Source organism: Adiantum capillus-veneris, chromosome 10 (genome assembly GCF_014529385.1).
Source record: "Adiantum capillus-veneris isolate H3 chromosome 10, ASM1452938v2, whole genome shotgun sequence".
NCBI classification, from domain to species: Eukaryota; Viridiplantae; Streptophyta; class Polypodiopsida; order Polypodiales; family Pteridaceae; genus Adiantum; species Adiantum capillus-veneris.
In genome coordinates this window covers 53,675,741-53,747,829 of record NC_140940.1, presented here as the reverse complement: position 1 = coordinate 53,747,829, position 72,089 = coordinate 53,675,741, and positions in this window count along the sequence as shown.

Below are 72,089 nucleotides of genomic sequence, written 5' to 3'. Positions count from 1 at the left end.
CATTTCTATCACTCCCAAGAAGAATGGCAAGTGTAGGGTGTGTGTGGATTACCGTCCACTAAATGAGGCAACAAAAAGAGATCACTTTCCCCTCCCATTTTAGGATGAGTTACTAAATGATGTAGTTGGTCACAAGAAGTACACTGTGTGTGACGGCTATTAAAGTTACTTTCAAATAGGTATCACATTGGAGGATCAATTGAAAACAACATTCATCACTCTTTGGGGTTGTTATGCTTTCAAAGTCATGCCATTTGGCTTGACAAATGCTCCTGCAACTTTCCAATCCTTCATGAACATGGTATTTCAAGCATTCTTTGGAAATCCTATTAGGGTTTTTATTGATGATTTTTGCATTTATAGCTCAAAATCATTGCATCTACAAAAGGTAGAAGAGGGTTTGAAGAAACTCTACGACATGGGAGGTCAACTCAACCCCAACAAGTTCCAAATAGTTGAGGATGAAGTGATCTTACTTGGTCATAAAGTTTCATACAAAGGAATAGGAGTGGATCCTTCAAAGGCAAAGGCCCTTATTGATTACCATCACCCAAGAGTCTTAAGGAGGTCATCTCATTCATTCAAAAGGTGAATTATATGTCATGCTTCATTCACTTAGTCTCGGAGTTACTTCACCCCTTGCAAAAATTGACACAACAAGTCGAGTTTGTTTGCTCTGATGAGCTTGAAGAATATTTTTGTAACATCAAAGTCATTCTGTCAGAATTGCCAACACTTATGCCTCCTTGTTGGGAGTACACATTCTTTGTTAGCTCTAGTGTTGGGAAAGGAACAATTGGTGCTGTTTTGCTACAACAAGATCCCCACAGTACCATGATGTGACCCATCTACTTTCCTAGTAGGGTCATGAATGCTTTGGAGAGAGGCTACACAGAAGCAAAACTCATGATGCTTCTCTCATGTTTACAGTGAGAAATCTTAGATTGTACTTGCTACCAAAACCTTTTGTAATTCTCACTGTAGAAAATTTGTTCCCTTGGGTGTCATCTCAAAGGAATGTTAGTACTAGGATCTCAAAGTGGATTATGGAGTTTCAAGAGTTCCAATACTCTTTCAAGGTAGAGGATAGTGTGTGTGCATAATTGGCAGGAATTCTCACTTATAGGGTACATGAGAAGGAGATTAAGGCGCCTGAAGTAAAGACCCTACCATTGCCACCATCAAAAAGTATTCCTAATGCTTTTACCTTATTCTTTGATGGAGCTTTTTGACGAGCCACAGGAAAAACAGGGGGAGGGCTAGTGTTGCTCAACCTAAGTGGAGAGGTGGTCATGAAAGAGAAGGTCAATCTACTAGGTTCAACTAGCAACAATGAAGAGGAGTATTACATACTAGTTTATGGTTTGAAGATGTGCATTAGTCAAGGTATACAACGTCTCATGGTAAAGGGGGATGCACTTCTCATTGTGAAGCAAATCTTAGTCATTTGTTCATGCAAGAATGAAAGCCTAAGGACAAAGGTTCATGTCATCCGTAGGTTGTTTAATCAATTTGAAGAAGTACAATTGTATCATATTCCTAGGAAACAGAATGAAGAGGCTAATTTACTTGCACAACAAGTAGTTACTTGTGTTGAGAAAGAAGTGCAGGTCATCATGGTGGCAGAAGCTGTCAAGCAACCAAGATACCAAGGATTGGAGTCATTGGCTCCCATTATTGGCTACATTTTGGAGGGAGAGTTTCCACAAGACTTCACAAAAGCTCAAAAGAGGAGACTCATGAAGAAGGCAAGATTCTATCTCTTCCTAGAAGGCTCCCTCTATCAAAGAGGGAATGATCAAGTGTGCAGGAGAGTACCAACTATCGAAGAAATTCCAGCCATTCTAAATGGGTTTCATAAAGAGGTATGTGGTGGTCTTTTTGCCCAAGAATTAGCCGTGAAAAAGATTTTGCTTGCGGGGTATGTTTGGACAAGCTTCCATGTGGATGTCCAACATTGGTGTAAAAGCTATCACAACTGTCAGGTAAATGGAAATAGAAGGTTGGTGCATGTTCTGAGGCAAATAGTGCTAGAAAATGGACCCTTTGAAAAGTGGGGTGTTGATGGTATGGGTCCTCTGCCTAGAACAAAAAAATGGTAAACTCTACATTATAGTGGTTGTAGATTACATGACTAGGTGGGTAGAGGCTCAAAGTGTGGCAAGGGTAGATGGGAAAACAACGAGGAGTAGGTTTGTGTATACTAATATTTTTTGTAGATTTGGCACACCTTTGGAGATTGTTTTTGATAATGGTCCAGGGCTCAGGAAGGGTTTACACTCACAGACGTTTGTGAAGAGCTTCACATTCTCCATTGTCATAGCACACCCTAGTACCCACAGTCAAATAGTTTGGTGGAGAAGGCTAATGGTGTCATTTCAAGCATCATTAGAAAGATGGTGCAAAACAAGACAAAGTTGTGGGATGACTTCTTGGATGGTGCCTTATGGGCATATCGAACCACATGTAAGGAGGCCATAGAGTTCACACCATTTCACATGGTCTATGATCAAGAGGCCTTGTAGCCTATCAAGCTCAGCATTCCAACAATGCGGCTTCATGGAAAATGGGCACAAGATAATCAAGAAACATGGAAAAATCGACTTCTTACCTTAGTCTAACTTGAGTGGAAGAGAGAAGCGGATTATGAGTGCTATACGAGGAAATCTATACAAGCAAAAGAAAAGCTTGAGAAGAAACTAAAGGACTAAGGCATCAAGGAAGGAGATCTTGTGCTAAGGTATGACAATCGACTTGATAATCATTTTGAGTTGAGACTAGATGACAGGGACCATACATTGTCAAAAAGGCTTTCAATTCAAGTTATTACCAGCTCATGGACTTGAATGGCAAGGAGAACTCCAAGAAGGTAAACGGGTATCGGCTAAAGCCCTACTTGAGTCTCCTTCTATCAAAGGATCTAACAAAGATTTATCAAAGAGCTACAATCTCGTGTAAGTTTTGTTGCATGATGCATGTGCGTAGCTCGAGCCAAAGTGACAAGGAGCTACACTATGAAAATATTGTCAAAATACCAAGAATCACACAGGACTCATAACCACTCTCTTTGGAAAAGATGTCTCATGATGTTACATGAATGTACCATCATACTGGGGGAGGACTAATAGAAATCGTTTTTTGGCTCTCTATAATTTCCATAGTGAGCTACCTCACCCTATCAAAATCTTTCAAACGCTCTGGTTATCCTCACCCTTTCACTGTACATAGGTGTGTGTCTTAAAACCCTCAGCTAGCTAGTAATTGGGCTAGTTGAACCAAAAAAATTAATAAAACTATAATTATTTTGATATTTATTTAAATATTTCTACCTAGGTGTGTGTTATTTACTTAAGTATGCTATGTATATTTACTCACCATTACCATGATCTTTCTTACCATGTTTTCTATAAAAAATCATTTCATGCAAGCTTCTCTTATTTTTTGTGTGAATCCACGCCAAGAAAAAACCTTTAAAAAATACCTTTCACCATCATTACCTTTCAGTAAATTCCTATTTTCTATAGACATTTTTTCTTATCTCTTGTAAAAAAATATACATCACAAAAACAAATAAGGACCCTCCTCATTTGATTCCATATATTTTCATATATTTATTTTTTGTATATACAACTAACACTATTCTAAATTCCATGAATTAATTATAAACTAATCTGTTTTTTTCCATCATATCCATATATTATATTTGTGAATACTTCACAACCATGCATGTTTTCAAACCTCTAGAAGTCTACTAGGTCATGCTCTCATGCAAGTAAGGGCTCACCTGTGGGGCCTTATGCAGAAATGGGGGCCACTGAAGACTTTTTTGTGAAGAAAAATAGGGATTTTGGCAGGATTTTTTATATCTATCTCCACTCCGAATTTGAAGCAGTGACTAAAGACAAAATGTGGAACAAGAGTTGAATAATCACCTCAAACATTTTTATAATTTTTTGAGCTACCACCGGTGAGATAGGATTTTTTTTGTGGACCCCAATCTGCCCACTTTCTCACAAAGTAACCCATAGTCTTCTCTCACCTCCTTTCCTACATACACACACACACACACACACACACACACACACACACACACACTCAATTCTCTCTATTCCTCACTCAAAACTGCAACTTCCATGGTTTTCTCTCACCCTCTTCACCATTAGCCTCCCCTCTCACACCCGTAGCTCTCTTTTGAAGATCTACCTACATCCACCATCTCCATATATCTCTCTATTACTCTCATGTTACATTTTTATTCTACCCTTTTAAGAATGCATAACAGATTAGTAACCTAATCATACTTAATCTCTTCAAAATGGGGTTTTTTTTATCAACAACCCTCATTCTCTTTGTGGTGATTCGATTATGGCGGTGACGTGAAAAGAAGAAGAAGGAGAATGGCAATCACTTTCGACAATCTACGCAAGGGTGAGTCCAAGACTCCTCAAGGATTCACCATCTCAAGGGTACAACCATCTCATTCACCCATCTTTTCTTATCCTTCAAGTCATTCTACCCATTGTAACTATTTACTAACTTTTTCCAGTGATTACTGACATGACCTACTGCTAATCCTTTCCTGTAAATTGCACCCACTCTACTCTACCTTGGAGTAGGCAACCTCACACAAAAATCACTCACCTCTCTAGAATCTTCCCTATTTCACCTCAATAATTATCTCCTCTTGATCTCACATCCATTGTGAATCAAGATACAAGAGAGTCCCACTCTCTTAAGAACATATAAAAAATTTCATAAACATGGTTTTCTATATGAATGTTGATCAAGAGATAATCCTAATAAGTGTTCTCCTCACCTATAAATAGAGACCTTTTTCCTTTGTAAAGGGCATGATCTTTACACTTTTGCTCACACTACTTTGAGTGTACCATTCGCTCCATCTTAGTTGTAGGGAGAGAGAGTGAGCTCTCTATACACCATTACTTGTGGTGTATAGGAAAGCTTCTTTGAGCTAGTTGTAGCATTGCAAGGGAGTGAGTGATTCATAACTTCCAATCAAAGTTGTACCTAATCTTGCACATCAATTGAATCAATAATTTGGGTGCTACTGTGGTTCAAAATTCTCTTGAGTCTCTCCAATTTATGCTTGGTAGTCTCATCTTGTTTGGTTTGAGGTGCCGCATTTTCATTTTGAGATTCTTTTGTAGGTAATATTTGTTGTATGTGACTCAAGAGCTCTTGTATTTGTTTTTTGTTGCTTGGGAAACATTATAAGAGGGTTGTATGGTGAGGGGGCTCCCATAACTCTAAGATAATGTGTGAATCTTAATTTTTGCAAAAATCTCTCTCTCTCTCTCTCTCTCTCTCTCTCTCTCTCTCTCTTTGTCTGTTTAGATGTTTGGTGTGTGTAATTGTAGCATTGATATTAGTGTAGTGTACCCTTTCTTCTCGCTTGTATTTCTCACGGATTCTCCTCTCCGGTGTCCTAGTTCTCTCTGTAACTAGGTGGTGCCCCTTCACTTGTTGTTGGTTGTGGGTTTGTTGTGGTTTCTCTTGTTTGTGGTTGCCTGTTAACCCTCACGGCACACGGACACCCATCACCTACGATGGACGCGTATTATGTATTTGGTAGAGTCAGGTACCGGGCTTGTCGGACCAATAGGGAAAGGTAGAGTGATCGTCGATGAGAGGCGCACTTTAACTTGGACATTCAAGGGATTAGTTGGCTAAGCATGGGCGCCCAAGTGTGAATGGGGTGAGCTCCTATAAAAGCCAACTAAACCTAATTTTTACTCATTCTCTCATTTGTGCAATTGAAGAGTGCTCTTGCTCCATCTCCATCTTCTTCTTCTTCTTCACCTCCTTGTGTGTGTGTGTGTGAGAGAGAGAGAGAGAGGGAGAGTGTGTGTGCGATCGAGCATTACGAAGGCACGACGGCGGCGAAGCGGTTGAGCGCAGCACGACTGCAGCTTCTTCTTCATCGCGGCGAGGAATCCACCACGAAGGCGAGCGTAGAGCGGTGAGTGACACACCCTTTGTTTTCTTGAGCTTGCTAGTTTAGGCTTGTTGTGTGCTTGGAGCCGTTTGTGGCTCGCATACGGTGTATTGGCAAGTCCCTTGCTTCGACAGTGCGGCAAGGAGCGCACATTTTTGGCGCCGTTGCCGGGGATATGCCCTACACTAAGCTCGGTTAGCACTTTACGCTTCCTTGCGGTGCAATTTCTATCATAAGAAAGGCAGGGAAGGAGTGTGTGGAAAATTTCTGTTTTTTGCGTTTTCTGCAATTGCTGTCAAGTTTCAATTTCTGCTATTGTCTGCGTTTTTTCAATTTCTGCAATTTCTGCATTTTCAAAATCGGAAATTAAAAACGCGAGCGAGTGGGCGGCGATATTTTTCGAAAATAAAAAACGTGACTCTTAAAACGGACGGGTTGGTTTGTATAAAAGATAGATCGGGATCATTTTCCCAAGCCCAAGCCCAAGCCCAGGCCCAGGCCTCAGTCCTCAGTCTTATGATATATACTAGACTCACTCTTATATATATACCCTACTCCCTCAAGAGAGAATGAGAGCATGTGGGACAAGTCCTCCACTCTCCTCCTTTCTCTTCCCACTTGCACCCTTAGACTTTCTAGTTTGGGCCTAGTTCCCTACTGGAAATTGACAGTTTTAGGGATTCCGAGGGCATAGAGTGACCAAACGGAGGGCTGTAAAGCACGGCACGACCCTCTGACCGATACGCTCGTTTCGAGCTATCACACGGCCCATTCCACGACACGCTCTAAAAAATCTAGCAAAAAAACAAACAAAAAACACACTAAAAACTAGTCATAAGGCCTCCTAGAGCAGCTTTTTGACACCTAAGGGTATCAAAAGCACATGCACTTACGCTCTGGGCGGGTGCTAGAACACGATCATTTTTGCCTACCATCTGGATACGAGCAAGGCTCAACAGCCTACTCTATCACAAATGGAGACTCCTCTAATGAGCCCCATGGACCCATCTTACGTCATTTCACCTGGGGTCTCTATGCAATCTGAGCCTCCGAGCGAAAACTTTAGCTTCCCTAACTTGGCTCAACCCTCTATCAAGGAAAACACAGTGCTCACTCCATGGATAAGCCTAACAGAGAATGTACCGATGACATCTACGGTTAGCGCAGTGCCACTACCTAGTGTCATAGTACCTAATATGGGGCCTCGACCATATGTGCCTCTAGCCCCTTATGCACACATGGCCCCCACACCTCCAATTGTACCACTTGCTTATGCTCCTTGAGTGCCGCTCCCTAGCCCTTATCCGAGTGGACCTATGCCCGGTTATGTTCCATATCCTGCATCATCCACACATATGCCAAGACCGGTACCCGTTCCTCTCCCACATATGATTCCAAGAGTACCTCCACCGGCCCTACCTCCTCACATAGGTGACTTGGCAGCGTTTGCTCAAACCATAGGTCGATCTATCGCGGAAAATATGCGTCATGCATCTGATAGAGAGCCTAGAAGTAAGGCAGTACAAATTGCCAAACTCACGCAAAAATTCAATGGGGACGAAGATGCTAGAAAACACATTGAAGTGTTTGAACAAGTATGTGATTCCTTAGGGGAACGCAACGAACTACATAAGTGCAATGCCTTAAGCTTGACATTAAGTGGGAAGGCTGGAGATTGGTATAGGACCCTAAGGGTGGACAAGAAAACAATCTACCCTACCCTTCGAAGGTTGTTTCTAAAGGAGTACATACGAGAAGGTGTGCTTTGGGGTGTAGCATCTCAGCTACAGAAGGCCGAACGTAAGGAAGGAGAGTCAGTAAGGGACTTCATTAGTCGTCTAAAGCACTTAAACTCTCGTTGCCCTGTAAATGAGCGCTTCAACAATAACCAACTGCTTGATCGATTCATTCGAGGGTTGAGGAATGAAGGAATCTATAATGGACTAGTGATTAGAGGTATCACAACCTGGGAAGATGTCACTGCCAATGCAATCCAATTAGAGGACAACTTGATGATAGCAGGCATGAGGGTGTCTACTGACACGAGATCCACTAGCTCACAAGCCATTGAGTATGAACCCATGACTGCAAAGCCCATTGCCAATGAGCCAAAGGTATTTGAGACATTCTTGACAGACCTCACCAAGGCAATCCAAGAGTCTCTTAAGGATAATCGACTCCCTCAAAATAGTCACATGTATCCAAGAAGGGAGCAACAATGGTGTTCCATTTGCTTAGGTCCACATAGCACTAGTGAGTGCCCTACGTTTAGAGTAAAATTTAATGGAACTTGCAACGCATGTGGTAGGTATGGTCACCAAGCTAAGGATTGTTTAATGATCAAACGTATGATGGCAAATAGACCACCTGTAGCCTGGACGGATGCGCCTCGAGCTCCTGTATTGATGCCTACTCCACCTGTTGAGCAACTACCGCAACACATGGTCCCTAGATCTCAAAATGTTGTACAAGCTACACCGCTACCACCTCCTGTGCTGAGACCGCAGCCCCCGCATCCAAGAGTCGCCCCTATGAACCAAGTGGGTTGCGAGCCATCAAATGCTTATGCAGATGGTTGTGAGGAGGAAATAGACACTAGTATTGCCTACGGACTTGATACATTGGAAGAGTGTCCTATATACTACATGGAAGATTGTTGGGGACAAGTCAAGCCGGTTTATCAAGCTGCTGCTCTCGCATCCAGAGGTCAAAATATCAACACCCAGGCTAGGAGGCCACCTCTTCAATGCTACGAGTGTGGTGGACCACATCGAGTAGCGGAGTGCCCTATTAGACTGCAAAAGAATGCTGCACAGATGCAAATGAATCAAGGGAGCACGTCTGCAATGCCAATACTCACATGTAATCGTTGTGGCATAGATCACTTGATTGCCCAATGCCCCTATAACCCAAATGCGCCTAAAATCACACCCCTGAATTTGGTCGAAATTGCTAGTGTGACATCGCCAATACCACCCGTTGCACCCGCTTATGCGATTACACGGTCCATGCTTCAAGGGCCAGGACATATCCTCGAAGAGAGAGATACCGCGTCAGTTATCCAAGCAAAGAAAAAGAAGACACGAAGGAAGAAGTCGCAGAATACGGAAAATTCAAAGCCAAGTTCCAAAACAAACATAGGAACAGGAGATGACCCCGTGTATATGAATGACCTCGAGGATGATTCAGATTCAGTCGAGACAATGGAGACTAGAACCAATACCACAAAGGGAAAGACCGACAAAGAAAACCGTAACATGGAACCAAATGAAAACCGAATGAGAGAAAACCATAAAGAGCCTCTGAAAACACCACAAGTGTTTCCAAATTCAATCCAAGACCCCCAAGATAAACCGCAGGGGCAAAAAGGAAAAAATCGTAAAAAGAAGATTGGGACGTATCCAAACCCAGTAGACGAGATTGAGCAGGTGAAACATCTAAGAGGTTTAGTGGAGGAGACTCAAAGGAAACTAGAACCAGAACCCATGCAGGTCAAAATTCATGACACAGTGTTTCCCACGCAAGTTCATCCACCCCACATGAACCATAGACCGTTAGCCATATCTAGTATCATCCAAGAAGGGAGTGAGGACAGGACATCAGAAAGTGAGCATACACCCTTCTTGTTGGAAAGGATGTTTAACGAAGGAATACCTGATCCCATTGAGGAATATGAGATTCCATCCTCACCAGTTCCTAGTCAAGGACCTACACCCTGCAAAACGCCAATGAATGTTGCCAAACTAGTGGACTTCATGTCTTCTGAGGTCCGAACCACGATCATAGCAAAGCTGTATGGAGATCCTGAGTTATTCCTTGCACTTCGAGCATTCCTTAACGGAGAGCTACGAACGGGATTACCGCAGTTTGCGCAACCAAATAGGCCTGACTCGATTATGATTGATGAGGAAAATCATGTGCAATCACTTGACTTAGATGGACACGAGTCTGTGATCGAGGTACCCATTAACGAATTAGGCCAGTATTTTGAAGGCGACGAGTCTAATGCGACCCTACCCATCACTACCAAGGGATTAACTATAAAGGGAATTCTTGATGGTGGTGCGGGAGTTAGCATCGTTACAAAAGATTGTTGGGAATCCATGGGAAAACCCCGCCTCAGTGTTACTAACATTGTGGTAAAGATGGCAAATGGTACCATAGCCAAACCTATGGGGATGCTCAAGGATCTTAAGATCAAAGTTCTAGGACACAAGGTACGACATACGTTCATTGTAATGGATTTCTCTAAACACCTTATGTCATATGAAATGATTTTAGGACGACCATTCATGAGGGAAGCACAAATGGTTCACGATTGGTCTAAAAATCATGTCTATTTGCAATTCCAAGACTCTGTCCTTAGAGTGGATTTGGTGACTGGTAAGGTACACCCCTTAGGGAGTAAAACCATTATTGATCATCGCTCTGACACCACGGTTCACTCGGCCCCACTACAATATTGTTACACTTGTAAGAAGGATACAGACATTGGCCAAGATTCTCCTTATATGGATGTGTTACCGGGTATGACGGAATCAGACAATGTGGATTGGGTCCACCTAGCATCAACCATAGATACCTGGGGAAATAGAGGAACCACTTGGGTCACACCAGAGGGGGAAGAGGTACCACAAATTGCACCTCTAAACATGATAAGTGCCATACATGCATCTTCTAAGGGCAAGGCAATTGTGGACCAATCTGACAGTGACACCGATAGCTCAATAGAAGACTTTGACCAACACGACTTGGACACTGACTCCCAGAGTGAAACGGATTCTGAATCTCATGAATTAGAGAGTGGAGCAAGTTCAGAGTCAAAACATTCGGAAGGACCGAGCACATCAACCGATGATAGCTCCTCCGAGAGTGAAGAGGACACCAACGAGGACTCCTTTAGTGAGCCAGATCTAAATGCAAATCAAAAGCAGGTCTCAAATAAGAAAAAGAAAAACCTTAAGAGGCGTCGATATCGAGCCAATGTACGTGCTAGGATAAACGAGAAGAGATCCTCAGCAGAATGGCTCAGTTATATAGGAGCATGTGATGCTCATCGAAAATTGGTAGACAATTGGGGTGAATATCTCCAAAATGTTATGTGGTGTAGACCACGACCCCATGACATAGCCCAATTAGAGATCATAGACAAGCCAAAGTTGAGCCGCACTGCAAGGAGGCGTCAAAACCAAGAGTTAGCTCGACAACACAAGAAAGCAGAAATGGAAGCACAAACCAACGCACAACCAGAATCCACAGACTTGCATCCTGCACCAGAACATTTCAAATCTTACACCACAGGGGAAGCAAAGGTTGTGTACACAAAAGCCCAAAGAATACCTATCGATGGGAATAATGGAATCTATGATGGTCCGGCAATAGTTAAAGAAATAGAATTAGCTGACCCCGGTGAAGAATCAAAACCTGTTTTTATTGCCCAAGACCTCACAGAAGTTGAAGAGGCGGTCCTCAAAGAGCTTCTCAAGGAATTCAAGGACGTATTCGCTTGGACATACCATGATATGAAAGGTGTTCCGCCTTCTGTGGTCCAACATACAATCCCTATGATTAGCACTGCGAAGCCCGTACAACAAAGACCCTACCCGATGAATCCTAAGTACGCAAAGATCATTCAAGAAGAACTAGAAAAGCTTATCAAATGTGGGTTCATATATCCTATTGAACACTCTGAATGGGTGTCGCCAATAGTTATCGTGCCAAAAAAGAATGGGAAACTCAGGGTGTGCGTGGACCTCAAAAAAGTTAATGCAGCTACTAGAAGAGACCATTACCCCCTACCATATTCCGAACATGTACTCGAAAGAGTTGCAGGCAAGGAAGCTTATAGCTTTCTAGATGGGTACTCAGGCTACAACCAAATCACGATAGCGCTAGAGGACCAAGCTAAAACTGCCTTCATCACAGAATTTGGCGTGTTTGCATTTCGTGTGATGGCTTTTGGCTTAACAAATGCCCCTGCTACATTCCAACGATTAATAAACACTGCTTTTAAAGAATATTTGAGAGAGTTTTGTGAAGCTTTCTTAGACGACCTTTGTGTTTACTCTTCTTGGAAAGAACATCTATCATGTTTGCAGAAGGTGTTTGAAAAATGTAGGTTATATCGTATCTCATTGAACCCGTTCAAATGCCAATTTTGGGTCAAGCATGGAGTTATTTTAGGGCATATAGTATCCAAGAATGGTATCTCAACCGATGAGAGCAAAATTAAAGTGATTCTAGAGTTACCACCACCAACCAATTACAAGGGAGTTCAAAGGTTCATGGGACACGTGGGTTATTATCGACGGTTTATTTTATTTTTCGCTGAGATAGCACGTCCTTTGTACAAGCTTCTCATTGAATTTAAATGGACTGAAGAGTGTGACCAGGCCTATGAACAATTGAAGAAAACACTAGCAAGTGCTCCGATTTTAAGGACACCTAACTGGGATGTCATTTTCCATGTGCATATTGATGCATCAAACTTTGCTATTGGGTGTGTTCTCACTCAACCAGGAGAACATAAATTGGACTATCCCATTAGCTTTGCAAGCCGTCAATTGAACGATGCTGAAAGGAACTACACCACTACAGAGCGAGAAGGTTTGGCAATGGTTTATGCAGTAAAGAAATTTCGCTACTACCTTCTGGCAAACAAGTTTGTATTTTATGTGGATCATCAAGCGTTGCTGTATCTGGTAAACAAGCCATGCTCCACAGGAAGAATCACACGATGGTTGTTAATTCTTCTGGAGTTTGATTTCACGATTGTAGTGAGACCCGGTAAAAGGCACGTCATGGCTGATCATTTGTCTCGCATACCCAATGGTGAAGCCCCTACAGGAGTTGATGATGAATTACACGATACTTCCCTATTCATAGTTGAGACTATGCCTGAATGGAGTGAGAACATTGTTAACTTTTTAGTTAATGGTTTTCCACCCAAGGAACTTCGTAAGGATATCGCTCGAAGGCTAGTAAAAGAATGTGAACCCTATTGTTTGATTGCCGGAACCCTGTATAGATTAGGCAAGGACGATATTCTTAGGCGTTGTGCCCGCGAGGATGAATATTTGTATATCTTGCAAGAAGCACATATGGGCATAGCAGGAGGACATTTTTCAGGGGACCTGACTGCTAGAAAGGTGCTGCAATCAGGCTATTGGTGGCCAACTTTATTTAAGGATGCATCACTTTTTACAAAAGGGTGTGATGAGTGCCAACGTTACAAGACCACACAGCGCAAGGACAGAATGCCCTTACATCCTATTAAAGTAACCCAACCATTTGAAAAATGGGGCTTAGACTTTGTAGGTCCAATTAGTCCCGCAACTCGCAACACTCAATCTCGATATATTCTAGTTGCTACGGACTATGTAACAAAGTGGGCTGAAGCTAAGGCTTCACAAAAAGCTGACGCGAGGACAACAGCTAAGTTTCTTTTTGAGAACATTATCACAAGATTTGGTTGCCCTTTTGAAATTTTTAGTGATAATGGTACCCATTTTATAAATGAGGTAATAAGAGAGCTTACCACGACCTTTATGATATCCCACCATAAGTCTACACCTTATTACCCGCAAGCTAATGGACAAGCCGAGAGCACCAACAAGACTCTAATCTCTATTTTAACCAAGACGGTAGAAGCTCATCGCACTGATTGGGATTTGAAGTTGACATCTGCTCTATGGGCTTATCGTACTGCTTATAAAGTGGCTATTAATTGTATGCCATTCAAAATGGTATACGGCCAAGAAGCGGTTATGCCTTGGGAGTTTGTCATTCCTAGTCTTAGGGTAGCTTCGCAAGAAGGATGGAATGGTAACCCCTTAACTGAGCGTTTGTTTATCTTAGAAAAACTAGACGAAGAGAGACAGTTGGCTGTGCAAAATGCTCTTGTGGAAAAGGATAGGAGAAAGAAGTGGTTTGATCGCCATGTGAAGGACAAGGATATCAAAGTTGGTGATAAAGTCCTTATGTATGGAGTACGTAAAGAGAAGAAAAAGTTGAAATATGCTGGTAAAGGACCATATAGAGTATGTGAAATTACCCCACAAGGTACCCTTCGTGTGGAAACTCTTGATGGAGTTGAAACCATTGGATTCCTCAATGGGAGTAAATTCAAAAGATATTATGATCCTTTAAGCCAAGAGGAACTACGGGCCATTCATCAAAAGAAGGCCGCCAAAGCACAAACCGAGTTAAACAAGATACAAGCTCAAGCTGAGGCTAAGGAGCGACAACAACGTATAAGACAAAAACGAGAGGCTAACCTTGGGGTCACAAATGCATTCCACGTGGAAATCGAAGAGGATGGGTTGGACTCTGACACACCTCTACGATACCCCATTGAGTTAAATAGTGCCTATGGAAAAGTGCTATATAACGCCTTATTGGACACGGGTGCTAAATACAATCTGCTATCCTATGGGGTGTGGTGTCAGTTAGGGAAGCCACCTCTATCTGAGAGTATTATCCAATTCAAGGGTGTCAACAAGAAAAAAACTACGGTTTTTGGAATCTGGCACACTTCTGTCAGTTATGACAATGGGGTGGTAGCTCAAGACTTTTTGGTCATGCCTACTGGAACTATGGAGGGTAATATAAACCTAGGCCGCACGTGGATGATAGCCACCAAATGCACTATTGATTGGGGGACTGGGGGTGTTACAACGCAAAAACCAACTCTTAGCCCTACCACTCAAGCCATAGTCCCTGAGATATTGCCCAAGGAAATAAAACCCAAGACATTGCATGTCCAGGAGGTTGAACCATACGTCCCCATAGCCCAACTCTCTAGAGCTTCAACTAATGTAGTTGAAAGAAAGCTTGAGACACACAAGAACCATCCTAATATAACAGAGAAAACATACAAGTGGGTCCCTAAAACCTCTGTAGTGAGCATGGTTGATGCAAAAAAACGGAAACCTAGTAAGAACCGTACCACTCACTCCAAGAAATGTAAAGAAACGCTGCGTTGGATTCCTAAATGACTATTGGAAGCCCAAGGATACTATGAAGGAAATGATCAAATCTGGGTGCCCAAACGTAAAGTGTACTCTTACCTGTCACCTGGCCCATGTAAACCCAATCCTGTGGCTCCAAAACAAATTGAAAATCGCGGAAAGGAAAAAATCATGGAATGTTACACACCCGTTCTAGAGCTAGTTTGGGTACCAAAGAAAGAACGATTTGTTCCACCTAGCTCAGGAACAGGGAAATCAAATGAAGCTTCTTTCTCTTCATGTAGTTCCTATATGCAAATAGAAGCTTCGACACAACCTCCACCTACCACTGTACATATCCATCCAAGCACGAAAGAGTTTGCACCTTCCGGGGTAAGTTCACCACCTACAACAACGTTGCAAATAAAATCCTGGGAGAGTACCTTACCACCCTTACAACTTGACGAGGCACCTAGGGTAATAGAAAACTACTGGCAAAAATCCTCACCTATTACCAACTGGAACAATTGGTTTCAAAGGGTGACAAGCTCATTTCAAACGGTATGATCTACCCAAGGAAGGGGGGAGTGTTTGCTGACAGTCATCATTCATTTGTTTCCCTCTCAACCTTTTTCCCTGACATCTCAATCTCCGATCTTAGGGAATGTATATATATAGCCTTATACTCGCAAAAAAACAAAAATAGTAAAGAGCAAGAGCGCCTAGCAATGAGAGAGCACCCTATCAGATCTTATATATAAGTCCAAATTCACCGTGTCAAGTCAAGCAACACACAAAAACAACTCTTATGTTTTAAAGGCCTAACCAAATCTATCTGTCTTGTCAGAAATGGCTACTTCACCAGAGGCATGCACTTCTATTTTTGATGAAAGGTACCCCTTGTCTTTTCAACAAGTGTTCTACGTATGCTACCCTATACTTTCTTGCGAATGGGATTTGATAGAGAGCCTTGCATGTGAGAGAAATTTTGAGGAGTTAGAATGGCTGATACGTCTATGGCTAACTAGTGATCCCTACCCAGTGGCCAATGTGTCTCCAATGGCACATGCTTATTCTTTTGCACAAGATGAGTATCCACGCATCACGAGGTTCTTGATTAGCATGCTTGCACAAGAGGATGATGAAGAGGAACTAATAGAGACCGAGGAAGACTATGGCCTCACGGACAATGATTTTATTTATCTAGATGATGAGGATAGAGGCCTAGCCTTAGGGTGGCCACCCGGTTTATATAATATCCTCTTTCCTTGATTCTAAAAGGGGTGACAGATAGGTAGGTTAGGGGTCTAGATTGTGTTTTGAGTTTGTTTTTTAGGAGTTTTAATTTTTCCCACTGATGTGCCTCCTGGAGGTATTCCTTTTGTTTCCTAGTGTGTACAGGAGCGTGTTGCTATTGATAGGATTTGGACCTTCATGGAACCTTTCTCTCGTTCACACTTCAAATCAAGCGCGACCATCAACACAAACAGGTGTTTCTTGTCCATTAGCATTGCCCTTATCTTTTTGCATCTATGATTGTCTGCTTCGATTGTGATTGGTAGCATACTATTCAGCGCATTGGCTTAGTATCCAACATTTAATTCAATGCAATCTTTTGTCATAATCACTTGTTTAGGTGTAAAAATCAAGCAGTCCGACTAAGCTAGTTTGACCAAGCTAGGTATTAGAAATCTTCTCTTAATACCATGGGGAATGCCTTCCTAATAAGCAATGGTTACTTAGGTTCTTAATCCGATTTAGGCAGCATTGTATGAAATGTACTAGGGCTTTCTAGTGGGCTTAACCCTATCGACCTTTAGCTTAAGTATTATAAAGGGAGTTTACTAATGTGATGAGCCTGGGGAGTGTAACAGTGTTATATGACCCCCCAAAGTTACAAAATTAAAATGCTGAAAATGAACAAACAAAAAATCAAAGTGCCACAATGTAAAATTTTAAGCTGGAAGAGAAATCTCAGCTTGATTTGGTACTTCACTCACATGTATTGCCTATGGTACTAGAGCCCTAGAGGTTCCCAGCGTGGGCGCTTTTCCTTGAAAAGCAAAAAACCCAAGGCATACAAAATAAGCACACACATCATAATTGAATCAATGTGAAAAGACTTTGGGGAGTCAAAGAAAAAGTAATCAGCCAGGCGATGATTTCATGAGAAATTCCTTTTATGGTAGCTTAACTACAAGGTTTTCTAGATATAGCCTCTAGTCAGCCCTTGAACATGAATACTTGGCTCTCGCGATTAAACAACTTAATTGACCACAGAAAATTAAGAAGCTTGCCCATGGTATTAATATTCGATCTCTAGTGCTTTTCGATCGTCAAATTAGCGACCCCAGACTTGTTTAATTTTTTGCCTTTACATCTGTTTATGCATTTGATTACATTGCAATTTAATGTTCATTGCTAACAAATTGTTTGAAATTCTTTGACCAATCAATTTTTCTATCTAAAACTGCATATGCTTTTTAAGAGAATGCAATTACTGTGCCAATGTTGTTTGATTTTGCAGTGACTGAAGAAGGCTAAGGACATTCATCTCAAATGCTCTTCCACCTCGACGATCCAGCTTCAACTCAATAGCTTCCGAGGACGGAATCTACATCAGGAAGGGGGGCATGTTAACCCTCACGGCACACGGACACCCATCACCTACGATGGACGCGTATTATGTATTTGGTAGAGTCAGGTACCGGGCTTGTCAGACCAATAGGGAAAGGTAGAGTGATCGTCGATGAGAGGCGCACTTTAACTTGGACATTCAAGGGATTAGTTGGCTAAGCATGGGCGCCCAAGTGTGAATGGGGTGAGCTCCTATAAAAGCCAACTAAACCTAATTTTTACTCATTCTCTCATTTGTGCAATTGAAGAGTGCTCTTGCTCCATCTCCATCTTCTTCTTCTTCTTCACCTCCTTGTGTGTGTGTGTGAGAGAGAGAGAGAGAGAGGGAGAGTGTGTGTGCGATCGAGCATTACGAAGGCACGACGGCGGCGAAGCGGTTGAGCGCGGCACGACTGCAGCTTCTTCTTCATCGCGGCGAGGAATCCACCACGAAGGTGAGCGTAGAGCGGTGAGTGACACACCCTTTGTTTTCTTGAGCTTGCTAGTTTAGGCTTGTTGTGTGCTTGGAGCCGTTTGTGGCTCGCATACGGTGTATTGGCAAGTCCCTTGCTTCGACAGTGCGGCAAGGAGCGCACATTGCCCCAACCTCAATTGAGAAGCACGGGAAGGCTTGAGGGATGTTTAGAGGTTGCCTCTCTTGTTGCCCACCCCGGACTGCCTCATTAGGTCAAAAACTAGCTCTATGTGCTAGGTGGACGAGATGAGGTTATAGGGCATCACTTATGCATGGTTGGATATTGTAAAAATTGGGTTTTGATATTATAGTAGTTCATGTCTTAAGGGACATGTGTGTGGGCTCAGTTTGAATGTAGTGGATATGTCTAACTCTAAGAGTGGGAGTCGGTTCAATATGGAATATAGATTATGGTCAAGGGCTGAGATCCCTCATGGATTAGTTGTGGAAGCCGGTGTGGCTCTTGGATCTATTTTTTGGGATATGGTTGTGCTGTCAAAATACTGTTGAGAGTTTTGCAGCCATGTTATGTGCTAAAGTGGTTTTGCAAGATTGAATGTGCATCACCTTGAGTTGGGTGGATTGCTCACCTGTGGGCTACGATTGGATTATGGTTTATGGTTTGGATGGGAATATGAAGTGGTTTTGATGATTTATAGTGATGTGTAAGGGAAGAAACCCTGTACATCCTGTTTGCTTGGAAAAGATTGTTTGTACAGATGGAAGATGCTAGTGTAATTGGACTCATGTGATATGTTTCTCATGGCAGAGTCAATACAAGACTAGGATCACCTACAATGCTTAGCCTTAGACAAAAGGATCAATGATACACTACCACATGCAGCTATTTGGGATACTTTCAATGTTTGGGTTCATGGAGGGAGGTGAAGCCGCCTCAGCCTATGTTTAGCTCAAATAGGTTGGAGGTGTTCTGGTTGGCTCCAGGAGAAGTGAAATTCTCTTTGTCCATAGTAGAGAAAAAGTGGATGGGTGGACTGATCGATTCCTACATAGGGTCCAGTCCTCTACTAATTATGTCATATTTTTATGTTATGGTATACAGAGACTTTGCTATTGTGTTAATACATGGTTGATTGTTTCATTTAGATGGGGAATTTAAAGATTCTCTTTTGTCATTATTTTGTATCTCTATGCCCTCTATTTCACCCTCTCTCTCTCTCTCTCTTCCCGCAATGTGGTGTACACATATATTCACACTTTACAATCCTATTTTGTTTAGGTACACTTTCATTCATATCTCCCATTCAGAGATAACACTAGTTAGTAGGTGCCTCTAGATGCAGTGCACCTCATGGCCTAAACTCCATGCTAGGTTGGGCACTGAGAACTCTTCCCCTATGCAAACACTTCCACAACTTTGATGTATACTGAAAATTGTATAAAATTGTAAGTTGTGTATTTTGTGCATAGACCCCTACAGAGGGATACTAGGGGGTTGATTATGTATTTACTAGGAACTTCAGTTTGGTGTTTAGGTTGTGATTTGACATACAATTTCCATGCTATGTAGGTGTCTGGAACAAGATAATCTTGAATCCCCTTTGAAGATCAAACCACTTCAACTCCCCAATGAACAAAAGTGATAGATCCGCTTTACCACAACCTCCCACTTAAAGGACAATGTGCCTTTAAGATGGGGTCAAAATGTATGTATACATGCAATACATGTAGACAATGACATGATCATCTACCCAATGCTCATGAGTGCCCGACAATGTGCAAACCTCTCTAAAGATAAGCCCTTTGTGAGAAGATCAACAGGGTTTTCAATGGTGTGAATCTTGGCAAGCTGCAATCGCTTGTCCTCAAGCACCTCCCGAATGAAGTGATACTTCACATCCACATGCTTTGTCTTTGCATGAAACACTGGATTTTTTGCCAATTGTATAGCACTTTGGCTATCACAATGTAACACAGGCATCTCAACATTGATTCCCAAGTCTCCCACCAGCCGACCAAGCCATATAGCTTCCTTGCAAGCTTTTGAAGCTGCAACATATTCAACCTCTGTAGTAGACAAGGTAACACAATCTTGCAAACGACATCGCCATGAAACTGCACCTCCAGTAAATTCAAAAACATATCTTGAAGTGGACCTTCTCTTGTCCAAGTCTCCTGCATAATCTACATCCGTGTAACCAATTACACACGCTTCCTTTCTTCCAAAGCAAATGCACATGTCTTTTGTACCATTCAAATTTTGCATAACCCCTTTCACTGCCTCCCAATGTTTCTTGCCTAGATTTGACATATATCTGCTAATAACTCCCACTGCAAAAGCAATATCAAGACGTGTAGCAATCATAGCATACATCAAACTCCCAATGACTGCAAATTAATAAGGCACTTGTACCATTTCAACCTTTTCCTCTTTAGACTGAGGGCAATCATTTTTAGAAAGTTTCACATATGGAGGCAATGGAGTACTCAATGCCTTCCCCTTCTCCATATTGAAATTCTTGAGCACTTTAGCAATGTACTCAGATTGAGGCAAATAGATCAATTTCTTGCATCTATCTCGCTTAATGCACATGCCAAGGATATGGCTTGCTTCACCCATGTCTTTCATTTCAAAGTCTGCATGTAACTCTGACTTCAAGGTTGAAATCTCATCCCTGCATTTCTTGGAAATTAACATATCATCCACATAAAGGAACAAAATTAGCAAACTACCATCGTTAGCTCGCTTAGTGTAGAGGCAATGGTCCATATTGCTACGTTTGTAGCCTTGAGAGAGCATGAACGAGTAGAATTTACGATACCACTCCCTTGATGACTGTTTTAGACCATAAAGAGTCTTTTCTAATTGACACACCAAGTCTTCATTGCCCTTCTCAACAAAAACTTCTAGCTGCTGCATATAAACTTCTTCTTGGAGATCACCATGCAAGAACATCGTCTTGACATCCATCTGGTCAAGTTCCATGTCGTCTTTAGCAACCAACGCAAGTACACACCGTAGAGTAGTCATCTTGACAACCAGAGAAAAGATCTCATCAAAGTCAATACCCTGCTATCTGCGCTGCTTAAATCCTTTAGCAACAAGTCGTGCCTTGTACTTGGGTTTATTATCATGAGGTGTAATTTTTTGCTTGTACACCCATTTGCATGGTAATTCCTTTTTACCTTTAGGCAACCAAACCAACTTCCAAGTTTGATTCTTATGCAACAAGTCCATTTTTTATTGCATAGCTTTCTCCCACTTTGCCTTGTCATCCATTGACATGGCTTCCTTATAGCAGGAAGGCTCTCCGCAATCTGTCAACATAATCTAGTCCAATGAGGGAGTAAATCTATCAAGAGGCCTTGAAACTCTTGTAGACCTTCTAATAACTGCTTTAGCCGGTTGTCCCTCAGCAACATCTTGTACTGCAGGAGGATTCTGTACTTGTTGTCTGACATTAGGCACTTCAGCCCTATTGTGGACAATTCCATCTTCTTGGAAGATAACTCTCTTGACCTCCACTGTATGCACAGGCTTCTTATGAATCTTTTCTTCATTGAAGTATACGTCATTACTGCGAACTACTTTTTAGCTTCAGGATCCCATAACCAAAATCCCATCTCACCAGGATTGCCATAGCAAAGAAATATGCATTTCTTTGACTTAGGAGCCAACTTACTTTGAAACTCCTTTGGAACATGGCAATACGCTTCATAGCCAAAGACTGTAAGATGCTTGTAAGAAGGTGGCTTCCCATACCAAAGCTCTTCAGGTACCTTCTCATCTAAAGCCTTGTTTAGAGATCTATTAATAAGATGGACAACAGTTGCTAACGCTTCCGCCCAAAATCCATTAGGAAAATCTGCATTAGACAACATGCTATGTAATTTCTCTTGTATGGTATGGTTCATCCTCTGAGCAACACCATTTTGTGGAGGGTTATATGGAGTAGTCAACTCTCTTTTGATGCCTTTGGAATCACAAAAATTATGAAAGGCTTTAGTGACATACTCACCACCATTGTCTGACTTCAAGCACTTTACTTTCTTGCCAGACTAATTCTCCAGTAATGCCACAAAATTTTGAAATTTTGAAAGAACTTCATCCTTCTTCCTGAGAGGATATACCCACACTTTCCTTGAGAAGTCATCAATGAATTAACAAAGTACAATGAACCTCCCATGGATACGTTAGGCATAGGTCCACAGACATCATTATGCACTAACTCTAATGGCTTAGTTTTTTGAGTGCTTCCCCTTTTGTGTGATGACTGTGTTTGTTTACCATAAAGACAATGCTCACAAACTGAAAAGTCCAAGAAATTAAAGACAAGAACATAACCAAAACGAGATTAGATTCTCATTCTCTTTTGAGACTATGTCCTAACCGGCGATGCCACAAAGAAACACTTGGCAGCTCGGTTACACAAATTACATGTTTTTTAACATTGGATACATGTAGCATGTACAAAGTCCAAAACTTTGAACCATGTGCTACCACTAAAGAACCTTTGGTGATCTTCCACGAACTATCACCAAATGTGCAGTAATATCCTGCGTCATCCAATTGTCCTGTACTAATCAAGCTTTTGGTAAGCTTCGGCACATGTCTCACATTCTTATGCATGAATGAAGAACCATTCTCAAATTTAAGTTGCACATTGAAGACACCAACTATGTCGCAAGAAAAATCATTGCCAAGACGAACACGACCTTTACGGGCTACATCATATGTATTGAACGACTCTCTGTGAGGAGTCACATGAAACGATGCATCTGAGTCAATAACCCAATCCTGTAAAGCAGAGTCATCAATGGCAACCAAAAATGTTGAATCCATGGCAGATGTGAGATAAATATCTCCATCAGAATCTTCAACAAAAACATTGTTGATCTCTTCAATCTTTATACTGCTTTCCTTAGTCTTGCCTTCTTCCGACTTTTAATGTCTTTACCTTTCTCTTATTTTCCACTTTCGACAGTCTTTCTTCATATGACCCTTTTTGTGACAATGATAGCACTCAACATCTTTTTGGCCACGTGATTTGCTACGAGATTTTCCTCTCTCATTATTCTTGCCCTTTTCTTGTGATCGACCACGAACAATGAGAGCATTGCTAGTACCACGAGAAGTATCAAGATTCTTCCTGATAACCTCTTTAGTAAGCAAACTGTCCTCAGCATCAGCACATGTTAAAACATCAAGAGGTTCTGAGTCACTTATGGCTGTGCGAAAGGTATCCCAACTTTCTGACAACGTAACTAGCAAGAACATTGCTTTGACCGAACTGTCAAAATTGACTCCCTGCACAGAAAGCTGACTCAAAATTGTGTTGAATTCATTGAGATGGTTGCACATGAGTGTGCCCTCATCCATCTTCAAGTCAACTAACTTTTTTAGCCAATAAATTTGTGATGCTGCACTTTGCTTCTCATATAGGTCACATAAGTTTTTCCACAGCTCATAACTAGTCCTCTCCATGTTCACATTGAAGTACACATTCTTTGACAAAGTCAGCATGATGGTGGACCTGGCAAGCTCATCCAACTCCTGACCACCATACTCATCCATATCCTCAATCTTTATCCCTTTCATCTTTATCAGCCGGATCTACTTCTTCTATACTAAGACATTGTAAATTTGTTCCTTCCAAAATGGGAAGTTAGTGCCATCTAACTTCTCAATGTTGAACAAAAAGTTCTCCGATGATGAAGCCATCACTCGACAAGGAACAAAAGTGATAGAGCCACTCCACTAAAGAAGATGATAGAAAACCTACAAATTTTTGGCAGACTCTCCCCTGCAAAACTGACTTTTGAACCTAGAACAAATGTGTACAATGACTGAAATGCTGATCAAAGTGGCTAAACTGGCAAGATAAAATCTCAAAGAACTGTCACTGTCAATGTCTTCAATACTAGAAGAGTGTCTCTGACCAATTGAACACTGTCAAAGGCATACGCATAAAGATGACAGCAATGACAACAATGGCGAGTCAGCAGATGCACACCAATATTGCACTAACCGCATAAACATACATCCTATGTCGATGCTGAAACTATGGGGATTTCGGGGCTCGCTCCAAAACCTATATCACCGAAAGGATCTCCACATTTGAGAATCCCCCAGCTTAATAAAACCTTACCATGACCCTCCACAATAGGCTTTGCATATTTTCATCACAATGCATAAACCACATAAGATCTTACATCAACCACAGAAACCCTTTTCTGTAACCGCTGCGGCGGTTTGTCTGATATAACATACCCTCAAGACCTTACATCAAAGATGCATGTGACAGACATTCCAGAAAGAGTCTGCAATGAAAACCCGTACGCAGAAGAACCGACGAGGGTAGACTACCCTGCTGTCTGAATTGAATATCTCTCAAACTGTGCAAAATTTGCAGAAACCTCCTTTTGCAAAGTTGTAAACCATGCAAAACGGCTGGAGTATGGGGGAATGGACTTGAAATAAGCTTTTTTTATAGATCAAAACAGATCTATAAAAATTTGCAGCTTCTACTTCACGACCTACATGCAGTTTGAGTGACGTATCTCAAAATTGGTGAATATTTTGAGAAAACTTTCTTCTGCAAAGTTGAAGAGGATAAAAAACCAGCTAGGAATGTTAGGAATCGGCTTAAATGAAGACATTTTGGTAGGCCAAAATAGATCTGCAAAAACGTGATGTAGTTTTTGCTGCTTCTCCGCTTGCCTCCTCGTTGAGCTCCAATGGTGCTCCCAATCCCTGAGCTCTGATACTAGTTGAAGAGCGCATGCGAGAGCGTGTGCGTGTGTGTAGCAATGGAGAAGAGAGGAGACACAGGTTTGGGTGGACTCCAAACATATGTGCGCGTATGTCGCACGTTTCAATGCAAGGAACTTGCCGATACACCATGTGCGAGCCACAAATGGCTCCAAGCACACAACAAGCCTAAACTAGTAATCTCAAAGATGGAGATGGTGTGTCACTCACCGCTCTACGCTTGATTTCGTGGAGGATTCCTCGCCGTGAAGAAGAAGGAGACGCCGCTACGCTGCGCTCAACTGCTTCATCGCCGCCGCCGTGCCGTTGTCGCAATGCTCGATCGCACACACTCTCTCTCTCTCTCTCACGCATACACGCACACACAAGGAGATAAAGAAGAAGAAGATGGAGATGGAGCAAGAGCCCTCTTCAATTGCACAAATGAGAGAATGAGTGAATTTTAGGTTTAGTTGACTTTTATATGAGCTCGCCCTATTCACACTTGGGCGCCCATGCTTAGCCAACTAATCCCTTGAATGTTCCAATTAAAGTGCGCCTCTCGTCGGCGATCACTCTTACCCTTTTCCTATTGGACCGACAAGCCCGATACCTGACTCTACCAAGTAAATAATACAATGTCCGTCGTAGGTGATAGGGTGTCCGTGATCCGTGAGGGTTAACATGCCCCCCTTCCTGATGTAGATTCCGTCCTCGGAAGCTATTGAGTTGAATCTCTTTTATTGAGGTGGAAGAGAATTTGAGATGAATTTCCTTAGCCTTCTTCAGTCACTGCAAAATCAAACAACATTGGCACAGTAATTGCATTCTCATATAGAATTAAAAAGCATATGCAGTTGTAGGCAAACAATGTGATTGGTAACAGAATTTTAAACCATTTGTCAGCAATAAAGATTAAATTGCAATATAATCAAATGCATAAACACATGTAAAGATAAAAAATTAAACAAGTATGGGGTCGCTAAGTTAACGGTCGAAAGGCACTAGAGATCGACTATTAATACCATGGGTAAGCTTCTTAATTTTCTCTAGTCAATTAAGTTGATTAATCGCGAGAGCCAAGTATTTCATGTTCGAGGGCTGACTAGAGGCTATACCTAGAAGACCTTGTAGTTAAGCTACAATAAAAGGAATTTCTCATGAAATCATCGCCTGACTGATTGTCTTTTATTTGACCCCCCAAAGTCTTTTCACAGTGATTCAATTTTGATGTGTGTGCTTATTTTGTATGCCTTGGGTTTTTTTCTTTTCAAGGAAAAGCGCCCACACTGGGAACCTCTAGGGCTCTAGTACCATAGGCGATACATGTGAGTGAAGTACCAAATCAACCTGAGATTTCTCTTCCAGCTTAAGATTTTACATTGTGGCACTTTGATTTGTTTTTGTTTGTTCGTTTTCAGCATTTTAATTTTGTAACTTTTGGGGGGTCATATAACAATGTTACACCTCCCCAGGCTCATCACACTAGTAAACTCCCTTTATAATACTTAAGCTAAAGGTCAATAGGGTCAAGCCCACTAGAAAGCCCTAGTACATTTCACACAATGCTGCCTAAATCGGATTGAGAACCTAAGTAACCATTGATTATTAGGAAGGCATTCCCCATGGTATTAAGAGAAGATCTCTAACACCTAACTTGGTCAAACTAGCTTAGTCGGACTTGCTTGATGTTTAAACCTAGACAAGTGATTATGACAAAAAATGACATTGAATTAAATGTTTGATACTAAGAAATTGTGCTGGATATTATGCTACCAATCACAATCAAAGCAGACAATCATAGATGCAAAAAAGATAAGGGGCAATGCTAATGGATAAGAAACACCTGTTTGTGTTGGTGGTCGCGCTTGATTTGAAGTGTGAATGAGAGAAAGATCCCATGAAGGTCCAAATCCTAACAATAGCAACACGTTCATGTACACACTATGAAACACAAGAATACCTCTAGGAGGCACATCAGTGGGAAAAAGGAACTTTGCTAATCACTCAAAACACTCCTATTGTACTAATCTTACCTACCCTCCATCACGCAAGTGATGAGGATCAAAGGTGTTTAATGACATAGGTCTTTGTTTCAGTGTACCGGCTGTGAATGTGTAGGTCTGGGTCAATGTTTTGACTTTTATTGTGCATACTCGTTTGCTAATTGCTCTTGCTCTTTATTATTTTTGTTTTTTGTGAATATAAGGCTTTATATGTACATTCCCTAAGATTGGGAGATTAAGAGGTCAGGGAGGAAGGTTGAGGGGGAAGCAAGTGAATGATGGATGTTAGCAAACACTCCCCCCTTCCTTGGGTAATCATACCATTTGAAATGAGCTCCTCACCCTTTGAAACCAATCGTTCCAGTTGGTAATAGGTGAGGATTTTTGCCAGTAGTTTTCTCTTACCTTAGGTGCCTGGTCAAGTTGCAAGGGTGGTAAGGTACTCTCCCAGGATCGGACTTGAAGTGGTTCATTAGGTGATTATTGAACACTAGGATGTGTGGATTCCTTTGTAGCTTTATGGAGGTCCACTATTGTAGGTGGAGGCTGTGGAAAAGCTTTTACCTCTATGGATGCATTACATGAGGAGCTAGAAGCTTCATGGGACTCCCCCCTTCCTGAGCTAGGTGGAACAAATCGTTCTTTCTTCGGTACCCAAATTAGCTCTAGAGCGGGTGTGTAGCATTCTGTGATTTTTTTCTTTCCGTGATTATCAATTTGTTTTGGAGCTACAGGATTGGGCTTACATGGGTTAGGTGACAGGTAAGAACACAATCTACGTTTTGGCACTCAGATTTGATCATTTCCTTGATAGTAGCCTTGGGCTTCCAATAGTTTTTTAGGAATCCAATGCCACGTTTCCTCACATTTTTTGGAGCAAGTGGGACGTTTCTTACAAGGCTTTTGTTTTTTAGCACTAGCTATGGTCGCTAAAGAAGTTTTAGGGACCCACTTGTATGTTTGCTTTGTTATATTAGGCTGAGTCTTGTTAGAAGCTATATGCATTGCTTATAGCATATTTAAGGGTATGGGCATTTCATCCCCCTCAGGTGTTACCCATGTTGTCCCCTTATTTCCCCAAGTGTCTATGGTTGCTGCTTGGTGGACCCAATCCACATTGTCCGACTCAGTCATCCCAGGTAGTACATCCATATAAGGAGAATCTTCCCCAACATCAGTGTCCGCTTTACAGGTGTAACAATACTGCAATGGGGCCGAGTGAACTGTGGTGTCAGATCTATGATCAATTATAAACCTGTTTCCTAGAGGATGTGCTCGACCCGTCACAAGATCCACTCGAATGACAAAATCTTGGAACTGCAAGTAGACATGGTTTTTAGACCAGTCATGCACCATTTTTGCTTCCCTCATGAAAGGACATCCTAAGATCATCTCCAATGCCATAGTGTGCTTAGAGAAATCCATAACAATGAAGGTAGCTCTTATTTTATGTCCAAAGACCTTGATCATGAGATCTTCTAGCATCCCAATAGGTTTAACAATAGACCCATTGGCCATCTTCACTACTATTGTTGTGGTTGCAAGGTGAGGTCTTCCCATAGTTCCCCAACAATTTTTAGTCACAATGCTAACCCCAGCGCCACCATCAAGGATTCCCTTCACAGTTAATCCCTTAGTAGTGATTGGTATGGTCGCATTGGATTCATCACCCTCAAAGTATTGTCCCAACTTGTTAACAGGTATTTCTATAACAAGGTTCTCATCTAGGTTGGGTTGTGGATCTAAGTGTTCCTCCTTTATTGGCATCTCCCCAGCTCCATCCATCTGGGAAAATTGTGGTAGCCCAAACTTTAGTTCTTCATTGAGGAAGGCTCGAAGAGCTGAGACTAGCTCAGGGTCTTTATATAGTTTGGACATAATGGTGGTTTTAACTTCTGAAGACATGAAATCCATCAATTTGGCAAGGTTTAACGGCACCTTTTGGACTTCAGTCCCTTGACGTGGGGAAGATGGGATCTCCATTTCTTCAATAGGATCAAGTAGTCCCTCTGTAAACATTATTTCCATCAAGAAGTGAGTACGCCCACTTTCCCATGACTTTAAGTCACTTTCTTCTTGGATGACACTCGGTATGGCTAAGGGTCTATGGTCTTGGTGAGGTTGTTGTTGCGTAGGGAACATGGTGTCTGTAATCTGGGTCTTCCTAGGTGCTGGTTCTAGATCCCTTCCGGTATCTTCTACCAAACTCCTTAATTTCTTGACTCGCTCAATCTCCTCTGTAGGGTTTGGGTAAGTTCCTATCTTCTTTTTGGATCCTGGCCATTGTGGCTCATGAAGATCTTCCTTTTTGGTTTCTATCTTAGTGGTCGTTTTGGTCTCCATGGTTTCTCCTGAATCAGAATCCTCTTCAGCGTCATTCATATATACGGGGTCGTCACCAGTCCCTATGTTAGTCTTTGAACTAGGGTCTGACTTCGTTGCTTTTTGCGATCTCTTTCTTCGTGTTTTCTTCTTTTTCTGAGATTGGGCAATCGATGCCGCGTATCTTTATTCAAGAATATAATTTTGTTTTTGGAGCATCGATCATGTGAGTACATTTATTGGTACCATAGGCGTACTTTGTGATGGCTCCTCGCTAACTTCAATCAAGTTTAATGGCGTGATCTTCGGTGCATTTGGATTATTTGGACATTGGGCAATCAAATGATCGATGCCACATCGATTACACATGAGTATCGGCATTGTAGACGTGCTCGCTTGATTGGTTTGCATTAGTGTGGCATTCTTTTGTAGCCTAGTAGGACACTTGGCTACACGATGTGGACCTCCACACTCATAGCATTGAAGAGGTGGTCTCTTAGTAGTGTAATTGATATTTTGGGCTCTTGCCGCAAGAGCAGCTACTTGATATATAGGTTTGGCTTGTCCCCAATAGTCCTCCATGTAGTATTGTGGACTTTCTTCAAGCACATCCATCCCATAGGCAATATTAGGATCTATATCTTCCTCACAGCCTTCCAAACAAGAAATAGATGACTCACAACCCACTTGATTCACAGAAGTGATTCTCGGATATGGTGGTTGCGGTCCTAGCACTGGAGGTGGTAAGGGTGTTGTTTGAACAACATTTTGGGCCCTAGGGACCATGTGTTGTGATGTTTGTTCAAGAGGTGGGGCCGGCATCAATGCAGGCACTCGAGGTGTGTCTGTTCATGCTAAGGTTGGTCTATTGGCCATTGCGCGCTTAAATACTATGCAATCCTTAGCTTGATGACCATACCTTCCACATGCATTGCAGTTCCCATTGAATTTTACTCTAAAAGTAGGGCATTCACTGGTACTATGCGGTCCATAGCATACGTAGCACCATTGTTGCTCCCTTCTTGGATACATATGATTGTTTTGCGGAGCACGATTGTCTCTAAGACTCTCTTGAATAGCCTTTGGTGAGATCTGCTAAAGTCATCTCAGATATCTTTGGCTCCTTAGCAATAGGCTTTAGGGTCATTGACTGATGCCCTGATGCTTGTGAGCTAATAGATTTAGACTCAACAGACACTCTTTCTCCTTGAATCATTAAATTATCCTCCAATTGGATCGCATTGGTTGTGACTGATTCCCAAGTGGTGATACCTCTAATGACTAGTCCATTGTAGATATCCTCATGTCAAATGCTTCAAGCGACTAATAAAGTCTCTCACCGACTCTCCTTCCTCTCGTTGGGCTTTCTGGAGCTGAGAGGCTACACCCCAAAGTACTCCCTCTTGTATGTATTCTTTCAAGAACACTCTCCTAAGAGTAGGGTAAATTGTTTTTTCTTCTACCCTTAGGGTTCTATACCAATCCCCAGCCTTTCCACTAAAGGTTAGGCTTAAAGCATTGCTCTTATGTAGGTCATTGTGTTCTCCTAGAGAATCGCATATTTGTTCAAACACTTCGATATGATTTCTCACATCCCCGTCTCCACTAAATTTTTGTGTGAGCTTGGCTATTTGTACTGCCTTACTTCTAGGCTCTCTATCAGGCGTGTTATGCATATTCTCAGCAATAGATCGATCGATAGCTTGAGAAAATGTTGCCAAGTCACCTAAGTGAGCAGGCACCGTGGGTGGAGGTGCTCCAGAGACTACATGTGGAGTAGGTATTGGCATTGGGTTGGCGCATAGGAAGCCCTTGGGTTCCACGTTGGGTATGATGTTGTGCCATGTGGTGGTCCAAAGTTCATATGTGTGCCCCTAGGCATAGCAGACATCGGATGTGACATGCTAATGCTAGCCGGTGTAGTCCCATGGAAATAAGAACTTGGGTGTCGTGGTTGTGGAGCATAGGTAGTTGAAACAATGGGAGGGGTAGAGACTACATGAGTGCGATGACCCATAGGTGCATAGGATTCGTACACACTTGTAGGTACTGTTTGCAGGCATTGAGCTACCATGCAGTGGTGCTTTACTAACAAATGATGTCCATGGCGTGTTTCTCGCCATGCCCATCATTGGGGTAGGCATGGTAGGCATGCTGTCATCAAGGGTAAGATGAGTTAGACTTGGAAACGTGAAGCTATCACTTGTGGGATCAGATTGAATTGAGACCCCTGGCAAAACAACATATGGAGGATCCATTGGACTTACCGAGGGAGTCTCCATTTGCGATAAGGTCAGTTGTTTAGCCTTTCCTATATCCAAGAATCTCATGAGACCCGTTGAAGGCATGTTGATCCCCTTGTTCTGTCTCTCTAACTCAATGACCCTATGGATGACCTCACAAACTCTTTGTTGTTGATCCTCCACACTAGTAGCGCCCATTGTGGATTGTAGGACATCTAACCAACCCACGTGATAGGTGTGACCTGTGTATAGGTTGGTCAAAGTCTCTGTTTGTAATTCGTACTCCCAGTTCTCATTTAAGAAAACTCCATCTAGGATTGAGATGCTAGGGGTGTCCTTTGAGCTAGATGCAATGTTGCTTTCTAGGGGTTGGTCCTTAGCGGTTTCTAAATCAGGAGCACTTGATTGCTCTCTTAGCAAGGATATTGACATAGGAGCTTTCGCTTTTAACTCTCTTCGTTGCTCCGCCTTGCGTAAGCTCTCGACTTCCTTTTCCCTCGCTGCAAAGATATATCGCTCAACCTCTTGCACTTCGGCAAGGATTCTACCATCGTGTAATATGACCTCAGAGGGAAATAACTTTGAAGAGTCAGGAGGTGCATTGAATGAAGTATTCACGTGCACATTCTCTAAGGACATAGGGTCTACGTTGGTCACGAATGGAGAATTTACTTCCCCACCCTCCTCATTTACATCATTAGCTCCATGTTCGGAGCGAGTGGCTCTACTAAAGGTTTCCTTCAGGCGGCTAAGCACGCTCAGCCCGGACCGCAGGCCCATGGCACGCATGTCTTGTTAGGAATTGGGAAACCCTCCATGACGTCGTAGTCAGAGGAAGAGTCACTAGCCGCTATGTTCGGGTCTTGGTTTGTACTACCTTGGGTCCCCGCCGAGGGCCCGAAACCTAAAGTAGGTGGATATTGAGAACTCACGTAAGTCAAAATTCTCTCTAGTTTCTCCGTCTCTAGCACATGACCAGAGCACAGATGCATGTGCCTTTAGCACCCTACAAGCATCGGTGAATAACCTCGAAGGTTAACTGCTTACTTTTTTTAGGCGTCCGTTTTGACTCGTGTTTTTTATGTTTTTTAATGTTTGATTTTTTTGATTAAAACGTATGATAGCTCAAAACAAGCGTATCACTTAGAGGGTCGTTGTGTGCTTTACAGCACAATTTTCGTACATATGAAGTTCCGTTGGTCCTCAAAAAATCGATTTTTAGCTACGTGTGAAGCTAAAATTTGTTTTTTTAAAAGGCGACTGAGGCCTAGGCCTGAGCGTGAGCTTGGACTTGGGTCTGGGCTTGGGTGTGGGAGATATTCCCGATCCCGTTCCTACCTTTAAATTTTTATTTTTATTTTTTAAACTTTTTTAAAAAAAATTAGTTATTTTTTTTAAAAAATATATATATATATATATATATAAGGTCGCCACAGCCTACGCGAGAGTACACACACACTCTATCTACCTACTTCTAACTAATACACCTACTGTTACACACTAACACACTCTATTAACTCTCATAGATCTACTTCCTACTTATTGTACACAGAAAACTAACAACCTTAATACACAGAGAATAAACACGGCACCTTTGAAAACTCCATTAACAAAGAAAACTAACAACTTTAATACACGGAGAATAAACACAGTACCTTTGAAAACTCCATTAACAAAAAAAATACACACTACAACACCAAATCCTTCTTCTCAACACACACACACTCCTTCCCTACCTTTCCTACAATTGAAATTGCACCACAAAAGAAGCACAGAGTGTCATTCAAGCTTAGTGTATGGCATTCCCCGGCAAGGGCTCCAAAAATGTGCGCGTATGTCACACAATGCAAGGAACTTGCCGATACACCGTGTGCGAGCCACAAATGCCTCCAAGCACACAGCAAGCCTAAACTATTAAGCTCAAAGATGGCGATGGTGTGTCACTTACCGCTCTACGCTTGCTTTCGTGGAGGATTCCTCGCCACGGAGAAGAAGGAGACGCCGCTACGCCGCGCTCAACCGCTTCACCGCCGCCGCCGTGCCATCGTCGCAATGCTCGATCGCACACACACTCTCTCTCTCTCTCTCTCTCTCTCATGCATACACACACACACAAGGAGATGAAGAAGAAGAAGATGGAGATGGAGCAAGAGCACTCTTCAATTGCACAAATGAGAGAATGAGTGAATTTTAGGTTTAGTTGACTTTTATATGAGCTCGCCCCATTCACACTTGGGCGCCCATGCTTAGCCAACTAATCCCTTGAATGTTCCAGTCAGAGTGCGTCTCTCGTCGGCGATCACTCTTACCCTTTTCCTATTGGACCGACAAGCCCGGTACCTGACTCTACTAAGTAAATAATACAATGTCCGTCGCAGGTGATAGGGTGTCCGTGAGCCGTGAGGGTTAACAACATAATAGTGTTAGGGTTACGAGTCCTTATTCTTTTATGTAGAATGAATGGTCAATGTTAGTTCCCGGTAGTCTCCGGCCGCTGTCGTGCAGCTCCGCTCTCATGCTAAGAAAGATGCTAGAAAAATGCACATCAAATTGTTTGAAGTCTACATGATTAATGAACAGTAGTTAAGGCCTGGTAACAGGACAAGTTCAATGCTTAATGTATGCCAGATGGGGTTTTAAAGAGCCAACTAATGCCTTAATGATGCCAAAAAGGGCAATTCTTGAAGTGAGCACAGATAAGAGTTTATGATCTAGAACTGTAGTACTTGAAGTGCTCTACCAGCCTGTCTTTACGGCTCGTCGATTGGAGCTACGGTGAAGAAGTTATGGCACTTTGAAGTTTAAGTCGATTGCAGATCCGTACCGGATTGGGCAACTACAGGTGAGGTGACAAAAATGGAATGAATGCACGGTCCTGAAGTGCTCACTTTGTGGAGCGCGCCGGTCTTTTCAGATCAGCCAATGGGAGTTTCGATCACCAAGTTATTAGCCGTTAAAGAATCGCAGGGGGCCGGGTTCGAACCGCCCTAGTCGCCCTGTTTAATCACATTCATCTGGCTTAATGCAGTGCGGTGCCGATGTGTATGCCAAATGTGGGCGGATGCAGGAGCTGGCATTACAATTTTCAAGTATTGTTAGTCAAGGCTGCTGATGAGAGTTGCAATGCTTGACCGGCAGTGGTCGTAATTGGCTATACCCAGCTGACAAGAAATAAACTTTGACACCTTTTATCGAATGTGATGAGAAGGCCTTACTTCAATGCAATCACCTATACTTGCATCTTAAAGGTATGTAGGATTATACGAGAGGTTGACACGGGCATCGAAGTTCAAGATGATAAGGTTAGTCAAGGAATGCTCACAAAGAATGCCGTGTTTGGCAGTGCTTTGTTAGGTATGTATGCAAGCTGAGGAGCCATAGATTTTTGCAGAGCTTCGTGTCTGGAATGTCGACTCCAATGCTTTAAAAGATATGTATGACAAGTGTGGTGCCAAGCCCATTAATGATGGCCAAGGGCCATAATTGTGTTTGCCCATGGTCGGCCGCCCAAATGTGGCACTAAGGGCCGCCCACTTAAGGGATATAATGTGAACAAAAGGAAAAGAGGGAGGTCGATGGCGTGGGCTGGCAGCGAGGAGGGCGCTGAGGGAAGAAGAACAGTTCGCGGCGCTTGGTAGGAGGCTCGGGCGATGATGAGCATGAAGAGACAATTGCTCATCACCAGGAGGCGATCCCTTTCGGTAGCAGCCACGTTAAGTTCTACGCTGGTCACTGACGGGCCTGCCACGTCATCAAAGACGCTCCCACGCCACGTCAGTCACGGCGCCGTGACTGCGTGGTGGGGAAAAAACAAGGAGAAGAGGGGCTATAAAAAGCAAGCTATCAACGAGAAGAGGGGGGCATAATAAGAGAAGGAGAGGGGCTGGAGAGGAAGAGACAACAAGGTCGAGGTCGACACAACAAGGAGGAGGTCGAAGAAATCTCTCTCTCGAGATAGTTCTCGGCAAGCAAGCAAGAGGAGAGAACGAGGGCGAGCTTCTCTCTTGATCGGAAATCCAAGCCAAGAAGGCAATTCGAAGCATAAGGAAACGAAGGAAGAGGGGGTAGAATCAAAGGAAGAGGGGGCCCCTTTCCTTGCTTCTCTCTCTCATCCTCGGCTTGGAGAAGCAAGGAAAGGGGCCGATCTTTCTTTCTCTCTCTCGTCCTTGGCTAGGCAAGGAGATAAAGACTAAGCAAGGCAAGGAGAGACCAACAAGGGCGGGTAAGCAATCATAAGAGAAGAAATAAGGTTCGGCATAGAGAGTGATTGAAGACAATCAAACAGATGGAGTTCGTCCGACAGGCAACCTAATTTAATTGTTTCTTTTTTATGAATCGTGGAGCCGTTAACGGCCCAGAGTATTCTGTAAGGGGAGTTTAAGCTCCTAAATCGTCATTAGTTTCAATTAACGGTGTCATTAACGACACTTCTTCATAATTGTGCATCAATTTCGTCGATGTTATCGGTTTTCGAGCAAGTTTTGTGCGTCGATAGCATTATCAAGTGATTAAAAGCTACTGTATTGTGCGGTGCTCTCAATTTTTCCATAGCCAGTAGCCCGGCGCTGACCTGGCTCAAGTTTCGAACACTTATCTCCTGACACCTGGTGAACCTGACGTGAAACCGAGCCGGGGTGGGAAAATTGTTGAAGCCTATGTCTACACCACAAGAGGCAGCCATGCAACAGATGATGCAGCAGTTTGCGGCATACATGCAATAGCAACAGGCTGCCCAGCAGCAACATAATTTGCAAGAGAGGATTCGCAAATCTCGACAAAGTGTTATAGAAAAGCTGCAAAGGTTCGAGGGCAGAGATATTTCAAAATTTTGCAATTTGTATGAGCAGTCTATGGAAGATAATGGTATTGAAGACCAAGATTCAGTGGAAGGATTTCATCTGATTGCAGTACCGGAACTTCGGGCCCGAACTTCGGGCCCGGATTAAAGAAATTCAAGGGGCTCATGGACCGAACTGGCAGGATTTTAAGAAGGCGCTGCAAGAGGAGTATTTTTTGGAAGATTCTCAACGGGTGACCAGACAGAGTTTTACGAAGTGGGTGCAGAAGAAGGGTAAAATTTTATCTGCACGAGAACTGTTGCGAGAGTTCGAAAAGAAATTTGATCAATTATCGTCAGCAGAACAACGTTCCTTGAAGGATCAAAAGGTGGAATTGTTTATTCAAGCTACTGATCCGTGACTACAAAAGAATTTGGTGCAATTATTGGAGGACCCGGCAGGAGAATTGGGGTTGACATCGGATTGGAAAATAGTCTGTGAAGCGGTGAATATGATTGTTAAACGACAGAAGCGATCTGACAAGCAGATCGTGGTTGAGGTTGTAGATAATGATGAAGAAGAGATTAAAGAGAATCCGCCCTTTGCAATATCCAAAGTGGAGGGGCCTGTTCTTGATGACCTGGTTAAAGGTATTCAAGAACTAAATTTGAATTTTAAAACTGTGAAATTTGAAGGGTTAGCTGCAAAGGCGTCTACTTCTGAACCTAAGCAGCAGCAGCCACCACGTAAAAATTGGGATCGATGCATGTGGTGCGATAGTGAAGACCACAGGTTTGTGAGAGAGTGTCATGAGTTTGATGAAGCTTATAAGAAGAATGTGGTTTTCTGGAAAGACAAGAAGATTCATCTCAGGGCGACAGGGGAACTGCTCCGCTTGAACTTTGGCAGAGGCGGAATGAAGAAGATAGTGGAGGAAATACAACATAATTTTGCCCTTGTGGAAGCAACTACATATGGGCTGCAAGTTTGTGGTAAGGAAGATGATGATGGTACAGGTACAAAGGTCTAGTTGTGGCCATATGCTTTAAAGACAGCAAAAGCAGGTAAGGTAACATATGGGAAGTTACGCCAGGTGGGTAATTCAATTTGAGAAACTACAGGGTGGACCGATCCAGTGGATTCACTTTCAGTATATGCTTATATTGCTAAAGCTCAAGCCAAAGAAGCTATGGTGGAAGAGAAGCGGAAAAGAGATGAAGAGGTGGCTGGGACGTCAAAAAGGCAGACGAGATCCAACAATAAGAAAGAAGAAGTGCCAGCTCCTAAACTTGCTCCGGAGGTGGTTATGGAAGAGGCTCCGAAGGACAAGAAGAAAGGTAATCCTAAAGGGCCCTCGTATAAACTCAAGTGTGATATTGAACTGGCTACGGATTTGAAGAAAGTTTTTGAAGAACGTATCTTAAATAGTAAAGTGGAGCTCACCCTGGGGGATATTCTTGGAATTTCTAAGCGCGAGTTCCATGAAGAGATCATCGACATTATAAAAAGGAAGTGACAAGTACCGAGTGATCAAGAGTTAGATCCAGTTAAAAGCCAAGTGGTTTGTCACATTGAAGCAATTTTGGAAGACTATGAAGAGTATTTAGCAGATCTTGAAGAAGAAGAGCCAAAGCCTGCGGTGGTTCCAAGCCCGATTATACCTGAGGTAAGAAATATGCATTTTAATGATGGTGAAGATGAAGAAGTTATACCCAAGAGTCACTTTTCGAGGACTCATTGGGCCAGAGCAACGACAGAAATAGTGGTAAAGCTTGGCGACATTGAGGAGCCGGTCTTAGCCCTCATAGACCATGGTTTGGAAATCAATCTCATGGCAAAGAATTTGCACGAAAAGGGGAAGTGGCCTATTGATGTAGATCATAGGTGGCGGATTCGAGCTGCCAAAATGCTTCCTGGAGATCTTTACGGTGCATGCGCAAATGTTAAGGTAACTATTGGGGATGTCTGTGATGAGCAGAACTTTTTTATACAGGAGAATTCCTCCTACCCATTGATTCTGGGACAACCCTACATTACGGCTGTGAGGATGGAAACTAAGGTGCTGGATGATGGCTCGGCCTATGCCAGGGTTCGAAGCCGAGATAGTAAGAAAGCGGTTCAATTTCTAACTGTATGTGTTGATCATGCTAGAAACAAAGACAATTTACGTGATCGTCCAATGCCAAAGATATGTAAGGAGTTTAAAGAACAAAGATTTGCTCAGGATTTTCTTGGGGTGCCACTATAAAGTGGGGCTATGGTGGTGCAAGTGAGGAGAAGTTCTCGCAAAGAGAAACCTTCCTTCAGGATTTCTAGGGTTGACATATGAGGGTTCAGTATCTTACAGGAAATTTAACTATTTAACTAAGTGGGAGAAAGAATATGTTTCAAGCATTCAAAGTGACTTGCAAGGATGTGATGTGCTAGAACCGGATGATGTGATTTCAGGAATCTTTGAGGAGATCTCTTATGTTGATACTATGTCAGAGCTTGAGGATATCAAGAAGAACAGGTTAGAAAGCGGAACTGAAGTTGTTAATGTGTACTCAATGGACATGTACGAAGAGCTGGACATATATGAGGCACTTATGCATATTGAGGATGACTTGGATAAAGAAGTTGAAGCACAGGTAGAGACGAAGTACAAGATAGTTGCAAACAAAGTGAGACCTGTGGCTACACCTCTACCAGAGGGAAGTGATGGAGTAATTAAAGAAGCTTCTCGACAACCTATGCTCAGAAATCCTAAGAACATTGGGCAAAGGTTTACTAAAGAGACATTGCAGCAGCTGAAGGTGGGAGAAGATGGTTTTCTCAATGAAGAGGAAATCAAGTGTTTTCAAGGTATGCTCAAAAAACATGGTAAAGCTTTTTCCTTTGAGCCAAGTGAGATTGGGTGTGTGGATCCAAGTGTTGTTGCACCTATGGTTATATTCATTGTTCCTCACATGCCATGGAGCTTACGTCCTATTCCAGTTCCTAAAGCTCACTTGCCAAAGCTTATCAATTTTCTTAATGAGAAGATACAAATGGGAATCTTGGAACCATCATGTGCACCATACTCTAACCGATGGTTCACTGTTCCAAAGAAAAATGGTACTTTAAGATTCATACAGGATATGCAGCCTAACATAAGGTAACAATCCGCAGTGTGGGCACCGGCCCAATTGTGGATGAATTTGCTGAGGCTTTTGCAAGTAGGTCAATTTATTCTATGGGTGATATTTATTCTGGATATGATCAATTTCAGTTAGCATTGGAGAGCAGGGATCTTACTACGATGTGTACACCTCTCTGCCACAGGGTGCTACTAATTCTGTAGCTCATATGATGAATGGCATGAATAAGGTATTAAGGGACTTTATCCCACATGCTACTATGCCTTTCATTGATGATCTACCGATTAAGGGCTGTGAGGAAAGCTCAAAAGATGAGGTAAAAGATCAGAGGGGGTGCCGACAGTTTGTTGCTCAACATATTGCTGACTGTGATGCTATTTTATTCAGGCTTGAAGAAGTTAACCTAACACTTTCAGGGAAAAAATCAACTTTTAGTGCCAAAGAGGTTCTAATTGTAGGGCACATGTGTAGTCCAGAAGGTAGAAGGCCAAGTCCGGCTAAAATTGAATCTATTCAAAAGATGAAGGAAACGTGCTCTTCGGTTACTGAAGTTCGTCGGTTTCTGGGTGCATGTGTTTTCTATCTTATTTGGCTGCCACATTTTGCTCATGTTGCAGAAGTTCTTTATCAACTGCTAAGAAAAGGTAAAAGATTTGTTTGGGAAGAAGTTCATACACAGGCTATCAGAAAATTAAAGAAGATGCTTCTTGAGGCTCCGACCTTGAGGAAAGTTGACTACAAATGAGGAAGGCCAGTAATCTTAGTTGACACTAGCCTGACAGGTATTGGCTGGGCTATAGGTCAAGATGATGAAGAAGGTAATAGGTATGCGGTTCGATTTGGAGAAAAAGTGCTCAATGCTCGCCAAAGAGGCTACCCAAAGGTTAAGAGAGAACTTTGGGGCGTTTCTATTGCTCTAAGGTCTGATAAAGAATACTTTATTGGAGCTTCAGTCGTGGTAGAGACAGATTGCTTGCCACTGATAGGGATGATTGCAAATTGCTCTACTCCGGATATTGCTATGCTGCGATGGATAGACTACATTAAATCTCTTAATCCTGAATTTTGTCATATTGCAGGTAGAGATAATCCTGTTGCAGATATGTTATCAAGAGCTAGATTTGAAGATGAAGAAGAGATGCTGACCACAAGTGATGATGTTGGCTTGAAGTTCTATTCGTCTTCTTATCTGCATGCAAATTGTGGAAATATTGCTCATGTTTTTGAGGTATTTTCTGAAGAGTTCTATGAAGGAGAATGGCTTTTTATTGTCGCTACCTTAGCACTCCTACCAAGCATGAAGAGTGGACGGATCAAGATTACAAAAAGATCAGGAAGAAAGCTTACGGCTATTTTCTGGAGGATGGGCATTTATGGAAGCAGCCAAAACGCTCTAAAGGAGTACCACAACGGGTTGTTTGTGATAAAGTGACTCAACAGCAGGTTATCAAAGAGTTTCATGAAAGTTTATGGGCTGGACATAGAGGGGTCTGGGCAACTTTTGTCAAGATTAAGGATCGTTATTGGTGGAAAGGTATGTATAAAGATGTGGCTCAGTTTGTGGAGACATGCCTAATGTGCCAAAAATATTCTAATGTGTGACATCGAGATGGATTGCATCCCACCTACCCACTGGCTATGCACTACAAGTGGGTGGTGGACCTGGATACCATGCCAGTAGGTGTTTGGCAGATGCGGTATATTGTTCTTGCAAGAGAGTATCTTACTAATCATGTGGAAGGCAGAGCTTTGCGTACCAAAGCTACCAGTTCCGTATGCAAGTTCTTGCTTGAGGATGTTATTTCCAGGTATGGATGTGTTGGTAGAATTACTGCTGACTGAGGAGATCTGGATGCAGATGAAGCTCGGGATTTCTTTGCTCGCTTGGGCATTAAATTGGCTCTCACTACAGCATACAATCCAGAGGGTAATGGTAAAAGTGAAAGAGGGCATCCGCCTATTGTTAAAGCTTTAGCAAAGGCATGCCAGGGACATATTGGTGATTGGACTAAACTCCTACCATTTGCTTTATGGGCTGATCGAACTACACATAGTTCTGTTACAGGTTTTATGCCATTTGAGCTAATGTACGGAAAAAAACCCATTATGCCTATAGAGGAAGCGGTTATCTCTTGGACCATAATGCCATGGGAAGAAGGTATGTCTACAGAAGATTTTCTTGCATTGTGCATACGCCAACTTGAGAGACGTCAAGAAGATATTGAGCATGCTAAAGTAATGCTTAAGGAAGCAAGGTTGAAGAACAAGGCAGCGTTTGATAATAAGCACAGACTACAACCTCGTGCCATTAAAGATGGGGATTGGGTCCTTGTATATGACAGTAGCCTGGAAAACCAGTACACTGCTATGCGGAAAATGGTTAAACGATGGTTTTGACCATATGTAGTACTTCATGTTTATGATAATGCGACCTACAAGTTATGCGAGCTTGATGGCACTGAGCTCAAGGTGCCTATTGCAGGGAAAAAAGTTAAGTTGTTTAAGCAACGAGATGGTGAGATTAATATTGGAGACTTCAACACAGATCAACCTCGTGAAGATAATGTTATGTATGCATCAGACGATGAGTCTGATGATGCTCTTGATGATGATTTATGAGTACGATTGGCACAAACCGGAGGCTGTGCAGGTTCAGAGGGGGTGGATGTCGTGCAGCTCCGCTCTCATGCTAAGACAGATGCTAGAAAAATGCACATCAAGTTGTTTGAAGCCTACATGATTAATGAACAGTAGTTAAGGCCTGGTAAGAGGACAAGTTCAATGCTTAATGTATGCCAGATGCGGCTTTAAAGGGCCAACTAATTCCTTAATGATGCCAAAAAGGGCAATGCTTGAAGTGAGCATAGATGAGAGTTTATGATCTAGAACTGAAGTGCTCTATCGGCCTGTCTTTATGGCTCGTCGATTGGAGCTACGGTGAAGAAGTTATGGCACTTTGAAGTTTAAGTCGATTGCAGATCCGTACCGAATCGGGCAACTGCAGCTGAGGTGACAAAAATGGACTGAATGCACGGGCCTGAAGTACTCACTTTGTGGAGCGCGCCGGTCTTTTCAGATCAGCAATCAGAGTTCCGGTCGCCAAGTTATTAGCCGTTAAAGAATCGTTGGGGGCCGGGTTCGAACTGCCCTGGTCGCCCTATTTAATCACATTCATCTGGCTTAATGCAGTGCGGTGCCGATGTGTATGCCAAATGTGGGCCGATGCAGGAGCTGGCATTACAATTTTCAAGTATTGTTAGTCAAGGCTACTGATGAGAGTTGCAATGCTTGGCCGGCAGTGGTCGTAATTGGCTATACCCAGCTGACAAGAAATAAACTTTGACACCTTTTATCGAATGTGATGAGAAGGCCTTACTTCAATGCAATCACCTATACTTGCATCTTAAAGGTATGTAGGATTATACGAGAGGTTGACACGGGCATCGAAGTTCAAGATGATAAGGTTAGTCAAGGAATGCTCACAAAGAATGCCGTGTTTGGCAGTGCTTTGTTAGGTATGTATGCCAACTGAGGAGCCACAGATTTTTGCAGAGCTTCGTGTCTGGAATGTCGACTCCAATGCTTTAAAAGATATGTATGCCAAGTGTGGTGCCAAGCCCATTAATAATGGCCAAGGGCCATAACTATGTTTGCCCATGGTCGGCCACCCAAGGGCCGCCCAAATGTGGCACTAAGGGCCGCCCACTTAAGGGATATAATGTGAACAAAAGGAAAAGAGGGAGGTCGATGGCGTGGGCTGGCAGCGAGGAGGGCGCTGAGGGAAGAAGAACAGCTCGCGGCGCTTGGTAGGAGGCTCGGGCGATGACGAGCATGAAGAGACAATTGCTCAGCACCAGGAGGCGATCCCTTTCGGTAGTAGCCATCTTAAGTTCTGCGTCGGTCACACAAACCGTCCTGCCACATCATCAAAGACGCTCCCACGCCACGTCAGTCTCACGGTGCCGTGACTGTGTGGTGGGGAAAAAACACGAGAAGAGGGGGGCATAATAAGAGAAGGAGAGGGGCTTGAGAGGAAGAGACAACAAGGTCGAGGTCGACACAACAAGGAGGAGGTCGAAGCAATCTCTCTCTCGAGATAGTTCTCGGAAAGCAAGCAAGAGGAGAGAAGGAGGGCGAGCTTCTCTCTTGATCGGCAATCCAAGCCAAGAAGGCAATTCGAAGCATAACGAAACGAAGGAAGAGGGGGGAGAATCAAAGGAAATCTCTCTTATTCTCTCTCTCGTCCTCGGCTCAGAGAAGCAAGGAAAGGGGCCGATCTTTCTTTCTCTCTCTCGTCCTTGGCTAGGCAAGGAGATAAAGGCCAAGCAAGGCAAGGAGAGACCAACAAGGGCGGGTAAGCAGTCATAGGAGAAGAAATAAGGTTCAGCATAGACAGTGATTGAAGACAATCAAACAGATGGAGTTCGTCGGACAGGAAAGCTAATTTAATTGTTTCTTTTTTATGAATCGCGGAGCCGTTAACGGCCCGGAGTATTCTGTAAGGGGAGTTTAAGCTCCTAAATCGTCATTAGTTTCAATTAACGGTGTCATTAACGACACTTCTTCATAATTGTGCATCAATTTCGTCGGTGTTATCGGTTTTCGAGCAAGTTTTGTGCATCGATAGCATTATCAAGTGTTTAAAAGTTGTTGTATTGTGCGGTGCTCTCAATTTTTCCACAGCCAGCAGCCTGGCGCTGACCTGGCTCAAGTTTCGAACACTTATCCCCCGACACCGCCCAACAATTAGGCATGGCACATTGGGCTTTACGACCCCAACATGTAAGTCTCAACCTAGGAACTTTAGCCAGGAAGGCGAGGATGTAGGCAAAGTTCTTGAAGATTGGATTGAGCGTATGGATGACTACTTTGATTTGGTTCATTCATATGTAGGGAACAAGGCTATCATTCCTAAGTTCAAACTAAAAAAGACAACCAAGCATTGGTGGAGACACCATTGTGTTGAGAATGATGTTGACCCTAATGCAACAACTTGGGATTACATAAAGACTCAACTAAAGAAGAACTATTATAACAAATTATATCATATTTGGACCACATGAATGAGTTTCTTGATTGCACTCAAGGGACTAGAGACTTGGAGTTGTATTATCAGTATATCTTCACTCTTGTAAAACATCCTCTAACAAGAATGGGCCAGGATGTTAAAGTATCACAATTTGTGTTGAGATTACGTAGTCCTATGAAGACCAGACTTCAGAGCCTATGGCTTACCAAATCTATAGATGTCCTTGATGCAAGAAAACCTATTGATCTTGAGTTATCAAATAGAGGGAAGTGAAAACTAGAACCTGCTCATGTTTGTGAAATCAAAAGACCTTGTCTTAAGGAGGAACAAATGTGTGGGAACTCAAAACAAAGAAGGGAAAACTCATTGCATATGAAATCCAAGCTATATCATCTATGTTATACTTGTCTTGATCCCCACTATCACCAAAGATTGCCCATTAAACAATTAAAGCTTCACAAGATTGGCAGATAATCATGAAATCAAGGTAACCATTTTACCTTATTGATTGATTCTGGGAGTATACATTCTTCCATATCTTCTAGATGCATTAGAAACCTCACTCTACCTCAACTCCCTGATTCAAACCTTACAATGGAGTTATCTCTACGATTAGGAAAATAAAGTCTTCTACTTCAGTGGGTAACTTGAATTTTGTTTTGGATAGTCATAAAATACTTCAGCTCAGGACAATGATGCTCACATACATTGAAAAAATGTTTCATTGTCTTTCGTAAATGAGTAGAACTCCAAAGTTACAGTTATTAGGAACAAAGGAAACCTAAACTTCAACTAGTGAAATTTACCAAAGTAATGAAGGGCTATAGAAAGAATGAAATGATTTATGCAGTAAAGCTTAACCCTGTAAAAAATAAGCCAAACATACTTGAACCCAAGTGGCTAATAGAATTTGATGATGTATTTCCTAAATAACTTTCACAGTTACCACCTAAGCGTGAAGTTGATCATGCAATAGAGCTTATTCTAGGAGCTCAATCAATATCCGTACAAGATGTTGGTGTCTGAGTCTACAGAACTCTGATAGAAACTTGCTCAATTTCTTAAACAAGTCTTTATTTAGCCTAGTGTTTATCCATGGAGTACTCCCGTTCTTTTTAATCAAAAGAAGGATAGTACTCTACATCTTTGTATTGGTTATCATGGATTGCATTGAGTAACAGTCAAGAAGTATGCAATACCAAGGATTGATGTGTTACTTGATTGATTACATGGAGCTTCTATCTTCACAAAAATTGATCTTAAGTTAGGGCATTATCAAATACAAATCAAGAAGAAAGATAGGTTTCATAACTCGATTTGGACCATTATGAGTTTACAATCATGCCTTTTGGACTTACAAATGCTCTTGGAACTTTTAATCATCTTATGATCGATGTGTTTAGAGAACATCTTGATAATTTTGTTCTTACCTTTTTTAATGATATTCTGGTTTACTCAAAGAACATGAACAACATGTAGGACAAGTACTTGAACTTCTACGTCAGAATCACCTTTATACTAAGAATAGCAAATGCACCTTCTTCACTGAGAAAGTGGACTAATTGGGATTCATTGTATCCAAGGATGGTGTTTCTACTGATCCAAGTAAGATTGAAGTTATTGTAGCTTGGCCTACACCTAAATTTGCCAAAGAAGTATGTGGATTTCTTGACTTAACAAGATGGTATGGTACTTTCATTGAAGGCTATGCTAAGATTGCATCTCCATTGACTAATACCCTTAAGAAAACTAAAGTCTTTACTTGGAATGAGTGTGCTCAAGCTAGCTTTGAGAAACTCAAAAAAGCTCAGGTAAATGCTTCAATATTATAGCTTTCAGACTTCTCAAAGCATTCACGATGCTCCACTGATGCACGTGGACAATTATTCAGTGGTGTTATATCTCAAGAAGAAAGACCAGTAGCTTATGAATCTTGTAAGTTACGTTCTCATGAATTGAAATACCCTATGCATGATTAGAAAATGCTAGCCGTTCTTAATGCTCTTAAAATATGGGGACATTATCTTCTTAGAAGGAGATTTGAATTACATACAGATCATAAGAGCCTCAAATGGATTTACACTTAACTTGATCTTAATATGCGACAATAGAGATAGATGGAGTTTTTATACGAATATGATTTTAGAATTGAATATAAACCTAGAAATGAAAAGCCTTTAGTACTTCTTATCACCCTCAAATAGATGGGAAAACGGAGAGAACCAATCAAATCATTAAAGATATGTTAAGAGCCTATTGTATGCATGAACAAATGGACCAGATGCTTATATTTGGTTGAATTTGCCTATAACTCATTCTAATGCTCAATTGGAATGTTTCCTTCTCAAGCATTGTAAGGAAAAGAGTGTCTTACTCCTCAAGACATGCAAAAAAGTTATGATGGCCCTAATTGACCCATTCGACTCTTTGAAGAAGGAGATATGGTATTTCTGAGAGTCAAACCTAAACGTAGCTCCTTATTAATGGGTAATTGTAAAAAGCTCAGTGCCAGATATTGTGAACCTTTTGTCATCAATGATCAAGATTACATACTTTTATACCACCGCACATAAAGGTACATGATTTTTTTCATGTCAGCTTACTCAAGAGATATGTACCTGATCCAAATCACATTCTTGGTGATTCTCTATTGTCTACTTTCGTTGATGGAACTTTTGAAGTATACCCTGAAGCGATTCTTCAAAGTAGAACTAAACCTCTTCGTAATCAAACACCTTGTTAAATGGTCAATATATCCTGAGAAAGATGCTACTTGGAAACGCGATGATGTAATGAGACTAAATTATCCAGATTTCAAGTCGAGGTGAGGACACCTCAATTTTTTCAAGTGTGGGAGGATGTAGGATCCCCAATTTTTGGGTCTCCTTTAAAAATAAGACAAATATATTCTAATGTCTATTTCATAAAAAATTTGTTTAGAATGCTTGTTTGACAGTGTTCTAAGGTTCTAAAGTGAAACAAAATGTCATATGTTCTGGTAGGTCAGACAGACGTTTAGTTTAGTTTTGGAAAATTCCATTTTTAAAAGTTTTTTCATGTGTTTTTTGCTTTTCGGTGCTTTTTCACAAAAAGTAGGGCTGGATCCTTAATTACGAGTTGCGGGAAGATATGGTTCAAATTTGTAAAAATTGCCTTTTTGAATGCTTTTCACGTTATTTTTAACTTTACATGATTTTCAATGCTTTATTTTTTATGCTATTTTTAGCTTTTCTTGATTTTTGGCGTTTTTGAAAAGCAACGTGCTTCTTAGGTTGACTTAAATATACAAATACTATTTTTAGACACCATCAGGTTTAACCACCCGGAGGAAAAACGACATTAAACGGGATTTTTACATGAATTATTTTTGTAAAAAGCGACACTGTAAAGACGTCAGGGTAGTACAAGAAAGTCATACTTATTTTGGGTATCATCAGAGTGCAGCATAGTCTAGTCACAATCACATTAGTTGTCAGGATACTGTCGAATTAGTTAATTTTTACTAAAAAATTGAAGGGAAATTAGAGAGTTGACTGCCAAAAGAAAAGGCCATGTTTTTAGTAAAGTTCCCATAAAGCTGGGGACTAATTTGGGCTGAGAGGTAGCGCTACCTCCTAGCTTCGGGCTCACTCTAGCTTGACAGAACACCTACCCCATTCCATAGGCTTGTCCCAATCCTCCCAATTTCTTTGTGGTTCATTTTCAGGGAGAAATTCTTTCACAAAAATACTCTCAAATTGAGCTTAATCCGATGGAATCTTTCCTAATGCCTTGAGACTCATCCACCATTTGTAGGCTTTTGGCCCCAATAATAGACTAGCCTCAAGGGGTCCGTACTGAGATGGGGTGTTTTTCAACCTATGCAGGTCTTGCCATTTTTTTAGGAAATTATAAATAACACCTTTGTCTCTATCTTTTTCTTCATCATTAAACTGAGGAGGTTTCATGTCTTTGAGAATAGGGTTGTCCCTAGGTCTACATAGAGTTTCAAGAGGAGGAAGAGTAGTTGCTTTATACAAAATTCCATCATATTTAGACATGGAAAGTATATCTGGGTCAAATGGCACAAAAGGTTGGGTCACCGGTTGTTTATTCTTCTTCATATGCTCAATCAATTTAGTCATTTGGCCTTTAAGACCATCTAGAGGAGCAAGAAAAGTTTGTAATTGTAGTTCTATGTTTTCTACTCTATGCACTATCATATCGTGCTGCTCACAAACGGCACATCCCACTCTTTTGCCATGTCCTCAATTACATAAATTATTTGGTCCTAATTGGTGTCGATCTTAGGTTTTTTTGGTTTTGATATTTTTCCATTTTTCAAGTTTTAAAAGAAAAACTCACTTAAACTATGAAAAAGTCCGAAAAAGATATGCTAAGAAGGTATGCACAATTGTACAAGAACACTTCCCAAATAATGTGTGAAAAGTATGAGGCCGTAATAGCTCGAGAAGATTGTTGACAATGCCCCTTGTTGATACCTTGCTTTGTTATTGAATTCCTCACTTAATTCACAAATGATTTTGTTTTGAGTCTTTAGACTTGAACCACTCGGACAACCCACACCTACATGAGTAAAAATTTGTATATTTTTTCTCTACTTTGGCTAATGTGTAGACCTAACTAGGAACCAATGGCCCTTTATGTAGATCCTAAATGATTTTTCCGGTCCTTGAGATAAAATGGGCGATAGTGTGAACTGTTATGATACTAAAGGTGGCCAATCATTGAATTTTTAAATCTATCCTCGAAAGCGGGCAGTAGCTTTTGTGAGAGCGAAAGGCGAGGGTGAAGTGGAGAGGGAATCCCATCACTGGTGAGTATGTCAGTGCTTTACTATGCTAATTGCAACCTGCATGGCTTGGAAAGCTTGACAAGCTACTATCTGTGCAACATAACCTTGAGATGGAACTAACTAGGTAGTGCTCTAGTGAAAGAGAGATTTCATGGGGAGTGGAGTATTGGGTAGCATAGCAGAGAACCCAAGATAGGGAAAGAGAGCTTCAAGGATTTGATACCAGTATAACAGGGTGAAAGCATGTTAATGTGTCGCGCTTTTTGTGCTAGTTAACATATGCCAACAAGCACATATTATAAGCATAACACATAGATAGGACAGTCATGTTTCTTCAATAGTGTGGGCCACCATCATGAACTATACAAAGTGTAATACTTGGACTTCAAAAAAATGAATCGTAATATTTTTAAAATCTCTAACAGTTAACTCAGTCGTTACCTTGAGGTAGTGGTCTAGTCATGAAGCATGGAGGGAAGCACAACGCAGGGGCCACATGTCAGAGAGAGGGAGGAAAGTGATTGCGAGATGCAAGCAGGTCTGCAGTCAGAGGCCAACAATCAGCCCAAGTGGAGGATAGCTCATTAGCCACCTCCGACAGCAATCTTGACAGTACTCCACCGAGAAGGAAGTCGAGGGGCAAAGGTTCTGTTGCTTCTTCTGTGCCCTGCAAAATATTGAATGCTTCTAATTCCCACGGATCCCGAATGTCAAAGTACATGCATGTAGGGAAGGGGAAGCAGGACTCAGGTAATCTCTCTCTCTCTCTCTCTCTCTCTCTCTCTCTCTCTCTCTCTCTCTCTCTCTCTCTCTTCAATGAGGGGGCCACATTTGGAAGTTGTAAATCATGCAAAGCATGACACATTTCTCCTGCATGCCCCGACTACTAATCTGTTAGTGAATCCTCTCACCCATGAGAAAATTGTGTTGGTAACCATATGCTGCAATCAACAAAGAGGACTATGCATTCAGCTTATATGCTTTTTTTGCAGTAGCCCCTGGCTGCAATCTAGTTGTGGATTCTCTCACACTTATCAGGTGCTTGTGCATTGCCTTAGGCATTCAAGGTGCATGCTTAGATGATTGCATCTAAGGAGAGCCCGCACAATTACCTGTGTATAAATTACTTGACATCCCTATTCTAGTGGGGTTTTGTAAGGTTTTAATCTTATAATCCTGTGTGATGTGCATGCCGATGGAAAGCTCCCAAGCTGAACATCCCAGTGCAGGAAAAGTTTTGTGTAATAGTAGAAGAGTTTAATGTTGTCCATGTCCTCTCCATGGACGGTGACGACCCCGGATTGGTGAAGTGGGAGCAGATTACAGATTTGGAGTGGGTCAATGTATTCAGAGAGGCGAAGGATCGCAACAAATATCGCTTCAAATGCAGTAGCATTTGTGGCGACATGTATGACCAAGTACTTCAGCTGCACTACAAGGTGTACCAGAAGCCCCCCACCAACATGGAAATTAATTTGGCTTTTGCGAAGGGTTTTGTAAAACAATTCAGTCCAGTGGCAATTGCAAGTGGCTCAATCATGCAGTTCAATTGGGTTGAGTTTGCTCTCCAGCATTTGCAGGACCTTCAAAAAAAAGGATACTACAATGCCCATGTTGAAAAGTGAAGGGTGCGTAATACCCACCCCTCAAATGAAAAAAAACAGAGGAGGGCTCCGCGGAAACAACGGACGATTGCGATGTCCAAGTAGCTCCGACGTTGTTTCTACTTCCAGGGCAACACCCCTCTCTATTAACAACTCTCACAAAGTGAAAGTAAGCATGTCATATTTCGGGCTCTCTGATTTGCAGCACATCATGAGTGCAAATGACCATCTCAGAAATCAACTACAGGATGCTAAACAGCAGCTCAAGAATGCAGGTCAGGAGCTTGAAGCTGCGAGGGTTCTGAAAGCAAGCCATGATATGGTCAGCCCTGTAGTATTTGCTATGAGACATAAGCTTCATGATGCTGAGAATTAATTGCGGTGTTTAGGCCTCAATGACAGTGAGGATGCAAGGAGAGAAATAGAGCTCAAGGTAAAGATTGAGACACTGAAGGAGACATTGGATGGTTTGGGGTTTCCTCATAGTGAGGACACCCCCACTGTTGTTGATATTGACATAACATGTCTTCATGTACGTGCCGATGGTTTTTGTGATTGAACCTTATGTTTTGAATATGTGCACAACTATCCTATGTACTTACCATGTTTCTGTCTTGATTGGTTTGTAGATTAATGTGGAGGTGCAGGAAGAAAAAGTGCAGGCATGCGATAGTCAATTGCAACTGCTCATGCAGATAAGTAGGATGATACAAGGGTCCTTCATCCCCACTACCCTATGCAAGATAGCTATGGACACTTCAAGTTTATAGAGTGTATAGAAGGGGAACGCGATGGGACAACAAGCAACGTGTGTACTAGCTGTGTTCTGCCACTAGAAGTACACGAAATCAATGCAATGGTCAAAATTCCACGTGAGCATACCTATCACCTAATTTGCTTTGTTGCTGCATGCTCCCTGGGGACCGAATGTAGAGCTTCCACCTGCCAGCAGAGGATACCAGCTGAATGGTGTGGAAAGGACATAGGGCAAGGACCTCCAATCACACAGAGTTCTGGTAAGATAATGTTAACAAATAGTTATCCAGCCTTGATTCCTACACTAGCCCTGTGTATGCTAGTCAGCATAGAAGGTATGCTAGTTAGCTTAGTGGGTATGGTGTCTAGCATATTGTGTATGGTAGTTGTCAAACCTAGTTATGCTAGTTAGCATAGAAGGTATTCTAGTTAGCACAGATGGTATGCTAGTTAGCATATAAGGTATGCTAGTTAGCTTAGTGGGTATGGTGTCTAGCATATTGTGTATGGTAGTTGTCAATCTAGTTATGCTAGTAAGCATACTATGAGATATAGCTAGCATACATTGTCATGGTGGTAAGTATACTGCGTATGCTAGTTAGCATAGATAGTTATCCTAGCTAACATATTGTGAATACTAGTTGGCATTTTTTGTAGTTAGTATACTGTGTATACTAACTAGCATACCTTCTATGCTAGTTAACAAAATATGCATGCTAACTAGCATAGAGAGTTTCCCAGTTAGACACAAAGTATGCTAATTAGCATACCCTGTATGCTAGTTAGCATTGTGAATACTATTTGGCATTTTTGTATGCTACTTAGCATACAGTGTATGCTAATAAGCATACCTCCTATGCTAGTTAACAAACTATGCATGCTTACTAGCATAGAGAGTTTCCCAGTTAGACACAAAGTATGCTAATTAGCATACCCTGTGCGCTAACTAACATACAAGGTATGCAAATTAGCACACACAGTGTGCTAACTAACATACATGGTATGCTAATTAGCATATATAATATGTTAATTAGCATACTTTTTATGCTAATTAGAATACTGTATGATGGTTAGCATGCAAGTATGATAATTAGGAAAAAGGTATGCTAATCAGCATGCATAAGCATACTTTTTCTTATAGTTATCATACTTGCATGCTAGTCATCATACACAATGTTCTAATTAGCATAAAAAGTATGCCAATTAGCATATTATATATGCTAATTAGCATACCTTGTTAGCCATGTGTGCTAACTAGCTAATAAGATATGCTAATTATAACATTTAGTATGATGGCTAGCATGCAAGTATGATAACTATAAAAAAAGGTATGATAATTAGCATACTCTGTATGCTAGCTAGCATTTGGTGCATGCTAACAAGCATTCAAATTTTAGTTAGCATACCTTCTTTGCTAGCTAGCAAAATGTGTATGCTTGTTAGAATACATTTTGAGCTAGCTAGCATAATTTGTAATATAGCATACACACTATATTCACACTTCCTTGTTAGCATATTTTGTATGCTAGTTAGCATATTAATCATGGTGGTTAGCACACTTTGTATACTAGTTAGCATAACTAGCATAGACAATATGAATGTCTACAGGATATAGATTCCTACCTTACATGGAATGCTACTTGTCACATTATGCATACAAGCAATCATAATGGTATCGATGAAAATTAATGGGTGAATGGAATACACAGGTATCAATGATGCAGGATATGAACCTGACAAGACACCTGTCAATCAAAGGAAATAAGAGAAGATATGTAATGATGAATCTAATGAACTGGATAGATAGCAAGAAAGGGCAGATGTAATGCGACAGAATCCGAAAGCGCACGAGGTTGTTGCAGATGGTAAAGGAACATATGATGATGATGATGAAGATTTTATCATGATTACTCATCTCAAACCCAAGCCCCCTACAAATGATCAAACAAGCGTCTCAGAGGAAACACTTAGGAGTGTGCAGGAGGAAGGTAGGAGTGCTCAAGAGGAAGGTTTCAGTATTGACAGTGGGCTGACTACGCAAGACGCCGATGATGACAGCCCCCCACAGGGTTTTGTAAACAAAGTGAAATTAAAGAGAAAAGGTGGCTTGGAACAGATTCTGGAAGAACCTAGGGACGAGAAATGTGCTGCCCCTCCGAGCACCATGGATGACATAAACGACCATAGCAGAGGTGAAAAGAAAGCCATTCACTCACGTGCTTGCAAGACATTATGCTGAATCTGTTCCCTATTGTGTCCAAGTTATGTAGTGTTAGCAAGCTCCACACCCTGTGGCATGTATCTCTCTAGATGTTTGTAATGGAAAAACTCTTTTCAATATTATTTTACTGTGCAACAGCTCATTAGTTTTTGCTTGTCCTTTATGATGTCTTTATTTGATACCATTTCTGTGTCACAGGGCAAGAGAAATTGCAATTAGTTTCCCTGCATGATTTGAATTATGCCATTGCATGCAAAACCATACGAAAGCGGCGTATTGCCAAGGCTAGATAGCTACAAAAAGAAAAAGCCGAGATTGAGAAGCGCCTGGCTAGCTATCTTAAACGCTAAACAAAAATAAATGAGTACTTGAGTCATGTTCATCCCTCGAGGGAAGTTATTTATGCTGAGTGGTATGCACTGCCAGACCCAATATGCGTGCCAAAGCCATTGCCAGACGAGGGGCACACTTTGGTTCTTGGTTTAAATGGCCTGCTTGTTCAAGTTGTAGAGCCAATGCACGGTGACATTCCCCCTAAACATGTAGGGGAAATGATAAAGTACAATGTACAAGATAGGAGGTTGGTATTTTGTCGCAAAGACAACCACAAATTTTTGGATTGGTGCCTCTGTTTTTTCCATGTGTATATATGGAGCACCAGCATGGCACCTAAAGTGAATGCAATATTAGACACAATATTCAAAGAGCAGCGGGATAAGCTGAGAGGTGTTTTTACACAGGGTCATTGTACTGGCCAGCCTTAGTAGATATATAATAAGCCTATATTCTTGAAGGATTTGAGATTGTTTTGGAAGAACTGCAACTTTGGGCCACAAAACAGTCTAATTATTGACGATAGTATTGTAAAGAATGAGGATGCAAGAGAGCTACACAAGACAGGCACAAAGCACACAGAGATGGAAAGCTTCTTCTTCTTCTTCACAGAAAAGAGAGTACAAAATGACTAAGTGCTAAAGCTGAAAAGTAGCACATATGTACATGCGGTCACTAAGTGTGAACTCGCTAGAAGAGTACTAGGCTGGCACTATAAGTGTAGTCCAGCTGTAGAATCACTGGCAGAGATCCTCTGTGTTGGTCACCTAACGCGCCAGTGAGTAAATGCCGTAAGCGGCCAAGACCCGTAGTGGATGCCAGCTCAAGATGTAGAGCTCGACATCTCAACACTCCCCCTCGAGCTCTGCATGTCGCAGAGTCCAAGCATAGTCCGGAAACGTCGAAGCTTCTCAGCTCCGAGGGCCTTGGTAAAGATATCCGCTATCTGCTCCTCTGTGCTGACGTAGACCAAGTCGATGTCGCCCGCCAACACTCGCTCTCGAACGTAGTGGTAATGGACCTCTATGTGTTTGGTCCTGGCATGGAACACTGGGTTCCTAGCCAACTGCATGCTGCTGAGGTTGTCACAATGGATGAAAATCTGCTGGTCCACCTGCACTCCCAAGTCCTCAAGTAATGTGCGTAGCCAAGCTACCTCGCACGCCGCAACTGCTGCACCTCTGTACTCGGCCTCTGTGCTCGATAAAGCAACCGTAGGCTGCTTTTTGCTGCTCCAAGTAACAGCAGCACTCCCAAAAGAGAACATGAAGCCACTCGTAGATCTCCTATCAACAATGCTACCTGCCCAATCTGCATCTGTATACCCATACAATGCTAATGGTGCATCTGCTGCATAGAACAATGCGTAGTCAAGAGTACCTTGCACATACCTAAGTGTGCGTCGTACTCCATCCAAATGTGGCTTCCTCGGAAGCTGCATGAACTGACTCTCCAAGCCTACTGTGTAGCTCAAGTCTGGCCTTGTGATAGTCAAGTAGATTAGACTACCCACAATCTTCCTGTACATGTTGACATCCTCAACAACATCACCCTTCTCTGCACTCAGCTTTGCATTCACATCCAAGGGAATAGAAATTGGCTTACAATCAGCCATACCATACTTTGACAACATGTCCAAAGCATACTGTCTCTGTGATAGCCATACACCCTCTGGAGTCCTGATCACCTCAATGCCAAGAAAGTAGCGCAACTCGCCTAAATCTTTCATTTCAAACTCCTGTTTGAGAAGACCCTTCACATGGTCAATCTCCATAGCATTGTCACCAGCAATAATAAGGTCATCTACATATATGGTAATGACCACAATCCCCACATCACTCTCACGTACATAGAGTGAATGATCAGCATGAGCTCTCCTAAAACCAATACTGACAAGATACTTGGCAATCCTGTCGTACCATGCTCTAGAGCCCTGCTTCAAACCATACAAAGCTTTGAGAAGTCTGCATACATAATCTGGGTAACCTAGATCGACATAACCAGGTGGCTGATCCATATACACTTCCTCTTGCAACTCACCATTCAAGAAGGCATTCTTTACATCCATTTGATGCATAATCCATCCTCTAGATGCAGCCACTGCTATGACAGCTCTCACAGTCGTCATCTTTGCCACTGGAGCAAAGGTCTCCTCATAGTCTATGCCATACGTCTGTGCATAACCCTTTGCGACCAGCCTTGCCTTGTGACGCTCAATGTTACCATCAGCCTTATGCTTGGTTTTATACACCCATTTGCAGCCAATAGCTTTCTTGCCACTTGGCAATGGCACCAACTCCCATGTGTCATTTGCTTCCAATGCAGCCATCTCTTCATTCATTGCATCATCCCAATGCACATTTCCAACTGCATCCTCAAAACATGTGGGCTCCACATCCTGTATCACCTTAGCCATGTAGGCTTGGTGATGCGCTAGATACCCATCATAAGTCAATTTCTGAACTGGATTTCTGACTCTATTAGATCTGCGCGGTCCTGGGTCACTCCTTTGCCCTCTAGCATCTTCTTGTACTTTCCTTACACCAGGTGTCCTGACAGCCGGAATTCCAAATTCCTCATCAAGACTTTGTTCAGAACCATCTGAATCCATGTCTACATGTGAAAAACCTGATGATGCATCAGCCATAAAGGGAGGTTCATCAACCTTTTCCTTTCCTTTTCGTGATACATTCCCTGTACCTGTTGGTGGAGTAACCTGCATACGTAGTCTACCATTCCATGGTTTCTCAACAGAGCCACGAGAAGAGGACTCTTGTGGTCCACTCAAAACCTGTGACTGTGGCCTCACATTTTGTACAACCACATCATCTTTTACATCAGCCCCAATAGTGCCATGTGCATTACTGTACCAGCTGCTCATCTCATCAAAGACTACATCTCTGCTCACTCGTAATTCTCGTGTAGTAGGATTGTAGCACCTGTACCCCTTTTGTTCAAGGGAATATCCCACAAGAATACATTTCTTTGCTTTAGGATCCAATTTCCTACGCAACTCATCTGGTACATGCACGTAAGCTATGCAGCCAAACACTTTCAAGTGTGCCAAATCAGGCTTTGTACCTGTAAACTTTTCCTCAGGTGTTACATCATGCACCGCAGCTGTAGGTGTCCTGTTCATAATGTACACAGCTGTATTTACAGCTTCAGCCCAGAAATGATGAGGCATGTTCTTCTCATTCATCAATGCACGTGCAACCTCTGCAATGTGCCTGTTTTTCCTTTCTGCGACCCCATTCTGCTGTGGAGTATATCTGCATGTAAACTGCCTGTGTATACCATGTATTCGCAGAAAATCTGAAAAATCATTGGAGAAGTACTCTCCCCCTCCATCTGACCTCAATGTCTTCATTTGCATATCTGTCTCCTTCTCAATCATGACTTTGAAGTCTTGAAAGTGACCAAACACTTCACTTTTGTTACGCATGAAGTAGACCCATACTTTCCTTGTATGGTCATCAATGAAAGAGACATAATACCTGCAACCATGTATACTTGCAGTATCGGTTGGACCCCAAACATCTGTGTGCACCACCTCAAGTGGCTTTTTACATACATTGCGCTCATGTGGAAATGAGCCCTTTGACTGTTTTCCAAACTGGCATGCTGCACACACTTTATGCATACCATCCACCTTGAATTTGGGCAAACCTTTTACAATCTGTTTTGATTGCATGCTGCGCAATCTCTGCTCATTGACATGGCCAATGCGTTTGTGCCAAATGTCAACATCAGCCACAACACCTGTGCCCTGTGCAAATAATGCAGCTTTTACCTCAGGCATGTCTACATTCAGCGTAAACATTCTGCCCACACATTTGCCCTCTGTGATCAGCTTACAGCCATTCTGGAAATCTTCTACATAACAGCCATTTGGATTGAAGCGAACCTGCAAACCCTGCTCAACCATTTGTCCAACAGAAACAAGATTCTTTGTAATGTTTGGGACATGAAGTACATCTGCTAAGTACTTTGATTTCCCACTCTTCGTATTTAGAGGTATGTCCCCTACATGAGCAATGGGGTGAGCTGTGTCATCTCCTGTCTGCACATAGCCTGACACATCTGGTTTGCGCATATCTCTAAACCGCTCTCCACGAGACGTCATGTGATTAGAGGCACCTGAATCCACATACCAAACATCATCTTGGGTGGAATTCTCTGCAGTCATTGTATTCATTACATGCTGCATAACAAACATGCGCTCGTTTTTGCTGTCATCTGCATCTCTGCTAGTAGATGCATAGTTGCCCTGTTCTCTCTTTCTACTTGCTTTTCCCTTTGGACAGTCACGTGACATGTGACCACTTTCACCACAAGTCCAACATTCTCTACTATCTGGAGTATGTTGTTGCCTGCTTGATCCTGCACCACGACCTCTTTGACTCCCCCTGCCTTGAGACTGGTTTCCCCTGCCACCTGTATTGTTTTGATTTGATTGACCTTCCAGAAATTGGCCCCTGCAACCCCTTGGGCCTCGACCACGACCTCTACCTCTACCTCTGTTGGAGTTAGAATAGAAGGCCTGTTCAGAATTATTTCTGCCATGAGAAGAAGATGTGTCAAGGTTCTTCTCCTCAAGAATAAGCATAGAAATCAAATCTTGGAACACGGGGATGTCGTCTCTTGTATTCATGGAAGACCTAAAATGTACATACTCATCTCCTAGACCATCCAAGCATGCACGGACAATGTCATCGTCTTCCACTGAGACTTTAATAGATCCAAGAGCCTCAATGATACTCTTGATCTTCAAAGCATAATCATTGATGGAGAGGTTGTTCCTCTTAACCTGATTTAGCTCCGACTTTAGTTGAAGCTTCCTGGCCTTGGTGTTCACCTCGAACACTCTGCCTAAGTTTTTCCATGCAATGGCGGGGGTCTCAGCATCCTGTAGATAGCCCGTCATGCCATCTGTGATGCTCATAGAAAGCCAATACATCACTTTGCTCTGTCCTTGTTGCCAGTCCCTCAAAGCTTTTCTTTGTTCTGTTGTAGCATTTGATTCGGGAATCTCTAGTTCCTTTTCATTGTCTCCTTCTACATAGTCCCAATAACCTTTTCCTTTTAGGAAATTTGTTATTCTGAACTTCCATGCAGGGTAGTTATTTTTCTCAAGCTTCTCAGTAACAATCTGACTGAAACCGTCAGACATCTTGAAGCACCAAGACAAAATAGCTGCAATCTGCAAAAACCTGCAAATTTGTTGAACCTGCTATCGTGGTTCCTGTAACGCTTTCTACACTCAACGAGTGTCCACAATCAAGCGTTTCACAACCACTGTACTTGTACAGTAAATCTCTGTATACTGCACTTTGGAGACCTGTTCAGAAACTAGTATCGGCATCTGGTCGTGGATTGCGAACGAAGGGGTTGTGATGCTCTTGCTCTCTTAGCCTCTCTTGCCTGCACCAGGCTCTGATACCATGTAAAGAATGAGGATGCAAGAGAGCTACACAAGACAGGCACAAAGCACACAGAGATGGAAAGCTTCTTCTTCTTCTTCACAGAAAAGAGAGTACAAAATGACTAAGTGCTAAAGCTGAAAAGTAGCACATATGTACATGCGGTCACTAAGTGTGAACTTGCTAGAAGCGTACTAGGCTGGCACTATAAGTGTAGTCCAGCTGTAGAATCACTGGCAGAGATCCTCCGTGTCGGTCACCTAACGCGCCAGTGAGTAAATGCCGTAAGCGGCCAAGACCCGTAGTGGATGCCAGCTCAAGATGTAGAGCTCGACATCTCAACAAGTATGGACAAAGTGTGCCAGAACCCTGAAGGAAGTTGGCTTGCTACTCCTAAGATAGAGGACCAGACCAAAGAACAACGGCAAAACTTCATGATAGATAATTTGAGCAACTGGCTGTTCCTATGGCTGCAATCAGAGGATCGTGCAGCGTACACAGCTAAAAATGTGTTTGATACTGCCCCATATTTTTTTTCACATCAAGTGATCAGGAAGCTGGAATCAGAAATGCACCGGCATATAGTAGCCCAGCGTAGTGAAGCCATGCATAGGAGACAAAGGGAGGCTGATGAAGAAGATCAAATACATAAGAGAGAGAGGCTATAGAGCGAAAAATTAGAGAAGGAGCAGCAAGAAGAAGAAGAAACAGAGTTGCAAGAACCAAAAGCTCAGCAAGAAGAAGAATTCCAGTGAGACCGAAAAGCTCAGCAACAAACAAAGAAGCAAACGGACACTAGGCAAAAGCGAGTGTACAAGCGCGCTAAACCACGATCTTATCCAGAGTAGGAGTCTCTCTGTAGTTTTGTAACATTATGAGGGTGGATGCATGAAAAGGTGGACCAAAAACCTTGTCCCGGACAGAGGTTTTATAACCGGTACATAAAACCATCTAAATTAGTTCAATTTGATATATTCTTTTGAACAGATTTTTAATTAAATATAGAATTTCCACAGCTTTTTGTTAAATATAGAACACGGCTTTGTACCTCTTAACTATGCACGTCAGCCAGCTCTTTACACCATTACTATTTCCACACCTCTCTTTCAAATATAGAAGATGGATCTGTAGCTCTTAACTATGCATGTCAGCCAGCTCTTTGTCTTCCCACTCTCTCGTTTTCCTGTCTCTCTCTAACTCTCTGTGTAGGAGCAGGGATTGTTGTTTTAGTTTGTAGACCTATCACACATCTATTGCTATCATATACTGCTCTTGCTCTCTATAGGCCTATCACCTCGCTCAATCTCTCCCTCTCTAGCATGGAGCAAGAATCTCACACTGTATGTGACTGCTCTTAGTCTCACTATGAACTGTGTGCTAGGTATGCTGTTGATGCGGTCAAGGAATATCATGCTAGGAGAAAGAGGGAGCAGTGTGCTAAGAACAATCTTGAGCAGGTAGCACGTGAGGAAGATAATGATCAAAATGGTGCTGATGATGCAAAGCGTCAAAGACTTTGCAATGACCTTGTTATGCTCTTCAATCGGCGTACAAAGACCCTCGATGTTGCATCACGCTCAAATATTTTATGCAAGTTTGTCAATCATCCTTCTCTTGGAGACCTTGAAATGACCAGGGCACAGAAAACCTTCCTTGAAGCCATACGCAACACAATAGATGCTATCAAATTACCCAAGAGCGGACAGGAGCTCTTTCTTATAAGGTTCATCACCACAATGCTTATGAATGTTGAGTGTACATCTACCTCAAAAGTGAATGTTTCAACTGCATCTAAATTGCTAAATTTTCACACGAGGAACTTCATAGCTGCAAAGAATCGATTGAGGGCAGCAGGTGATGGCAATTTGCCAATATCTTTGTGTGCTCGACATCCCATGGATCGTGGTTTCATAACACCTGATGAGAAAGAGTTGATCTTCTCTTTTTGGATGTCAAACACTCGTGTTTCACCCAATAAGAAGGATGTGTCCAGAAAGCGTATTAGAAGAAATTCATATGTCAAACATCTTGTGCATCTTCTTGAACAATCTCATGTAATAACTTGCTTCACTATATCCATTTTTGTTTTCTAATATTTGCATTTATGACCTATATTCACTATAATTGGGCTCATAAGAGTAGATATGAAATCGGATATGAAGGAAGTTATAAATGGAAATAAGGGGAATCTGTATTTGGTCCTAGATTAAGAGTAGATAAATATTGGATGTGAAGGAGAATATAAATGGAAACATAGTTTTTATCATACGTGTATGTTTGCTGAAACATACGTTTGCAGACACATACTTTCACATGCGTATGATATGTATAAAGAAACGGGACTAAAATTAAAAACCCCAAATTTCCTAGCGATTGTACTCTGCAATGCCTGCATAGCGTTCATAGTATGCCCTTCCTTGCTTTGAAGCCTTTTCTCATCTCTTCCACATGGTAGTTGCTCCCCAATATTGTTAGCTCCGAGACAGCACTAGTAGCGAATTCAGTTTGCAAGTTTGTGTTAGGTTCTCTGTATGCAACTGGCTGAACAAAATACAGTTTGCAGGTTTGCATTAGGTTCTTTGTATGCAATGGGTCATGAACATCTGCAGTGTGGAAATCGATGCAACAGATCGGAAGGGCTGAGCGAATGGAGTTTGCATTTACTAATACACAAGGGGCTGAGGTCAAGTATGAAAGTATGGTTACTTGAACCATACTTTCATACTCATATGCGTATGCAGTATGGTTGCCGCATGAAAAAACTATGAATGGAAATATTGAATATGTATTCGGTCCTAGTTAAAAGTAGATAAATATCATATATGGGTTTTCATGACAGGTATAAGCATCTTAAACAACTCTTGATATGGTATGTGAAAGATGTATTGGTTAACCTAGCCAGTTATGTAATAACTAATACTGATTTTAAATGAAAAAACTGGTTTACATAGCCAGTAGATTAATTTTAGCTGGTTAACACTTTTTTCCCACTAGTATAGAACTTGGTCAAGTGTATATATGTGGTATATGAAAGATGTACTCGTTAACCCGACCAATTATGCACTTACTAATACCGGTTTGAAATGAAAAGACCGGTTATATAACGAGTAAATTAATTTCAACTGGTTGACACATTTTCACAGTAGTTTACAGCTCGGTCAAGTGTATATGTGGTATGTAGTAGACATACTACTTAACATAACCAGTTATATAAAAACTAATAGCGTTTTGATATTACAATACCGGTTTACATAACCAATAAATAGATTTAAAACCGTTTACACATTTTATGCCAGTAAACAACTTGGTCGAGTGTTCACATGTACTGTTTGTCATACCAGTTAGGTAAAAAACTGGTTTACATAACCAATGAAAAACTTTTAACACTTATTTCTCACTGGTATACATCGTGGTTAAGTGTTCACATGTATTGGTCGAGTGTTCACATGTACTGTTTGTCATGTCAGATAGGTAAAAAACATATCGGTTTGAAAGGAAAATATTAGTTTACATATCCAGTAAATTTTTTTTAACACTTATTTCTCACTTGTATACATCGTGGTTAAGTGCTCACATGTACTAGTTAGGTAAATAACATGCCGGTTTTAAATGAAAAGACTAATTTACATCAGCAGTAAGAACATTTGAACTGGTTGACACTTATATACCACTGGTACGTACCAAGGACATGTGTTCATATGTACTGGTTTGAAATGAAAAGACTGGTTTACATCAACAGTAAGAACATTTGAACTGGTTGACACTTATATACCACTGGTACGTACCAAGGACATGTGTTCATTTTTTTAACACTTATTTCTCACTGGTATACATCGTGGTTAAGTGCTCACATGTACTGGTTAGGTAAATAACATACCGGTTTGAAATGAAAAGACTGGTTTATATCAACACTAAGAGCATTTGAACTGGTTGACACTTATATACCACTGGTACGTACCAAGGACATGTGTTCATATGTACTGGTTTTCCTAACCAATTATGTGAAAAAACATACTGGTTTGAAATAAAAATATTGGTTTATAGTAATGTAATAGTTTTCTTCAAAGATAATAAAAACCTGTAGTTTTCTTCAATGTTCTTTAACCATATATGCTTTTCATTGTAGGTGGAGCTCTTTCTCAACTTTAAATAACAATACCCTAAAATTGTAATCAGGCAACGTGAGTTTGAGTACATGAAGCCATATTTTGTGCGAAAATTGAGAGACCGATATACTTGCTACTGCTGCATTTCACATGTTCAAATGTCTTTCCTAAAGGATGCCATAAATCACATGCGAAGTTTTGATTCGGTCTGCATGGAAAAGCTTGCCGATGTCAATGCAACATATGCAAAGACAATGGTGGATGCAAGGCACCAAAAAACCCTATCAAGAGTGTAACAGCCTTATTGGACTCTATACTGTGTCCAAAAATCTAACTTATCCGGGTCAATGTAAAAGGTGTGGCCCGGATAAGTTAGATTTTTGTGTTGCAGAGGCTGCATTTATTGCTAAAAAGATTGTGGTGAAGATTTTTGAGGACCTAGAAGTAGGAATTGCACGTGACGGTCAGAAGAAGAAAAGGAAAGTCTTGTCGCATAAGGAAATATCATGCCAGGATCTCTCAGTCATGTTCAAAGACCATCTTAAGAAATACATAATGCATAATTCTGTGTATAGATGGCAAGCAGAACAATATAAGGAATCTATACAAAGCTTTCTAGAAGATGTTGTTGTGTCAGTTGTTGACTTTGCTGAAAATTATAGTTTCAAAGAACAAAATGAGATTCAGTCCATGCACTGGTATTCAAATCAAGTAACTCTTTTTGTGCACATAACATATTTCCAAATTGCAGGTAACTACATCACCCTAGATCACTATTATTTCTTTTGTATTAAGCCTTCAATAGTTTATGATTTTTATATTATGCAGGTGTCATCCACAAGACAATTCACTTCTTCATTTCAGATGACAAGCAACATGACACACATTTTGTTCAACACTATTTTCTGAAACATGCAGAATGGCTAAAGCAATCATGGTCTAAACATAAGGCGTCATTTGGCATGGTCTGATGGAGCAGCTTCACAATTCAAAGCAAGAAGACCATTCTATTTCCTTGCCAGGTATACCATGTTCTAACAAACATTATTTGAAGGTGGTTTTAATATAGAGACCTTTAATATTGACATTAAAGTTGTAATAAAATGCTTGTCTAACATCAGTAATATTATAATACATATTTTTTTCGTAACTTTATCGTGCCAAGAGTATATTAATCTTCTTCTATCCATTGAATAAAATGCAGATACAGTGTTTTTACGGGATGGAAAATGTCTTGGAACTTTTTTGGATCTGGCCATGGTAAGGGAGAACATGACGGTGCGGGAGCAGTGATAAAAAGGTCTTTAACTCAATACCAATTGCAACCAAACTGCCCAAAGATAGACTCTGTTGCAGATGTTCTGGCATTATTGAGACGGTTCTTGTCAGATGGTGCTACAGCCACCTATGCACTCACGCCCGTTATGTAAGCAGGATCTTTTGGGTGATTGAATTGTGGGATGTCAAAAGGGGAAAAAATTGGGATGTGAAGGCTGTAAAAAATACCCGTTCAATGCACTCTGTTTCTACATATTCAGAGCATGATACAACTGCTTTGCAAACACGTACATTGTCTTGTTTCTGTAGTGCATGTAAACAGGAAAAGTGGAGGAGATGTGTGAGCAAGTCACACATTCCTTTCTGGACATACCTTATTTTGAAGCCTACAGAAGAAGGGGAAGACGATGACGACGAAATAAATGAGGATGCAGCATATGAAGGACACTATGAAACCCTCAGTCAAGCTCTTATTGTTGGTGATAATTTTGTTGTTCCCGCACCAAATGACAATGAAGAAAAAGTGGATTTCTATATAGTGAAATGCACTTTAGCGTTTGAGGAGTTTCATTCAGAAGCTGAAGATGACTGGGGCAATATCATTAGGCGAGGATCCTATGCTATCAAAGGGTTTTACTATTGTATGATAAATGAGCAGACCTACGAGCTTTTGGACAAAAAGGCAGAGGTGTTCATATATTCACATCTTGTTCGGGCAATCAAAATCCTCATGATACCCCATCCCAGCAACTCAAAACTATATACAATATCACTTGATGTCAGTGAGTCTATCTACAATAGTATGCCTTTTAAGCTGTAGCAATCAATTTGTTTAAATTTTTTGTCCAAACTTCCTTTTTAAAATATAAAAATGTTTTTGTTTATCCCTTTGAATCACTACATGTCCTTACGTTTTAAATAAATTGGTTCTATAAAGGCGAAAATTTAATGGTTTTGTACTGGTATCATACAAGTTGGAGATTACAGTATAAGTACAGTAATAGTACAAACATGATGGCAGAATCCCTTTCTCTGACTCTGCCTTTAACTGTAAATTGAACTGTGTTTGAAACCAGGCACTTCTCAGTATCATACCGGTATCATACAAGTCCGTCTCTCTCTCTCTCTCTCTCTCTCTCTCTCTCTTTGTCACTTCTCAGTATCATACATGTCACTTCTCAGTATCATACTGATAGCGGGAAAAAGAGCAGTGCAATCGGGTGGCCTCTATACTCATGCACACTCCACAAACCACGCCTCATGCAAACAAGCAAAGAACAAAACAAAGGGGGCACCACCCTAAATTAAGAGGTTTAGGGACCTCACACATAGTGCACATAGGCAAGTGAGACTTCTGGCATTATGATGGTCATCAAAACATATGGCAAAACACATAGAAACGAAGCTTAGGGACCTTATGTAGCATCTATATACACAAGACATCAGCTTTAACAATACAACGGCATCTGATCATACATGACAAGGATATAGAGAAGCAAGCCAAGGATGGCATAATCCCTTGTCAAAAACAATCAACCCAGCAAGTAGGTATGATCCTACTAGCAACACATCAATACCTTAGAGAATGATGGCGAGGATGGTGGCCATGGAGCATGAGAGAAGACTCCTTATTTAGGTTTTAGGGCTAGTAATGTAGCATACTAGAGGGAGAGAGAGAGAGAGGGAGAGAGAGTAGAGCTCCATCCATAGCTCCCCGTTGTGAGCAATGTCGTCATAGCTTCATTGCTTGGTGAAGGGGGTGAAGTGTTGGTTTTGAGTGAGAGAAGGCCTCCTTATATAGGTTTCTGAGAGGGTTTAGGATTAGGGATAAACATGCTTAAATCCGCTGATTGGGGTTACTTTTTGCTTAGGGTGGTCAACAAATTGAGGTCACCTGATATGTCACCATCAAGATATTCTCTAGAGTGATGTGAGAGGGGAGGGTAAATGCTGATTTTTCTGATTCTGACACATGGGGATAAGGCCTTGACCAGCATTTAAGAGCAGGTAGGTGGCTGTTGAAACTGGAGGTTCTGCACATGGCAGGGGGGGGGACCTGCTGGGTCCTCCTAAATATCAAATTCTCTCAACCATGGCTTCTTTTGACATGTGTTCTTTGAAAAAATCAGCATGTCTCTTTTCAACTCAAAAGTCTTTATCCCTGTTGACTCACCTTTACCATAAGATTTTCTCCTTTTCTCCTCCTGTAACTGCATTGTTGATGCCCAATCACTGCTTCTAGTAACAGTGAACTGTTACCTACCAAATACTTATGGTGCAGTAAAAAATATTTACCATGGGTAAAAAAAGTTACTGTAGGTAAAAAGTGATTTGTATTTACCATGTAGGTGAAAAATATTTACTGTAGGTAAAAAATATTTATTGTGGTAAAAAATATTTACTGTCGGTAAAAAAGTGAAAACGGAGTATGCTGTGCTGTGAGTCCACACGAACATCCTCGTGTAAATTTCACTAGAAATTCACACCTAGAATGGGCTATTCTGTAAGATATAGGTTGTAGGCATGCATAAGAGCTCGTTCCCACGTATCTTCTGTCCATGGCACTTTTTACTATTTGGTGCTTGTGAAGTAGATTTTTCTTCTCTTTCGAGATCCCTTGGACTAGAGTATCCTCATCTCCCCAACAACTGACTGTGTCTTTATTGCATCTTCAGAAGGGGTCCTAAAAACCATGCATCATATAGCCCTCCCCCTTAAGCTAGAGGTATTTGATGCCTCTAGCTGTAGGTTGTGCTACAATAGGGTTCTCTTGAATACTTACCCACCTGGTACCAATTGAATTTGCCATGTTACTACTTTCTTGGCTGATGCACCCTGTTTAGTCCTTTCTGATGAATAATTGTATCCATCCATGACTAACAACTGGTCTCCTAGACCCTTGAAAGCCATACCCCATCCATTGTCAATATCCGCTTTCACTGGTAGCATTCTCTTTTTTTCTTTTTTTTCTTCTCTTTTTTTCCTTTTTTTTTCTTTTTTCTTTGCCCAACCCCTCGTTGAGCATTCATGCTCAACCATAGTATTATTTAGGTAAAAGATGACTGCATAGAGAGAATTATATAACATAGAGCTATAGACTGTATAAGAAAAATGATAGTATAGTGGCTATATAGATAGGATAGAGATAGAGAAAAAAGCATCTGCTACTGCATCACCCTCCAGGGTCAAATGGAAAGCTCAAAGCTCCCCCACGCATGGTGTAGAATCCACCTGGATCAAAAGTAAAGCATTGCTCATTGCCATCAACCTGTAAAACATGTATATCCAAGCCTTCCTTTGCACTTGTAGGCCAATAGACAGGCCACCCTTCCAGCTCTTTATAGCATGGAGCTTCGTCACCCTGCATCCATAATCCTTCGTTTCCACTATAAGCATACTTGCCATCACTTGAGAAACCTGAATCATAAGCAGCTATCCTACCATCTGCTACAGAACCCTCCAGGGTATAGTCCACTTCAAAAAAACCTCTCCATTGACACAAAAATATATGTAAAGCAACCTCCAATAACACATGTATCCATAGCATCACATAACATAGCAAGACCCTGCCATTTGCCTCCACTTGCTGCATAGCCAAGCAAACCTGATCACTTTTCAAACCTGTATCCAAACCCTCTGTAAACGTCTCCACAACCATCTCTTTATACTCAGAAACATGACCTACTAGAGCTTCAACCTGTGCAAATATCTCATCACCAACAAGGTTGACGGAACCTTCCTTTAATTGGATATGGTGTTGGGTTACCGTCACTCCTTTAATGTGCTCGTAATCAGTTATAAAGAGGCCAGCATGCTTCTTTAGTACCTGCAAATAGGGTTCTCTCTCTTCTTCTAGTAGGTCCTTAGCTAGCATCTCCTGTAAGCCTGTGGCTTCTTCCTTGTTTAGAGAGTCTTGACCACCTTCTCCTTCTGGGTTTCGCAGTATTATACCCATGACTTCCAAAGAGCTAGCATCCTCCTCAGATGACTCATCCTCAGATGAAGAGCAACTGCTTGTGCTCCATTCATCCATAGAAGTCTCCATCTCTAGGTCTTGTTGTCTACCCTGCTTCATGTCATACACAATTTTTTGTTGCTTGCCACCTACCTTATGATTTGGTCGCAACTCAAGGGAACCTGTCTCCCAATCTTGCCTAGCTTTCATAGCCATAAGCCAAGGTCTTCCAAGGATTAGCGGATAGCCCTCCCCCTTAGTTGGGATCACATAAGCATCAATTGAGATTGCAACACCAAAAGATGAAACCTTCACTCCATTAACCTTTCCCACACAAGCCACACTTACATTATTTGCCATCTTAGCTTGTAAGGAAGTTTGCTCGTTTACTTCCAAACCCAACCTGTGCATTAATTTCTCTGTCATAACACAAATCTCGGCTCCACCATCTACGTACACATTGGAGACTCGCTAACTCTTAATCTCTGCATCAATGACTGGCACGATATCCTTCATGCCTCTTGCACTAATAGACCCAACTGACTTTGCCTTAGCCCTCCTGGTGCTGACCATCTTAGACCAGGTTCTACGCATCTTTGGGGAAAGGTGGAGGAGTTGCTGCCATGAAATCTTTGGTCCTTGCTTACTCACATCTGCTACCAGGTCGTAAGGTATGGATCCTACCCCAACTGGAAAGTCTTCTACTCCTATGTGCCTCCTTGACCTACTCTTCCTTTTCTTGTCTCCTATCACTTGGGAGGAACCCTCATTCCCTTTATCCGGCTCTGAAGCTTCCATTTCATCAGTTCTTTGTCTCCTAACTCTCTTTATTGCCATGGCAACAGCTTCCTCCATTTTTTCTTTCCCTTTATCCTTACCATTGTCAAGACTTATGACAGAGACAGCCCTGTCCTCCCCTCCCGATGGTAGTGGAGGGATCTCTGCTGGTGCTTGTGGTGGTGGAGGAGGGGGTCTCAATATTTGGATTGGTGGAGCCACGTGTGCATTTTGTCCATTTAGTGGCCTAGCTCGAGGAGGAGTGACTTGCTGGCGAGGAGGCCGTCTTTGATTACCATTTCCTTGATAGCGTCGTGGATGGGGCAATAATACATGCCGTGACCTACCTCTCCACAGTTGTAGCAAATGTACTCACGTGCTTGCCTTTGTCCTTCTTGTCTATTTCGTTCATTTCCTGGCTGGGGAGCCCTTACACCTTGAACCAGATTGATGGACAGGCTCTCTAGTTGATTGGTGATTTGTTGAAGTAATTCTTGTTGAGAGGACTCTTGGTTTGTTGCTCCTGTCCCTGCTGCTACCCTTGCCGTAGGTTGAGCTAGCGGTGGAGGCTCCATTCCCCCTTGTAGTTGAGCTTGGAATTTTAACTTCCTATCCTTCTCCCTTGCATAAGTCATAGCTTTATCAAATGTATCTGGGAATTTACCTTTTACCTTTTCTCGAAGGATGGGGTAAAGCCCTGCCAGGAAACATTCCTTCTTTAGGCATTCTGGTGCCCTTTCTCCTTCACCTAGTGATGCACACCATTTCTCCCATAGGTTGGAAAAATTTCCTTCATAGCTTCTATAGTCATTGGGTGATGTTTGGCGTAGCTCTAAGAGCTGTCTCCATATCTCCTCTGGAGGCTCATGGCGGCGAAATTCTTCGATGAAGGCCATCTTTAAGGACTCCCAGTCTCTTCTTTCTTCAGGTGCCAAAGTTTGATACCATAATTTTGCACCTTCCCTCAAGACCAAAGGAAAGGCCCTTAACTTAGTAGCTTCGTCATCCCTTCCCGATACCAGAAAGGCCATTTCCAAATTATCCAAAAAGTCTGGAGCAACCTCCCTAGGCTTACCATAAAAATTAGGGAAGGCCATAAGTGAGAGAGTAAACAATTACACAAACAGCTCCAATTTATTTTAAAATAGAGTATGGTAATTACAATTTGGAGCTTTAGCACAACTTAGCTCAAAATAGGATGAAGATCGACACATCAAAGGAATGGTAATAGTCTAGTAAGGGTAGAATGACAGGATAAGGAGAGCACAAGATTTCCCCAAGTCTCTCGGCTCCAAACAACAGGGCTATTCTTTGCTGATAAAAGATTTTTCTATCAATACAAATATTCACACGGATATGACGCACAAAATGGAAAGGAAACATGCGGGGATCATCATTCTCATTATTGGCATCCATACTTACACACAAGAGCCTAGCTTAGTTGCACCACCTTGGGACCAATGAGCCTGATCAGCCACAGAAGGTCAACACCTCGGATCACTTCGACTCTTCCTGATGCATCTGTGAAGACGTAAGGCGTGATGGCAACACTTTGTACAATGCTGAGCCTTTTAGCAAGCAACAAGTGGATGCTATTACCATAATCAACATGACGAATGAAAGTGACACCATTAATGTGCAGCACATCATCAACTAAGATAGTTTCCTTAGATTGAGATAACTTCTTGAAAATTAGCAGCAAAGGTAGGGCAGGGAGGCTTTTCACCCGGTCTCCAAAGCACTTTGGACAATATCCAAAGTGATCTTCACGCGGACAGGAGGTTGGCTTGGGATTGGTGGTGTCTGGATTCACAAAGTGCACTGGGAGCACTCGCAGACGGGCGGCAATCTTGTAGGCAAGCCTTCGCCTCTTTGCTTCAGGAGGATTTAGGGGTGAGAGTCGTGGTTGCAAGTTGGAGGTTGAAGTTGGTTGCTCACTAGCCTTTTTCTTGCCTGTAGTGGTCATGTAATCCCTTATTAATGAGATTAAGCCAAATATTACCTTACGCTTGAGCACGCGCTGCGGCCTTGGGCCACTTACGTGTAGAGGTGATCTTCCTCCTCTTAGTCGGCTCCTTAGGAAAGAGAGGTCTGGTGATGCTTTCTCTTCCCTTAATGTGTGTCACAGTACCTTCGTGTATGTTGATGTAGAATATTTCAAGCTCGTGTGCGTTGGAGGTTTCTGGAGCACTCATAGGTTGAGAGGAGAGGTATATCAAGATCTTCTTCTTACTCTCCTTCGTTGGCGACGATCACGAACAAGGCATGTAGAAGAACTTACTTCTTGAATTTCAATGACACTGCAACCTGGTAACAAGACCTCGATGAACGCTTTTAAGGCCTCTAAAGCCTCCTCCTCTTCTGTTCTCCAATTTGCAAACTCCTCACGCCATTCGTCCATGTTGTAGATTGCACATCTTCATTGCTTGTGGACTGAAGGTCTCTGTAGCCCTCCTCAGTGGGGGCACCAAAATGATAGCGGGAAAAAGAGCAGTGCAATCGGGTGGCCTCTATACTCATGCACACTCCACAAACCACGCCTCATGCAAACAAGCAAAGAACAAAACAAAGGGGGCACCACCCTAAATTAAGAGGTTTAGGGACCTCACACATAGTGCACATAGGCAAGTGAGACTT